Source organism: Sapajus apella, unplaced genomic scaffold (genome assembly GCF_009761245.1).
Source record: "Sapajus apella isolate SASKATOON/1434 unplaced genomic scaffold, GSC_monkey_1.0 scaffold11, whole genome shotgun sequence".
NCBI classification, from domain to species: domain Eukaryota; kingdom Metazoa; phylum Chordata; class Mammalia; order Primates; family Cebidae; genus Sapajus; species Sapajus apella.
Genome location: NW_022436951.1, coordinates 26,849,161 through 26,921,249, shown reverse-complemented (window position 1 = coordinate 26,921,249; position 72,089 = coordinate 26,849,161). Strand labels below are relative to the sequence as shown.

At 39.6% G+C, this 72,089-nt stretch overlaps 1 pseudogene; it reads right to left on the bottom strand.

Moving 5' to 3' along the window:
* Nucleotides 1-23,392: 23,392 nt before the first annotated feature.
* Nucleotides 23,393-23,489, bottom strand: LOC116552483 (annotated as a pseudogene).
* Between the last annotated feature and the right edge of the window lie 48,600 nt (nt 23,490-72,089).

Here is a 72,089-nt window from a genome sequence, read left to right as displayed (position 1 = left end):
GTTTTCAACTTGCATTTGTTAGTAACTAAATGACTGAATAACTTTTACATTTCCTTATCTATAATTTTCCTGTTCACACTTAGGCCTTTTCTCTCCCAAATGGGGATCCTAATGTTTGTTATTGATTTGCTAGAATCCATCTTTCCATTAGTCCCTTTTTGATTGCAGGTATTGCATATACATTCCAATGTCACTCTTTTTCATTATCTTTGCTCAGGGTAACCTTCAATGAATATAATTTCTTAATAATTGGTATGATAAATGAATGACATTTTTAGCTAGTGAGTTATAATTTTGTGATGCAGGTAAAAAAATTCTACGTTTCTGTCTGTTGATTTTGTATTTTTTTTTTTCATTTAGACCATTAATCTATCTGGAATCTACATTTGTATGTTTTAGATAAATATTGTTTTGCTTTGTTTTACGGGTGAACCAGTTTCTCCAAAACTATTCACTCTTTAATTTTCCCCACTGTTCAATGACATCATTTTCATCATCAGTTATGTTTTTGAGTCTTCTGTTCTATTCTATTGTATATTTGTCTGTGCTTGTGCCAATATTCCATTTAAAAAAAGCACTAAAGCTATGTAGTCTGTGTTTATGTATTATAGAGGAAGTCTTAGTTCTTTAGTTTTTTTTTTCCAAATTTGACTTAAGTTTTCATAGGCTTTCAGTCTTCCATATTTAATGTGGAATACATTACTTACATTAAAAACCATATCCTGCAACTTTGATTGAAATTCAACTGATTTTATGGGCTAATTTGGGAAGAACTGACTTTACAAAAAAGTCTTGTCTTATTCTAGAGCACAAAATGTCTGTTTACTCATATCATTATTATTATGTGTTTAATAAATATTTAAAAGTTTTTTCCCATCAAAATCTTGAGGATTCTGTGGAACTTAACTTTTTTTTGCTCTTCTGAGAGATATTTCAAAAGTAAAATTAAAAAAAATTTCCTGGCAGAAAAGATAGTGATTTTTATAAGTTGATCTTTTATCTAGTAACCCATTATTGTCAAAGGATGATAGTTTTATCTTTCGTTCCAATGTTTAGATATTTTCTTTTTTTCTTATTGTCATGACCAATACCTTATATTAAATTGTGGTGGAGACACTGGGCATTTAAAAAAATCTTGTTCTTAAAGGCATTGATGACATCAAGTTTTCCCATTAAGAATAACTTTGTTCTAGGTGTTTGGAATACAACTTTAACCAAGTATACATCAAGATACGCTAGGCTATGCTGTAGTTAAAAAAAGCAAAAACAAAAATAATAAAAACAAAGCAACGCCCTAATAGCAGTGGCTTAATCCAGCCACATAGTCCTCTGGGGAACCAGGAAACATTCAAGGGCATCAGTCCTCCACGTGCTGTTGGCTTGGAAATCTGGGTCATGCTATCTCAATAGAGGACTCCTCCATGGAGAAGGAGGTATGAGAGACCGAAAAATTATGCATAGTGTTTCACTGCTTCTGCACATGTGTGACAAATAATTGTCCCCTGGCAATCGTTGGTCAGAACTGGTCATGAGATGTGGAATTGATAGTGTGTCTGTAAGAAAAGCAAAGCTAGTTAGGGTTGAACAGCAGCATTATTGCCACATCAAGTTAAGTAAACTTCCACCAGTTCCTTGTTTTAAATTAGAAGTGTGTGTTGACATTCACCAAAATACTTTTCTGCATTGATATCATATTATGACTTTCTGCAGTAATATATTGATGTGGTAATCACCTCATTAGATCTTCTGATGCTTAGTGTTCCTGGGACAAAGGCCACCTCCTCATTTTGTGCTTTTTATACACCATTGAATTTGCTAATATTACCTAATGCTTCAGATGGGATTGTCTGTGTACACATTTATTCTGAAAATAGACTATGATTTTTTTCTGATTATTATTATCTGATTTTAGACTCAAGATTATGCTTGATGTTATTTTTTTTTTCCATTTTCTTGACCAATTTGCATAAAATAGAAATTAATTGTTCTCTGAAAAATCCTATAAAACCATTTGGGCAGGATATGTCTTTTTCTAGGAACTTATTTTAACTAGATTTAAAAATTTATTTATGTATTGTTTTTCATAATGCTTGGAAACATTACAACATTTTTATTCTGTATATTAATTTTCCTCTTCTGTTTCTTCTTCTTGATGAGTTTTGTCAGAGGTCTGTCTAGCTTATTAACCAGTTGAAGAAACTAAGCGATAGACATGCCTGCCTTCAACTCTCCAAGCCCTCAATTTATACACGTTTCACACAGGCTTCAGTTTTCCCAAAAGTTCTTGGAATCTGTAAATTCCTCTCACTTCTCTGGTTTCATCAGTGTTGATTTTGGGGGAATGTCAGCAGTCAAAGCTTGTTTGCCATCTTTTAAGAAACTGGAGACCGAGACTATTTCATGTGCAAGAGCCTGTTTTTGTAAGAGAAAAAAGCAGATTTCTAATCTAGATACAGTTACACACTCAGTTACAGTGTAGCTTTGGGAAAGGTGTTCTTTATGCCTCAATCTTCTCATCTGCAAAATGAGGAAATATAACTTCATTAGATGATTGTCACCAACTCTCTTAGTTCTAAACTATATTGAAGCTTCATGTATGTGATAGTCGGAGTTCAGCAAATACTCCCCTGTCCATCTCACAGAGTATACTTCCTTCCTACTTTGATGTTGGGCTTGGCTGTGTGACTTGTGGCCAATGGAATGTTAGCTGACATGATACTTGCAGAGGTCTTAAATATTTGTGTGTTTTGGCTTAGCTCTGGCAACCTAGTGATTTTTGATTAGAAGTACACGCCTAGGTATGTCTGCCTCTAACGCATGAGAAACACTTGTGCAACAGACTTGAACCTAAACTATAGGCTGAAGTCATCCTACTCAATGTCACCCTGAAGTAGAGCCATTCTGTTTAGCTCCATTCACCTGCAGTTAACCTCAGGCCTATGAATGTGAGAATAAATGCTCAGTTTAATAAATCAACAAGTTGAGGGATAATTTGTTACTCAGAACTACTATGGTTATAACAGATTAATATAATTTAGTTGAATAAATGGTTTTCAAATTACGTTTGAACAGAATACTAATGCTTCTCAAGCTGGGTTGAGGTTTTTTGTTTCTAAAATCAAAGAAAGAGAGCTACTTACCCCTTCCATTTATCTCTAATTAAAAAAAAATTAAAAATCGATAGAATAGATTAAGCTTAACATTTTTACCCCTCTACAAAGAAAGAACAAAATAGCTTTCATTTAATAACTTTTTTTTTGTACACATGAACAAGGGTATTCGTGATGGTCATTGTTGTATTTTGCATATATGCAATGCAGTCGTATTCTGTGCTAGGATAATTATTCATAGTTTGTATGATAACAGTGAATCCATAAATATTTCAAGATATGGGTGGATACCTATTACCTCTTCAGCTTCTATTTTCCTCATTTTTATTAGGAATACAGGGGTTTCTGGACAAGGCATCTCCATTCTCAATTCTAGGGAAGAAATATATAATCTAGACAAGATCCATTTGTATATTTCATTCAGGAATTAGTTTGGAGTCAGGTATGAATCTGGAGCAATGCCAATGAGTATGAATTTGAGAACTTTTGCTAGAATTTCTTTCTTGCCCTGGAACTTTGAAAACAGTATGAACAGTGAAAATCTCATTTACAAAATACAACATATTGTGTGATTTTATTCATGTGAAATGTCCAGAATAGGCAAATTGATGGAGAAAGAAAGTAGGTCGGTGACTGGGGATGTGAAATGTGAGTGACTGCTGATGAGTAAGGAGTTTCTTTTGGGGATGATACACATGTTCCAAAATTAATTGTGGTAACGGTTGCACAACCCTGTGAATATACTAAAACCCACACTAACTGACTTTCACACTTTAAATGAGTTAATTGCATGGTATAATGCATCTCAATAAAAGTGTTACAAAATTATGGTAGGCACTGGGGTCTCCTAGAGTCACATTTGCTGCATGCCATGTGGATGTAGAGTGAGGTAGTTTTGTGAAAGGTAAGAGTCACCTTAGGACCTCTGGAGAAGAATTGCCATGTGCATGTGTAGAAGTGGATATCCCTGTTACCCTTGTCTAGGGGTGGCATATTCCAATTCCCCCCCCCCCCAATTTTTTATGCTTTTAGCACAATAGAGTAGATGGTGCTTGAGGAAAAGAACAACTCTCACATCTTCATTTTTGAATGATGCCTCCATGCACGAGGGTTCTGCAACTGGATGGCTGCTACGGTCTGAATGTGTCCTCCAAAGTTTGTTGTTGGCAACTTAATCCCTGATGCAACAGTGTCAAGAGGTGGGCATTTAAGAATTGATTAGGTCATGAGGGCTCTGCCTTCATGAATGTATTAATGTCACTATTGTGGGAATAAGTTTGTTATCTTGGGAATGAGTTCCTGATGACAGAATGAGTCATCCCCTTCTTTCCTCTTTGTCTCGTGCACACTTTCTTGCTGTTTCACCTCTTGCCATCGGATGATGTGGCAAGAAAGCCCTCACCAAAAATGGGCCCTTCGACCTTGGACTTCCTAGTTTCAGAACAGTAAGAAATACATCTAGTTTCTTTATAAATTATCCAGTCTCGGGTATTCTGTTATAACACACGAACAAACTAAGATAGAAAACTGGTACCAGGAATGGAATCATTGTTATAAGAAATATCTGAAAATGTCCAAGTGGCTTTTGAACTGGGTAATGAGTAGAGGTTGTCAGAATTTGGAAGAGCAGGCTAGAAAAAGCCTAAATAGGCATAAACAGAATATTAAGGGTGATTCCAATGAGTGCTCAGAAGAGGAGAGCTATAGGGAAAATCTGAAACTTCTTAGCAATTACTTAAGTGATCATGATCAGAATGTTGGTAGAAGTATGGGCAGTAAAGACCATTCTGATGAGATTTCAGATGGGAAAGAGGAATATCTTATTGGAAACTTGATTAAAGGCCATCCTTGTTATGAAGTGGCAAAGAACTTGGCTGAATTATGTCCATGCCCTATGGCTGTATGGAAGGCAGAATTTAAGAATGATGAACTGGGATATCTGGCAGAAGAAGTATCTAAGCAGAAAGGCATCCAAAGTGCTACAAGGCTTCTTTTGGTCACTTACAGTAAAATAAGAGGAGAGAAATGATTTAAAGACATAATTTATGTAATTAAAAGGGAAGCAGAGGGGAAAGATTTGGAAAACTCAGCCTGGCCAGGTAAAGAATTGAAAAAAAGCCTGTTTGGGAGAGAATATTAAGGTTGTGGCCAAGTGATTTTTTTGCCAAAGAGATTAATATGGATAGAAGGAAGCCAAGTTCTATTCATCAAGACAATGGCAAATATCCCCAAAGGTATTTCAGAGATCTTCTGGGCAATCTAGGACTTTGAGGGCAAGGATTTTCTGGGAGGCACTCACAGGACCTCAGTGTTCACTGCTCAGAGAGTCTTGGGACTGTGCTCTCCTCATAGTGATGCAGTGCCATTCAGCCATCTGAGCCATGCTTGGGTGGACCCAGGTGCCACTCATGCCACAGCTCCACCAGGCACAAGCAGTAACCCTTGGAGGCAACCCTGTGGTGCTGACTCCGCAGACATGTAGAGGACACAAGCTGTGTGGCCCTGGTGGCCGCCACCTAGATGTCAGAGGATGCCATGGACAGCCTGAGTGCCTAGGCAGGGATTTATTGCAGAGGTGGTGCCACTGCAGACAGCCCCGACGAGGGCAGAGGCACTGCAGAGAGTTCACACAAGGGCAATGGCTAGTGAAGCTGTGGGAATCCGGCTGCTATCAAGATCCCAGAAATGTAGAGCTACTACTGTGCAATGCCTGCTCGGGAGAGCTGCAGGAATAAGACTCTTAAGACGTGAGAGCTGCTGGATAGACTGAGCCCAGAAAAGCTATAGGAGTGGGGCTTGCCTGAGGCCTTGGGGCCCCGCTCCCCACTCCAGTATGTGCAGGATGCGGAACATGAAGTCAAAGGAGAGTACTCTCCAGCTTTAAGAGTTACCATTGTTTTCCGTGTGGGGTTTTGGACTTACTTGGGACCAGTTACCCCTTTCTTCTTACCAGCTTCTCCCTTTTGGAGTGGGGATGTCTATCCTATTCATGTTCTATCATCGTATTTTTGGAAGCAGAAAACGTGTTTGATTTCACAGGCTCACAGCTGGAGGCGAATTTGCCTTAGGACACTTTTTGCCTTGAGTCTCACCTGTATCTGATTTGGTGAGACTCTGGACTTTGCATTTTTGAGTTGATGCTAGAACAAATTAAGACCTTTGGGGGGTTATTAGGTGGAATGAATGTATTTTGCATGGGAGAAGAACATGAATTTTGCGGGCCAGGGGTGGAATGCTATGGTATGAATGTGTCTGCCAAAGTTCTTGTGTTGGAAACCTAATCCCCAATGCAAGAGTGTTGAGAAGTGGGACCTCATAAAAATTTTGCCCTCATGAATGGACTGATGGCACTATCGAGGGAGTGGGTTAGTTATTGTAGGAGTGGGCTCCTCATGCAAGGATGCATTTGGCTCCCTTCCCCTATCTCTCTTGTGCATGTTCTTTTGCTCTTCTACCGTCTGTTATGAGATGATGCAGAAAAAAGATCTTCACTAGGTATAAGCCCCCTAACCTCAGACTTCCCAGCCTCCAGAACTCTAAGAAACATGCTCTTTTCATTGTAAATTACCCAGTCTCAGGTATTCTGTTATAGCAGCACAGAACAGGCCAAGACAGTGGCATTTCTTTTATTTTATCAATAATCTTATTTATCATATCTTCCAAGTCAATATCTGCTTTCTGTGAATGTCCCCTCATCCCTCCCTTGAAGAACCTATGTAGTGTATACTTCCTATTAACTCCACAGTGACATTCTAAAACAGACCTTGATCAATTTAACATTTAAATAGCTATAGGGCAGAGACATAGCCTGGTGCCTGCATAAACACCATTTGGTGATGGTTTCCTAAAAGTGCAACGTTCTGTAATTACAAGAACTATCTCCAAGGTATAGACACGAGTTTCTGCTCTAGAAAGTCAAAGATGCCCTGAAATATGAAAAATTGTACTTGAGGCTCTGTTGACTGCATGATTAACTGAGAAAAGGGAAACAACAAATGAGAAACATTTGGGCAACAATTTCCAGAGAGAAACTCAATAAGCTGATGTAAAACAAGAAAATTGCCCTTCTTTGTAAAAGAAAACCCTGTTTTTAAGATGCAGTGATGAAATGCTGAGAAGGACACACAGAGGTGAAAGCTGATTTTCCCTGAAGTGCACATTATACATGCAAAGCCAACATTCTTTCAACAAGATTAATAAGTGCTATTTATGGTGTTCCCTGGACAGATCAACAGAATGAAGGGCACAGGAATGAGGCTACAAAACCCCTGTTGTCTTCAGATGTGTCTGAGCTGCAGCCGACCATAGGAGGAACCCTGATCTTCTTTTGTGGGGAGGAAACACACTGAGGAGGGTAAAGTTATGAAACACCAATCACTCTTAGGCAGATTGGTGGTTAATTAAATGGCTGACTTGTAAGCTAAGGACATTTACTTGATGATATAGAACTTTTTTAACTTTGAACTTGAAACTTAGGAAGGTGAAAAGTGACATCCTTTCTGAGGGATACGAACATAGGGTAAGTCAAGATGGCCCTAGGTCATATGGGGAGCTCAAAAATATGAAATACAGGGAAAGAGCATGGCAGCTTATGCTTCTTTTTTATTCTGATTAGTGATTAATAATTAAAATTTAATTCATAGATTCAAATGAAAATTGGAATTAATTTCTAATTCTGGCAATAATATGGTTGAAAAATCAGGGCTATGGGAGTCAGAAGACCTGGGTTGGGACCTGCCTGATTTCAACTTTTAAGACTATAGGCAGTTATTTTCACCACTCTAGGGCTCAATTTTCTTATCCATATAAGGACAGGGATTAAAGATCCTATGATGCCTTCAACTTTATGATTTTATGATTTATGAATCTTGAGTTTCAGAGCTGGCTGGCCCACTGATGATTAAGCTGAGAAAAATAATATTATTGACTCTCAAATGAGAGATTAATATTTCCTGTGGGTGAAAAATTAATTTTTAGCTATCGCTAATGTCAAACCAAAGAAAATATCCTGACTCCAATAAGAAATTTGAAGAGTCTGCTTGAAGACAAATGACTAAGAATTAGCAGTGTGTGAGTTCCCACAATTAACTAAAAGTCTGCATAGGAATCCTTCTTAATTTATTAAAAAATTCTGTTTTCTTTTCTTTTCCAAACTAAATACTGTCAAAGAAATGAAAATATACTTAAGGAGCATACTTAGCTAAAAGCTACTAGATTGTATTTTCCTACTAATACTTTCTAAGTCTTTAAACGATGAAACTAATATTTTAAAGTGATAATAGCATATTGGCCCACACTGATCCTCAATTTGTACTTTATATTTAATCTACAAGAAGAAAATTAACCATTGGACATTTGGAATGTATACCTTAAAACCTTGGACAAATGAAATGTATTTTTTCTGAGTCCTTTCCATAACTAAAGTTACCACCCAGTTATGGTTGTTTAGATCATAGATTAAACAAACATGCAAAGTACAGCAGAGAATATTTAGATGTTTAGGAATTTATCAGTGGGGATGTTTTGGGGATGTAAATAACCACCGCCACCATAACAAACTTGAACGGATTTAAATGAAGAAGAAAGTCCAGAAGGACAGCAGCATTCAGGGATTATGTAAGCTAGATCTCTGGCTTTACTTTCTCTGATTTATTCTTCCCTTCCACGTGTTGTCCCATCCTGTTTGGTCACTGGTTTCTGAGTCAAACCACTGTTGCAGGACTTTTCCTTAGTTCAGCTAAGGAGGTGGTGCTTCTGTTTACAATAGCAAAGACCTGGAACCAACCCAAATGCGCATCAGTGATAGGCTGGACAAGGAAAATGTGGCACATATACACCATGGAATACTATTAAAAAAAAACAATGAGTTCGTGTCTTCTGTAGGGACATGGATGAATCTGGAAACCATCATTCTCAGCAAACTGACATAAGAACAGAAAATCAAACACCACATGTTCTCACCATAGGCGGGTGTTGAACAATGCAAACATGAGGACACAGGGAGGGGAGCATCACACACTGGGGTCTGTTGGGGGGGAACTAGGGAAGGGACGGGGGGGGGGGGGGGGGTTGGGGAAGGACAACATGGGGAGAAATGCCAGATATAGGTGATGGGGGTGGAGGCAGCAAACCACTTTGCCATGTATGTACCTATGCAACAATCCTGCATCATCTGCACATGTACCCCAGGACCTAAAGAACAATAAAAAAAGAGGGGGTGCTTGTCCCACAGCCATGAAAATTATGGCTCACAGATTGCAGGGTGAGAATAATGGAATTTACTGGGCAAAATGGAAAGAAAAGGGAGAACGGGACTTTCCACAAGGCCAGAGTTTCTGCTGGTGTGCTTCCCACCTCACAGCTTGAATCCCAGGTTCCACACAGGAAGAGGAGGGGCCAGGCTCCTCCTGGTTGCCTATGGCGTGAAGTTCCTGAGGACCCACCCCAGTGCTCAGGTCGGCTGGAGTTTTGCCAGGGAGCTCCTCCCACCCATCTGTCTCACCACCTCTCATTGTGTTCTGGCTCTGTATCTCCCTGACAGATTGCAGTGCCTTGAACAAGTGAGTGCACAATGAGTAATCAAAATCGTGAGAAGTACCAGCAGTTATCAAGCTCTCCTTACAAGTTCTAGGTGCTAAGATTAATAGAGAGTCTAAAAGTCTCCTTAAAAGTTTTATTGATTTATTGATTTATAGATATGGGGTCTCGATACGTTGCTCAGGCTGGAGTGCAGTGGCTATTCACAGGCGCGATCCCACTACTGATCAGCACGGGAGTATTAAGTGTTGAGTCATTGGCCCCACCACAATCCTGTTAGGCAGTGTAGTAATTCTAAAAATATGCCCAGAAATTTTTTGAGGTGTTTCCCTTCCAGAGATGGGGTGTCATTCCCCTCATCTAGAATGTGAGCTGGACTTAATCACTCGTTTCTAGTGAGTAGAACAAAACCAGAATAATGTGTGACTTTGGATCCTAGGTCATAAAATAGCTATGGCTTCCATCTTGATTGTTCTCTCTCTTTCTCTCTCTCTCTCTGTGTTTCTCTCTCTGCCTCCCCATTCCCCCCACCCCACTTGGGGCAAGCTGTCTGCCATGTCCTGGGGACACTCAGGCAGTCCTGTGAAAAGACCTACTTTGTGAGGAGCTGAAATCTCCAGCCCATAGCCATCAAGCCTGCTAACAACTGCAGGATCCATCTTGGAGGCTGATTCCCCAGCACTGGGAGAGACAGGGATGACAGCAGTCCCTCATGTGGAACCCTAAGGCAGAGCCACTCAGCTGAGCCACTGTGGGATTTCTGATCCTTGGGAACTGTGTGAGATAATGAATGTTTGTTATCTTTAGCTGGGAAGTTTTGGGTAACTTGTCACACAGCAATAGAGAACTAATACAGGCAAGTAGTATTATTATCCTCATTACAGATGAGCGGATAAAACAGAGTAAGGCAGAGTCACTTGTCCTGGACACATGGTTGAAAGTGATCTTTCAACTTCTGATCTCACATTCTGAGCCCCAATGGTATATAGACATGGTGTGATGGGCTTCTGTACACTGCTTCCTTTACTTGAAGTCCTCAAGCCTTATTTAAAGTTTCTAGTATATTTGTAGTCTTTTCTTTTAAATTGCCCCAAATTTCAAGATTAGTGGATAATTTCAGAGGGATTAAGATTAATAGGGAGTCTAAAAGTCTCCTTAAAAGTTTTATTTATTTATTTATTTAGAGATGGAGATCTTGCTATGTTGCCCAGGCTGGAGTGCAGTGGCTATTCACAGGCCTGATCCCACTACTGATCAGCACAGGAATTTTGACTTGCTCCGTTTCTGACCTGGGCCGGTTCACCCCTCCTTAGGCAACCTGGTGGTCCCCCACTTCTGGGAGGTCACCATACTGATGCCGAACTTAGTGTGGGCACCCAATTGGCATAGCGCACTACAGCCCAGAACTCCTGGACTCAAGCGATCCTCCCACCTCAGCCTCCCGAGTAGCAGGGACTATATAGGTCCCACCATGCCCAGCAAAAGTTATTTTATTTGTAGTTTAAAATAAAGTTTGTATGTAATCTAACATTTTGGAATCTTATGTCACAGAATAGAGATGTCAGAGGTGGCTCATAGTTTTAGGAAAGGAATAAGGAAGTTACTGACCTTCCATTTACAGGGTGAGATTTGAATTGGACTTCTATGTAGACACATGGTTTCCACTCCTTGAAAGCATGCAGAGAAATGCAGTCAAACATTAGAAGAATACAGTATTATCAATTCTGGTAAGCGTAGTTCTAGCTAGATCAAGGGTTGGGGGATTTCTTTAGATGTCAAATCAGACTTGACATGTGACCATTGATTTGAAAGTCAAGAAAACCCTAGGTTTTAATTTCTGTGTCATTGCTGAGGCTTCCTGATGAAGTTTCTGCGTTATGTTTTTCCTTTCTCATTTGCAAACCTCTCCGTTTTCTACCCTTCAGCTGGAGAGAGAAAGAGGCTGCATTGCTTCCTCTCAAGTCTCTCAGTTCTCCTTTCTAGTTTTTGACCCCTTAGTTAGGTGAGAGCCATGTGATCACTCCAGTTTTACGTGGAAAATTCCAGGTTACCTGCTTGAAGTCACTCAAAGAATGAATGATAAGGCTCTCAGTCTGGCTATCTTTCCACTTCTGCTGCTCAGTCTAGAGTTTGCTTCTAAGTCTTACTTGATGCCAGATAATTATTTACAAAGTATGTATCTCATATTCTTTTACCACTACAACACCTATCCAATACAATATCTATCTTATATTCCTTGTGCTACTGTTATTTGGGTCTTTCTTATCTCCCTAATGGTTTGGAAGCTCTTGGAGGCAGAAAAATGAGAACAGAGCCTTGCCTAGAGTATAGCTCAATATATACTCATGCTATTGATAAATAAAAGGATAGATGGAAGCAAGGGTGGATAACAGAATGATGAAGCATACTGAGTTTTCCTACTAATGTTGCCTTGCTAGCATGCATTGACTAAGAAAACAAAACCTTAGATGTATTTCGAATGTATGAAACAGGTCAGCTCAAAACAGGTATTTTACTCTAAATAAAAGTGGTCCTTGTGTGGTGACTGACACCTGTAACCATAGCACTTCAGGAGGCAAAGGTGGGAGGATCCCTTGAGTCAAGGAATAGAATACCAGCCTGGGCAACATAGTGAGACCCTGTAACTACCAAAAAAATCGAAAGATTAGCCAAGTGTGGTGGTGCACACCTGTAGTCTCAGCTACTTGGGAGGTTGAGGTGAGAGTATCTCTTGAGCCCAGGAGGTCGAGGTTATAGTGAGCTGTGATTGTGCTGTTGTGCTCCAGCCTGGGTGACACAGGATGACCCTGTCTAAACAAAATGTTGCCTGAAGCATAAAATTCAAAAGTTCAATTTTAAAAATTTATTTTACAGCCAACTTTTCAGTGATTGATCTAGTAAACTTTTATCATAAACAAACAATTTAAAGCAGAGACCATTTTCTGGCTTGGCAGATGTTTGTTTTAAGAAATCTATTATATTTTAATTGTCTATTTCCACATGTACTTTTTTTTTTTGACTAGGAAGATAAAGCTAATTGATGATTGATTTGTATTCTGCCTTTTCCTAAAGAATTAGAAGCTGTTTACTGCTAAAGCATAATACAGAATGTAACTTTCCATGGCTGGTAACCACGCGGTGACCATGCGGTGCTTTTCTGGTGATAATAATGTTCTGCAACACTCTTTACCACGTTATAATGCATCAGATTAGAGATGCACAGTTGAATAGATTCAGAGTCAGAACAAGCAGTAAAGAAAAGTTTTCTACAACCAAAATAAATGAATAAATAAATAAGATGGGCTCAGGATGGGACAGAGAACATGGGTGTCCAGTGGTTACATAGAGAATGAAGAGTTAAGACTTTGAATGGTTGTATGTGGTGGACAGCAAAGAGAAAATCATAACTATAAGACATATTCTGATAGTACATTTGTAAGTAATTTTACATCATAAAAGTGTTTTCTCATTAATATTTCACAACAAAACCCACTGTTTACTGAATGCCTACGACACTGAGTGACATATATTAGGCACCCAATAAGCCAGCACCGCACAGTTATTCTTCTCATCTCTCTGACTTCCCCTTCTGCAGCATCTATTCTCTCTCCAGCCAGAGGAAGTTCTCTTCTTTTAAGGGACCTTATCTGATTAGAGCAAGCTTACCTGCATAACCTCTGTTAACCTTAAGGTCAACTGGCTTGGGACTTTAATAACATCTGAAAAATCCTTTTTGCCACATGGCACAACATAATTATGAGTGTAACAATAGAGGCTGACGTCATGTGGGACAAACTTCTACCTACTACAACCATAAAGCTAGAAAGCAGCAGCTTCAAGGCCTAATCAAGGTCTAACTAGTTTCAAAATCTGTATTCATTCATTATACTGCAAATATTCATGGATTAAAATAAGAAAAACAGAAAATAGTTTATGATCCCTAATAGAATATGAATAACTACTGATGCTATGAAACTACCCATGTTGCCTTCCTAAAATGAATGATTTGGTAATATAATCCAGAATAGATGAATCACAATATTCAGTTCAAATGGGTAAGTGCTTTATAACACTGGAAAAATTACCAATACCAAAACAATCCAGTATGTTCAGAATATTCATCTGAAATATGGAAATGATAATAACAGTATTTACTTCTCAGGGCTCTTGTCATCACAATGCAGTAAAGCACATAATACAATTTCTAGTGCATAGCAAATGGTCAATATGTACCAGTTATTGTACTTGTACAATGATGTCCTTTGCTTTATATTATTTACCATGCTTATCTATCTGGTTTTGTTTCACTGTCTGTCTTCCCTTCTTGACTATAAGTCTCATAAGAGCAGAGATTCCATGTCTCTTTCGTTGTATTCTTTCTAGCATTTGGTACTGGGTTTGGCATGTATGAAGGTACTCAATACATATTTGCTGAATAAATGAATGAATAATTTTCGACAAAATCTCTTAATTATTTTTTAACATGGTGTGGGTCAAACAAAACACATCCAAGGGCTGGATTTGGCCTGTGGATATCTAATTTGTGACTTCTGCCAAAGAGTATGGGCATGATAATTTAGCATGGAAGTTTTTCAGACATGTGTTATCAATTTTCTACAGAACTCTAGAATACTCAGTAAACACCCATAGTATGTCTGATTTAGAGCAATACAGATGCTGGTGAAACTTTGACATTTCAATAGTTCAGACAATCTTAAAACATTTTCTCTCCCAAACTTGAAGAATGTCAAAGTTGTTTTATTGTTTCTCCCTTTGAATTAAAAAAATTTCGTTTTAAAAAATGGTGACATGCCTCAAAAGCTCCTTAGTTGTGTCTTGTAGCATTTGGCTCTTTCTCAGGGTGTTTCATCTACTATTTGTTCCTAACTCCAAGTTACCACCCTTGGAGGAGAACCGCAGAAGCTATCCAGAGGGAGTCACCTCAGATTGGTCTTCAGCGCCCATCCTGTGTGTTCTCTCCTGGTCCCTGAAACACAGTCTCTCCATCAATATTTAACTTCATTGCATTTCACACTTTGATACTATAGGAAAAGAAAAAAGTGGCTTAACTTCAGGCAATGTACCATTAAAAAATTCCTTGGAATAAAATCCAGTGTGGAAATGGTGTGACACATTTCCCAAGGCATTATTAAGATCAGGGCCAGAAGTTCACTATAAAATATCTTAATTATAAAAAGTTTAAATAATTAAATACTGCAGTCCCCATATCCTTAACACGCTTCTGATGTAATTATGTGCACAACTATTTCAATCTGAATTCAATGCTGTCTAGACAGACTCATAGGATATCTCGAGCTGGAATTTAATTAAAGATTCTTAAAAAACTTCCAAAAGAGCAAAAATACTGGATGGCTTTGGTCCTTGTTTGTGAAGATGTGGTTTGGAGAAGAACAATTCTATGAAGAGAGAAAGAAAGAATGTCAGTTCCAGAAACCTGATATTGGGTAAAAGAGAGGGATAAAGAATGTGACTAGAGGCTGTTGTATCTGTGAAACCACTTTTAGTGATTATTCTGTGACGCACGCTGGGAACTGAGTCTGTGTTAGATTTCTGTTTGGTGGCAACATACATGTTTTAAAAATGGCTTTTCCCTTTTTTATTCATTGTCTCATGATTTCAGTGTTCCCTTTCTGCTGCCCTTCCAAAGAGAAGGTGTCTGCAGTTATGTCCTTTCTTATGGTTTTTAGTTTATTAATATATTTCCAAATAGAAATTTCATATTTTAGAATGTGGTTTAAATATAGACCCAGTAAGAAAACGATCCCAGCTTCAATCTACAGTCTGGAAGATTTCAGACTGTTATGTGTTCTGCAGAGTGAAAAACTCAATCAAAGTGTAGAATTTTACAATAGGGAAACTCAGGTTTGCAAGTGAAATGTAATGGAATAAGGCAAGGGCCTGCATGGTAACTTGTCCCTAACATGGTGCCATTTATTCCTTCTCTTCCTGCATGGACAGGCCATTCCTCCATTGAGAGGGGTAACCAAGCCTCTGCTCCCTTGAATCTTTCATCTCAGGGACTGCTTTGACAAATTGAAATCAAAGGGGGTTTATAGTAAAATCACGCTTTAAAGATATTAAAAAATATTTTGTCTTAGCAAAATTCTTACTAATTGATTACATCCTATTGGATCAGGATAAATAGATAACTGACAGCTAAAGCTGTGGGCTGTGGCAAGAGATAGCACAGATCCCTTTTCTGGTTTTGATGTGTGTTTATTGTAGACACACTCCCAATTACTATGACCACATTATCCAACCTGCCTCCCTTCAGGAAAGTGAGTTTGCACCGTGTGGTATGCAGGACTGGACTGTGCAACACGGGGAATTGGGGAAACATGTGGAAGGAAAAGTTTGTCACTTCTGAGACTAAGTTGTAAGAAAACTTGTAGTGTCTGCCTAAACCTTCTGGAGCCCATTATCTGGGGGAATCTAGCTAGCAGGTAAGAAGGGCAATTACTCTTGAGACTGCCATGTTGTGAGGCAGCCCAAGCAGTCACATCCTGTCTCATTGTTGTGACACTTCCAGCTACATAAACATTGGTCAGGACCACTCCTCTGAGCTTCAGAGTCATATACCTGCAAGTCTATCTCACATATTTGCTTTGAAGTTCCACAGCCATCACAGTCTTAATGTTTGAGACATAACATTTGATTTTCAGTGTCCCCATTTTCCCATTTTAGGAAATGATTCCAGCATCTACCCATTGCTATAGCCCCAATCTGAGAGTCAGCCTTGATTTTTCTCCTTGCTGCAATCTCCACGAATGAATCCATCCACAAATACTATTGATTCTGCATCCACAATGTACCTTGATTCCCCTCAGTCTTCTCTATCTCCATTGTCTGCATCACCACCTCTTTCAACGCCTTCGCCACAGACTCCCTACCTTCTTTCCTGACACCCTGTCTATTCTCCACTCATCAGCTGGAGTCATGTGTTAAACATGTATTTTTCCATGCCCCTACATAAATCCTCAAATGGCTTGCTATGGCAGTTAAGTACAATCCAAATCACAGAACGTGACTTGTATGGCTCTATATGAACTTCCCCAGCCTTGGCTCATGCCGCTCTTGCTTGCTCAGTACTTCTAGCACATAAGCCCTTTCTCCGCCTGCCCCACTCTCATCAGCTCTTCACATTCTCGGCTTACATGTCTGGGAGCCTCTCATGATCACCCTATATATGTACATATGGTAGTAGTAGATATCCCCTGTATTTTCAATCCTGGCATCCTAGTGCCTTGCCATAGTGTTTGTGACCATTGTGATAATTTCGTGTGGATGTTTTACTTTGAATTTTCATTGTTTAGCTCTTCACAGTATTCTTTAAGCACCATGAAGGCATGGCCCATGTCTGTTGTATTCCCCCTTACATCCTTGACACTCAGGATAGTGCCTGGCACGTAAGAGATGCACGATCAACTCTTCTCTTGAATAAATGAATAAACACCAAACCCTTAGAAAATCTCAATCTCCAGATTAATGGCTGGGAAGTAGAAGTTTCATCAGAAACAAATGTGTTTTGGACACAGATTCTTCCTATTTGGTCTATGTTGAGAGGAAAGAAAGGAGACTTCTATTGGACTCAGTTTAGGGAACAAATTATCAGAAGAATAAGGGAAAATTTGTGAACATATTTTCTTCCACAGGAGCCAGTGAGGGGAAAACTAGAAACAGAGGAACTGGCTTAAATGTTGTCCCCTCAGCAGGTCCCTCAGACACACGAGGTGCTCTTCATGCCACACCTCCTGGACTTGCTGCTCTGCCTGTCATCACCCTGAGTCCCCATCCTTCTTCCTGTCCTGGAAATCCCATTCTCAAGAGTGACCCTTCAGCAGCCCTGCCCTCTCTTCACTCACCTCTCCCCGAGACCCCACCCTACTAAATTCCCTGTCCCACACCTAGGATGTCCCTTTGTGGCAGCTCGAAATGGCAAGTTTCCACCTCTACATCCAGTGAACAGGTAAGACCAGGAGGAGGCAAGCAGATGTTGTAACCCTCTCTGTTCCTGAGTCCTGCAACCATCGTCCCAGCACCCAAGCATATTGAGATAGAGATGCCTGAAGCAGAGATGTGATTTGAGACATGCAGGTAGGTGACTGAGGCTCAGAAGATAGGAGTTTCTTTTTATATATTTGGGTGTTGTCACAATAGATGAAGCCATGGGAAAAAAATAGATCCCCAGGGAAAGCATAGAGAAAAGAGTAAAGAGGGCTGATGGCAATAATAGGAAAATTGGATAGCCAAGAGGAAAATAAGTCTTCTTTCTTCTCCCTCAGCACTTAGACCAAACAGGAAAAGTCTGTGTCCAAAACACATTGGTTCCTGACATAATTTCCGCTTCCCAGACATCAATCTGGGGAAACAACGTTGAGTGTGTCTTTCAGATTCTCCCTCCATGGCTATTACACTATCCCCAGCCTCCTGTTTCTCCCATTTCATTCACAAAGCCCATGAGGATTTTGAGAAGTGCGTAAGAGCTCGTCCTTTTTGCGACCACATGGATTCCACCACATTTTTTCTCTGAACTCCCTGGCTGTCAGGACTTTTGCAGCCTGAGTGACCACAGAATTATAAGCCAGCCATGGGCAACATTTCTGCAAACTCTGGACTGGGGATCAAGCTCCTGGAATGCATCAGGGCTTTCTGGGATGCCCCGGAACCTTAGTTACCAAAATGCTTGCAGAGTCTAGCTAGAAATAGGAGAGATCTTCTCTTCCTTTGCATCAATTGTTGTTCAGAGAGTCACACCTATAAGATTTATCTTTTTTTTTTTTTAAATTATTAACTGGTAATTTAGGCATGGTATCCACTACTTCCATTAAACTCAAAATTTGTAAAAGGATTTTTGAGGTCCCCAAAGGCAAGCTTGTCACCCAAAGAAAAACCTAACTCCACATACTGCAAAAGAGAAATGAAGATCTTGAAAGCTCAACATCTGCCGATACAGTACCTCCTTTCCATAGAGTAATTCCCTGGAGTGGAGGTGGAGCCTTTGTGCTCTCTGGGGTGATCATTGAGCTTGTCTCTTTGCCTCTGTCTGGGGGCAGAGGATTTGGGTGACTCATGGTTTCGGGTGTCTGAGGATGAAGGAGGACAAAGAAATTCCTAGTTCCTTGCCAGCGGGAGTTCTCCATTCTGCCTGCACATTAGACTTCACAAAATACTAATACTGCTAGCATATCACTCTCGCTGATTCTGATGTGATTTGTCTCAGGTTTACCTGGAGCACTGGGAAAGCTTTTGCACATTAAAAAAAAAAAAAAAAGAATGAGAGAAAGAGAGTCTCTTGGGCAGTTTAAAAATGTATAACTCATTTAAAAATCTCTCTCTCCTCCTCCTCTGAAATTTGTGAGTTTCAGATACAAGATCTCCAAAACACAAGTGTGAGCTCAGTCATGGAAATACAGAATGGTTAGAAGGCAGGACTCAACAGGTGCATTTTAGATTCTAAGTGAAGAGAAGATAAGGTTGCAAAAATAAAAATATCAAAAGTCTTTCATATAATTTTCCTCATGGGTATGGACTGTAGTGGTTACAAGAAGGAATAGAATTAAAAACAAAGTGGAGGAGAAAATATTGTAATATTGAGCTTGAATGAACTACATAAATGAGAGAGAGATGGGGTCTCAGTCTGTCACCCTGGCTGGAGTACAGGTGCATGATTACAGCTCACTGGAACTTCGATCTCCTGGGCTCAAGCAGTCCTTCCATCATCCCAGCACCCTGAGTAGCTAGGACTACAGACACATGCCACCACATTCAGCTAATTGGTGGATTTTTTTGTAGAGATGGGGTTTTGCTATGTTGCCCAGGCTGGTCTCAAATTCCTGGGCTCAAATTCACCTCCCTCAGTTTCCCAAAGAGCTGGGACCACAGGTGTGAGTCACCATGCCTAGCAATAATCTCTATACCATTGTTGTGACATTCCTTTTTCATTAATCCTGGCATAAGGTGAGTCCCAGGTTTTCCCCAAGTATTCCAGATACTGGGAGGCCAATAGCATCTCCTGAGATTTTGTGAGGCTAGTGGATCCCTATGACTTCTATGTCAGTTGTCCCCGAAGGGAAATGGTAACTACATGAAAGAAGTTTAATGATATAACTTAACTTAAATTTTATGCTTTAGACTCTCTTGAAAGATATCTCCACTGCCAATACTGACCTAGATATTTACCAGTGTCAATCATGGGTTCTCAGGAAAATTGTTTTTAAGCTACTGGGGGAAAACATGATATTTTAACCCCTCTTGATGAGCTTTAGCATGCTAGTCATTAAAGGGTAAGCTAGATGGATTCACCAAAACAATATGTTACAGTTTCAAAAAAAAAAAAAAAAAAGTAAAGGTGAGGAGATAAGCAATGTAAGTACGGCATGGAAATTTTGAGTAGAATTATAAATCTAATTTAGCCATAAAGTCATAAGGATTGTCAGTAATGAAAATGGCAATAAATTAGCCTAGCTGCTGAAAAATGAGGCTAGAAAACAAAGAAGCTGGGGTCAGTGAACAGTCTACGTTGCAGTAAGGAACCAAATAACAACCTCTTGAGTAATTTATTTTCAAGTTACACTGGTTGCAAAATCGATGCAACACTGGACCACTGTGAAAAGCTGCAATTACTTTGGAATTAAGAAATTTGGGCGTCGTGAGTAGGAATGGTATTTACTTGGTTTTCAGCTCTTGAAAGAGACAGTCTGATCTGGAGGTGGGTGGCTTTGTGTATAGCATATGTGACATATTTAAACTCTCCACGACATGGATGTAATGCAATTGGTATTCCAATACTTCCTCACTAATTGTATTTCCATTTTGACTGTTGTTGCTGCCTTTCCCTTCTAACCTAAAAATTTTATACCCTTAGGTAGAATGAAGAACCCTGAGTGTAAGATTTAATGAGAGGATGTGCCAAATGCTATATCAAAGCAGGTCATGATTTTATTAAGTTGCATTAAACATTGATGACTGTTGGCCTCCAGCACTTTCAACCTCCCTGTCTCCTTGAAGTCAGGAATAATGTTAGAATTTTAAAATTATTCTCTATAGTGGATGACTTGGATTTGTAGGGCAGTAATTATGGAAGAGGCATGTTCCTGGTTGAAGACTGCTTCTCCTGGGTGCTGTCTCAAATACAGTGGCTTCGTGGTATATTTAAAGTGCCAACCATTGTAGCCTTTGAAATCCAACAAAGAGTCTGTTTTATTAGCTTTGGCATGCTTCTTTGCTGAGAAATGTGCAGCACGCTGGAGTGCGTTCAGAATTTGAAGGAAAATTACCAGCCTGGCCTCACCCTCATGTAACACATACTTGTATAGCTTGTTCTTCCAACACCCCACTGGCAATCTTTGGAAAAAAAAAAACTTATCTAATTAGCAGTCATGCAACTCTACGATTTTCTGTGCTATCTAGAACAGCAATTCAGAGTGAATGAGCTGAAATAGCCACCTTTTTGTTTGTTTGTTTGTTTGTTTTGAGAGTCAGAGAGGTGATGGATGCTTATCACGCACTTATATAAATAATAATTTAACATGAGGTGAAGAGCCTTATGTGAGAAATAAGGCTGGTGATACTTTAAAGTTAAAACACTTAGATTAGAATCAAGGTCATAAACATGCTATTATTTTGATGTGTATTTCAAATATTTTGTATAGTTTTCTTTAAACATTTAGTCTAAGTTCCAGTGACCTAATATATAAAAAACTCTATGTGTGTGTCTGTATATACATATATGGTATATATGTACATATATGGCATATATACACACATATACATAAAAGGCTATATAACAGGTTATAGATATAAAAGGATATATGTAAAGATCATTTTATATATTTGCATATTGATATCCTTTTAGATCCATATTCTCTCTGTGTCTGACTATGTATATGCTTATATATTCTTTCTTTGAGGGAAAGCAATCTTTATATGGCTAGAGGGTGGTAAATGTAGATACTTCTTAGTCAGTTCTCAAGATCCAGGAATGAACTCTTTTCATGCCTGGAAAGATATAGAAAGAGAAATAGATTACTCTTAAAATCAGTGTCCACTCAGCAGTTACACTGGAAAGAAATATTATTCATTGTAAAGGAAACTGAAAAAGAAAAAGAAAAACACTAGATTGCTGAATCAATTTGCTGAAATTTCTCAGCTGTCTCTGCAAATTGAACTCTTGTTGGCATTGGGGAATATCTAGGATAATGCTAGACACAGAAGAATGTCAACTTGGCTGTTTCAGCGAAGATACTGCTTTGTAGCTACCTTCCGTCCAGAGAAAGTAGTTTAAGAGGATAATAGAAATACAACTTGGTATCTTTTTTCTTTCTTTAAAAAAATTTTTTATTCTCTTTGGAAGAAGTTTAAAGTTCTTGAGACCTGTATTTACTGCTTTTTTGGTTTTTTTTGAAATGGAGTCTAACTCTGTTGCGCAGGCTGGAGTGCAGTGGCACGATCTCAGCTCACTGCAACCTCAACCTCCCAGGTTTGAGCGATTCTCATGCCTCAGCCTACCAAGTGGCTGGAATTACAGGCAGGCACCATCACACCCAGCTAATTTTTGTATTTTTTAGTAGAGATGGAGTTTCACCATGTTGTCCAGGCTGGTCTTGAACTCCCAACCTCGAGTAATCTGCCTGCCTCGGCCTCCCAAAGTCCTGAGATTATAGGCATGAGCCACTGTGGCTGGCCATTGCTCACTTAATCATGACATTTATCTCTGTCTTTATCACCTCTCACCTTCGCCATCATTACAGATTCATGGTGTCCAGCTTCAAAAGGGCCCTCGGCCCTGCTCTGTGGTCTCCTGGTCTCTATCCCTGGACAAGGCGTGTCTCTAGGGCTCAGGCCCTCATTCTCCCCAACTCCTCAGTGTATTGGGTTCCCTGCTCCTCTCACTCCGGCTTTTTCTACCTTCCTCTCTAACGTGGCTTTTTCTGTCAGCATTTAAATTCATCTTTTACCAAGAAAATGCGTTCAAATCCCCACTTCCCTCCAGCTACCTTTCCTCCACCTACTTACAGAGACACTCATCATGAACCTTTGTCCATCTCTCCTGCTTATTGCTTATTTCTCATTTTTTCCTCACCCCACTGCCATCTGGTCTCTGCCTCTCTGCCCCCTGGAGACTCTTCTCTCCAAAGATGGAGCTGACCCTACAGTGTCTACGTCCAGTGTCTACAGCCCTTGCCTGTCCTTTCAGCAGAACCAACATTGTTGTCCAATCTCTGCCCGATGCACTCCCTCCCCGGATTCGTGATCTGTGTACCCTTCTGATGCACAGAACCACTACTTTGGCTTCTCTTGCTCAATATAGAAATTGTGGCAAAATATACATGACATAAAATTTACCATTTTAGGCCTTTTAAACTATACAATTCAGTGGGATTACATACAACTATCATCTCTATTTCCATTTCCAGATCTTTTTTTATTAACCCCAAAGAGCAACTCTGTACCCATGAAACCTCCCCATCCTCCCATCCCCTAGCCCGTGGAAACCACTATTCTACTTTTTGTTTCTATTAAGTTGCTTTTTCTAGGTGCCAGATATAAGTGGAATCGTACAGTATTTGTCCTTTTGTGACTGGCTTATTCCATTTAGCATAATGTCCTCAAGGTTCATTCATGTTGTTGCATGTATCAGGATTTCATTCATTTTTAAAGCCAAATAAAAACCCATTGTATGTATACACCACACTATATTTATCCATTCATCTGTTGATGGACATTAAAATATAACCTACTTCACAAATGTGTATGTCATCCCTGCATGCTGATCTTCTCTGTATTGTTCCAATTTTCATTCATGTACTGCTGAAGGAGCATTCCTGCTGTGTTTTCTAAGTTCTTCTTGCTCTCTCCATATGTCCCCTAAGTGTCCTCATTTCTTAGAGCTTGAAACTCAGTCTTGTTCACTTCTCACTTTGAATACCATGCCAGTACAACCTTGAAGATATCACACACTATCAGTCCTGGTTGTTTGTATAACATTTCTCCCTTTGCATTGAAAATCTGCACCTAGCTGCTAGATAAGAATTTTTCCAACCAAACCTGGACATCCTTTCCTCCAGGAAGTCAGATCTTGTTCTTCTAGGTAGAGGGGATAGACTCCTCTTATTAGTTATATCTATCACATCACAGGTTCTATCATGTTCCTCTTATTCATTATATCTATTATATATATAATATATATATATATTATATCTATCTTATTCATTATATCATCACAGGTTATGTTGTGAAGAATTACAACTGTTTATTGGCTAATCTGTCTTGTCTATTATGTTGTAAATATCTCAAGAGCAGGGGTTACAGCAAAGGAATATAAATTATGTTTGGATGATGTTGTTGATGATGATTTAATAATAATGATAAAGATCACAATAATGTTCATGATAACTATCATGATGCTGATGATGCCAATGATGATAATGATGATGCTGATGATGATGGTGATAGTGCTGGGGATGATGGTGATGATGATGTTAATGATGGTAATGGTAATGATGATGATGAGGTTAATAATGATGGTGATGATAGTGACGATGATTATGATATTGATGATGGTGATGGTGATGGTGCTGATGATGACAATTAGGATGGTGATGTTAGTGATGGTGATGATGATGATGGTGATGATAATGGTGATGGTGATGATGATGATGATGATGATGAAAGTGATGGTGATGGTGATGATAGTGATGGTGATGATGATGATGATGATGGTGATGATGGTGATGGTGATGATGATGATGATGTTGATGATAATGGTGATGGTGATGATGGTGATGGTGATGATGATGGTGATGATGAAAGTGATGGTGATGGTGATGATAGTGATGGTGATGATGATGATGTTAATGATAATGGTGATGGTGATGATGGTGATGGTCATGATGATGGTAATGATGAAAGCGATGGTGATGGTGATGATAGTGATGATGATGATGATGATGGTGATGGTGATGATGGTGATGGTGATGATGGTGATGGTGATGATGATGATGTTGATGATGGTGATGGTGATGATGGTGATGGTGATGATGATGGTGATGATGAAAGTGATGGTGGTGGTGATGATAGTGATGATGATGATGTTGTTGATAATGGTGATGATGATGATGGTGATGATGATGATGTTGATGATGGTGATGATGGCAGTAATGGTGATGGTGATGATAGTGATGATGATGATGATGATAGTGATGATTATGATGTTGATGCTGATGATGTCCAGCAATATTGAATGCTGTTCATGTGCCAGGCACTGTACTAAGTGTTTTACGTGAATTATTTTATCCTCACCTTGATACTATGAAACAGGTTCTGTTTTTATCCCTAGTATACAGACCCATTTCCTGAGACTCTCAGGAAGATTAAGTAACTTTCTCAAGGTCACATGACTTGTGGATGTGGGTTTTGAACTCCCCTGCAAAGCTGAACTCTTAAACAGCTAGTAGACTGAATTTTCAGTTTCTGGAAAACATTTTGGTGATTACGTTGCTGTTAGAGAATTATTGCTTAGTTTGTTAACTTATAATAGCATAAATTGTCACAGTGGTAGGCATGTAAGGCATACACATGAAACTGACTTTTAAAAAAAACTGTCCAATCAGTTTAAATGTTTAGAATATCCAACAAATTGAAAAAGCCGAAAAAGGATGCTCCAAGAAGGTCGAATAGGAACAGCTCTGGAATGCAGTTCCCAGCAACAATGCAGGGGGAAACTGATCACCGCATTTCCAAATGAATTTTTATTGCCCACAGACAAGGAGATTCCAGGTGGAAAAGTGCCACGAGTCTCCAGCATGGCTGTTTCAGATGGTGCAGTGGGTCTTCACACAAAAACTCACACAAATCTGCGTGCTGTTTCAACTGGCACCTGGAATGCCTGGAAGACAAAGTTACCCATTAATTGAAAAAACAGGTAGCCAGGTGATCTGGCTTGACAGGTCCCATCCCCACAAAAACCAGTAATCTGAAACACTCTGGATTGAGAGTTTGACAGCAGGCACAGCTGGACCCTGGATGGTCCAGCTCTGTTGGGGGAAGGGTGTCCACCATTACCGCAGCAGTCCACCACTACCAAGACAATCCACCACTACCAAGGCAGTCCACCACTACTGAGGGAGTCCACAATTACCGAGGCAGTCCACCATTACCCAGGCAGTCCGCCATTACCGAGGCAGTCCACCATTACCGAGGCAGTCCGCCATTACTGAGGCAGATCATCATTACCGAGGCAGTTCTAACTACACCTCTGTAAATAAAACTGCAAGGAAGTTCACACAGCAGCTGGGAACAGCCCATGGCAGCTTAGCAATGACTCTGCTGGCAGACTGTGACTATGCTACCTCTTCGACGGGCAGAACATCTCTGACAAAAGGTAGCAGCACATCAGGAACTTACAAATAAAGCCCCAACTTCCCAGGACAGAGCATTTGGGACAAAAGGTGGTTATGAGCTCCACTGCAGCAGATTTAAATGTACCTGCCCAGCAGCTCTGAACAGAACTATGGAGCTCACAGCTCAGCACTTGAGCTCCTATAAGGGACAGACTGACTGCTCAAGCAGTTCCCTGACCCCCCGTATATCCAAAGAGACACCTCATAAAGGAGAGCTCAGGCTGACATCTGGCAGGTATCCTTCTGGGACAAAGATAACAGAAGAAGAACCTGGCAGCAATCCTTACTGGTCTGCAGCCACTGCAGCTGATCCCCAGGCAAGCAGGGTCTGGAATGGACCTCCAGCAGTCCTAAAGCAGAGGATCCTGTTAGAAGGAAAACTAAGAAAAAGAAAGAAATAACTGCATCATCACCAAAAAGATCCACTCAGAGACCCCATCTGAGAGTCACCAACTACAAAGACCATAGGTAGATAAATCCACAAAGATGGGAAGAAACCAGCACAAAAAGGAGGAAAACACCCAAAACCAGAACACGTCTTCTCCTCCAAGGGATCACAACTCCTTACCAGCAAGGGAATAAGGCTGGATGGAGAATGAGTCTGATGAATTGACAGAACAGGCTTCAGAAAATGGGTAAAAATAAACTTCTCTGAGCTAAAGGAACATGTTCTAACCCAAAGCAAAGAAACTAAGAACCTTGAAAAAAGGTTAGATGAAATGTTAACGAGAATAAACAGTTTAGAAAAGAATACAAATGAATTGATGGAGCTGAAAAACACCACATGAGAACTTCATGAAGCATACACAAGTTTCAGTAGCCAAATCAACCAAGCAGAAGAAAGGATATCAGAGATTGAAGATCAACTCAATGAAATAAAATGAGAAGGCAAGATTAGAACAAAAAGAGTGAAAAGAAATGAACAAAGCATCCAAGAAATATGGGATTATGTGAAAAGAACTAACCTACATTTGATAGGTGTACCTGAATGTTAGAGAGAGAATGAATCTAAGCTGAAAAACACTCTTCAGGATATTATCCAGGAGAACTTCTCCAACCTAGCAAGGCAGGAAAATATTCAAGTCCAGGAAATACAGAGAACACCACAAAGATATTCCTCAAGAAGAGCAACCCCAAGGCACATAATCATCAGATTCACCCAGGTTGAAATGAAGTAAAAATGCTAAGGGCAGCCAGAGAGAAAGGTTGGGTTACACACAAAGGGTAGCCCATCAGACTCACAGTGGATCTCTTGGCAGAAACCCTGCAAGCCAGGAGAGAGTGGGGGCCAATATTCAACATCCTTGAAGAAAAGGACTTTCAACCTAGAATTTCACATCCAGTCAAACTAAGCTTCATAAGTGAAGGAGAAATAAAATCCTTTCGGAACAAGCAATTGCTGGGAGATTTTATCACCACCAGGCCTGCCTCACAAGAGCTCCTGAAAGAATCACTAAACATAGAAAGGAACAACCAGTACAAGCCAGTCCAAAAATGTACCAAATGGTAAAGACCATTGACACAATGAAGAAACTCTGTCAACTAATGGGCGAAACAACCAGCTAGCATCAAAATGGCAGGATCAAATTCTCACATAACAACATTAACCTTAAATGTGAATGGGCTAAATGCCCCAATCAAAAGACACAGACTGGCAAATTGGATAAAAAGTCAAAACCCATAGGTGTGCTGTATCCAGGAAACCCATCTCACATGCAAGGATACACATAGGCTCAAAATAAAGTGATGGAGGAAGATTTACCATGCAAATAGAAAGAGAGAGAGAAAAAAAGCAGGAGTTGCAATTCTAGTATCTAATAAAATAGACTTTAAACCAACAAAGATCAAAAGAGACAAAGAAGGGCATTACATAACGGTAAAAGGATCAATGCAACAGCAAGAGATAATGATCCTAAATATATACGCACCCAATACAGGAGCACCCAGATACATAAAGCAAGTTCTTAATGACCTACAAAGAGACATAGACTCCCACACAATAATAGTGGGAGACTTTAACCCTCCACTGTCTATATTAGACAGATCAATGAGACAAAAAATTAACAAGGATATCCAGGACTTGAACTCAGACCTGGATCAAGAAAACCTAATAGACATTTACAGAACTCTCCACCCAAATCTATAGAATATATAGTCTTATCAGCACCACATCACACCTACTCCAAAATTGATTACATAATTGGGAGTAAATAACTCCTCGGCAAATGCAAAAGAATGAAAATCATAGCAAACAGTCTCTCAGACCACACTGCAATCAAATTAGATCTCAGGATTCAGAAACTAACTCAGAACTGCACATCTTCATGGAAACTGAAAATCTGGCTCTTGAATGTTGACTGGATAAACAATGAAATGAAGGCAGAAATAAGGATGTTCTTGGAAACAAACAAGAATGAAGACACAGCGTACCGGAATCTCTGGGACACATTTAAAGCAGTGTCTAGAGGGAAATTTATAGCAATAAATGCCCACATGAGAAGATAGGAAAGATATAAAATTGGCACCCTATCGTCAAAATTGAAAGAGCTAGAGGAGCAACATTAAAAAAACTCAAAAGCTAGCAGAAGACAAGAAATAACTAAGATCAGAGCAGAGCTGAAGGAGATAGAGACACAAAAACCCTTCAAAAAATTAATAAATCCAGGAGCTGGTTTTTTGAAAAGGTCAACAAAATAGACAGATCACTAGCCAGATTAATAAAATAGAAAAGAGAGAAGAATCAAATAGATGCAATAAAAAAACAACAAAGGGGATATCACCACTGATTCCACAGAAATACAAACTACCATCAGAGATCACTACAAAGAACTCTATGCACATAAACCAGTAAACCTGGAAGAAATGGATAAATTCATGGACAGTTGCACCCTTCAAAGCCTAAACCAAGAAGAAGTTGAAACCCAGAATAGACCAATAACAAGGGCTGAAGTTGAGGCAGCAATTGATAGCCTACCAACCAAAAAAAGCCCAAGTCCAGATAGGTTCTCAGCCAAATTCTACAAGACATTCAAAGAGGAGCTGGTACCACTCCTTCTGAAACTATTCCAAACAATCCAAAAAGAGGGAATCCTTCCCAAATCATTTTATGACACCAACATCATCCTGATTAAAAAAACCCGGCAGAGACTCAAAAAAAAAAAAAAAAAGAAAATTTCAGGCCAGTAACCATGATGAACATAGATGCAAAAATCTTCAATAAAATACTGGCAAACTGATTGCAACAACACATCAAAAAGCTTATCCATCACAATCAATTAGGATTCATCCCAGGGATGCAAAGCTTGTTCAACATACACAAGCCTACAAACATAATCCACCACATAAACAGAACCAAAGTCAAAAACCACATTATTATCTTAATAGATGCAAAGAAGGCCTTCGACAGAATTCAACAGCCCTTTATGCTAAAAACTCTGAATAAACTAGGTATCAACGGAACGGATCTCAAAATAATAAAAGCTATTTATGACAAACCCACAGCCAACATCATACTGAATGGGCAAAAACTGGAAGCGTTCCCTTTGAAATCTGGCACTAGACAAGGATGCCCTCTCTCACCACTCCTATTTCAATATTGTATGAAAGTTCTAGCCATAGCAATCAGGCAAGAAAAAGAAGTAAAGTGTGGAAGTCAAATTGTCTCTATTTGTAGATGACATGATTGTATATTTAGAAGACCCCATTGTCTCAGTCCAAAATCTCCTGAAACTGATAAGCAACTTCAGCAAAGTCTCAGGTTACAAATGCAGAAATCACAAGCATTCCTATACATCAACAACAGACTTAAAGAAAGCCAAATCAAGAATGAACTGCCATTCACAATTGCTACAAAGAGAATAAAATATCTAGGAATACAACTAACAAAGGATACAAAGGACCTCTTCAAGGAGAAGTACAAACCACTGTTCAAAGAAATAAGAGAGGACACAAACAGATGGAAAAACATTCCATGCTCATGGTTAGGAAGAATCAATATCGTGAAAATGGCCATACTGCCCAAAGTAATTTATAGGTTCAATGCTATCCCCATCAAGCTACCTATGACCCTCTTCACAGAAATGGAAAAAACCATCTTAAACTTCATATGGAACCAAAAGGGAGCCTGCATAGCCATGTCAATTCTAAGCAAAAAGAACAAGGATGGGGGCATCATGCTACCTGACTTGAAACTATACTACAAGGCTACAGTAATCAAAACAGCATGGTACTGGTACCAAAACAGACATATAAACCAGTGGAACAGAACAGAGGTATCAGAGGCAATGCCACACATCTACAAACATCTGATCTTTGACAAACATGACAAAAGCAATGGGGAAAGGATTCTCTGTTTAATAAATGATGTTGGGAAAACTGGCTAGCCATGTGCAGAAAGCAGAAACTGGACCCCTTCCTGAATCTTTACACTAAAATTAACTCCAGATGGATTAAAGACTTAAACATAAGACCTAACACCATAAAAACCCTAGAAGAAAACCTAGGCAAAACCATTCGGGACATAGGCACAGGCAAGGACTTCATGACTAAAACACCAAAAGCATTGGCAACAAAAACCAAAATAGACAAATGGGATCTAATTAAACTCCAGAGCTTCTGTACAGCAAAAGAAACAATCATTAAATGAACTGGCAACCAACAGAATGGGAAAAAACTTTAGCAATCTATCCATCTGACAAAGGGCTAATATCCAGAATCTACAAAGAACTAAAATAGATTTACAAGAAAAAAACAAACAAACCCATTCAAAAGTGGGTAAAGGATACGAACATACACTTTTCAAAAGAAGACATACATGAGGCCGACAAACATATGAAAAAATGCTCATCATCACTGGTCATTAGAGAAATGCAAATCAAAACTACATTGAGATACCATCTCATGCCAGTTAGAATGGTGATCATTAAAAAATCTGGAGACAACAGATGCTGGAGAGGATGTGGAGAAATAGAAATACTTTTACACTGTTGGTGGGAGTGTAAATTAGTTCAACCATGTGGAAAACAGTGTGGCGATTCCTCAGGGACCTAGAAAGAGAAAACCATTTGACCCAGCAATCCCATTACTGGGTATATATCCAAGGGATTATAAATTGTTCTGTTATAAAGACACATGCACACATATGTTCATTGTGGCACTGTTTACAATAGCAAAGACCTGCAAGAAACCCAAATGCCCATCGATGATAGACTGGAAGGGGAAAATGTCGCACATACACACCATGGAATACTATGTAGCCATCAAAAATGATGAGTTCATGTCCTTTGTAGGGACATGGATGAACCTGAATACCATCATTCTCAGCAAGCTGACACTAAAACAGAAAAACACCACATGTTCTCACTCATAGTTGGGTGTTGAACAATGAGAACACATGGACACAGGGAGGGGAGCATCACACGCTGGGGTCTGTTGAGGTGGACTCGAGGAGGGACAGAAGGGGGTAGGGAGTTGGGAAGGGATTATATGGGAAGAAATGCCAGATATAGGTGATGGGGATGGAGGCAGCAAACCACATGGCCATGTATGTACCTATGCAACAGTCCTGCATGTTCTTCACATGTACCCCAGAGCCTAAAGTGAAATAAAATATATATATTAGAAAAAAAAGAATATCCAACAAGTCAACATTTAGCTAAAATGAGTACTTTTGACAAGGGCACTTTTGGGTTTCTATTTGTATATATGTAAAGTAGAGGGATTGATAAAGCTGTATTTTTTAGAAACCAATTAGAAAATAAAATCTGCGAGCTGCGCTTCTTTCATGGAAGTTATAGAAGCTGCCGCTCTGAATTTACTGCTAATTTGGACTAATTTCTATCCTACCAGCTGTATGTGAAAGAATGTTATCCACATTTTCTTTTTAAAAAAGTGAGGTACAACGCTTGCACGCAGCACATTTTATACCTCATTTATAAATGACCTTAAATGTGGAATAGTTTTAAATAAATATTCCATTTTCATTGTTTGATTTTGCCATCAGTGGCATTAACAAGCTTTGTTTATTTTAATGTCTGGAGCTTCTGCTGTAAGACATATGTGAGCAATTATATCATCCTAACATCTTAACTCACCTTTTTCTTTTTTTAAAAAAGCATAATTTGCTTTTTTCCTTCTCTTCTTAATTTATTGCCAATGTGTTCATGTTTATCATTTCTAAATAATATGACAAACACATCAATGGCTCTACAAGAAGGCCAAAGGTTGTGACATTTAGATATTTTTAAGGATATTTGAAATAAATATTTTTATATTTTTGGAAACAGCTTTCTTAGTTTTTACTGAAAAAAACCTTAAAACATTCTCCATATGTAGTAATTTAGGTAAATTTACAACAACAAAGTAAAAGAGGCGTCAGTCTAGTAGTTTTGGAAATAGATGAAGAATGAAAATAGCTGGATACAGGTAATTAAAACCAAAAAGACAAGGGACAGTAGAAAAATTCTCATTATATTAAAATTTGGTCTTGTGAAATATGTGTATCTACCATCTTGTAATAAAGTGCTGTGGCAAGTATTGTAAATCAAACCCATAAAGTTGTGGGAGTAGAATTTATGTACCTGTAACAGCCCTATGTATGCTGTCTTAAATGATTTGTGCTTACATAACAAATGAATGAATCTTAGAGACAGCATAGAGTAGTGTTTAATTACACAGGCTCCACCTCCTGCAATCTGACATTAGCTTTGCTACATCCTAAGGATGTGGTGTAGGACAAACAACTTGGTTTCTCTGGGTTTTTTCTTATGTAAATAATATGGGTAATAGTGGTACCTTCCTGATAGCATTGTTATGGGGATTAAATGCCTTGATATAGAAGGCATTTTGACAGTCTCTGGCACATGGTAAGCTTATATGTGTTAGCTTTGGTTATATGATTGTTTTTCACTCTCATTCTTCTCAAAGGAATAAAGTGAAGGTGAAGTTAATAGTAAAAGAATGAACCTAGTTTGATATGATGAAAAACATGCAAGCATCACAACACAAGTTTAAACTGCTGAAAGGGGTCCAATTCCAACGAGCTAACACCCAGATGCAAAGTGACCTGAGAGCGGAAAACTGAACGTTAACTTGAGTGTCTGCCCCAGTCGGTTGATAGTGCCAGTGTGAAGTGATGAGCTGAGAAGGCAGGGAGGCTGGTGTGGACCTCAGGGAGGAGCGTGCTGTGGCTGAGTGACGTCTGCCAAGTGCCAGGAGGGGTGGGTGTTGCATTTCACCCTGTATTTCCCTTCCCTTGCCTAGAGCAAGTTCACACACCCAGGCCTGCTGATTGAGCCAAATTCACTTCTTGTGAAAGAGTTTGGGAAGAGAGAGTGAGAGAACATTCATCTGTATCATTTTGACCAAGATACAGCTCTACCCACGCCTATCAGCTGAGGCCAAATGTTCAGATAAGCACAGTCAGGAAATCCGTAGCTGCTGGCCAAATAGTCCTTTATCCTGTGAGATGGGATCAGTTTACTAAAATTTCCTTTTAGTAAAAGGAAAGGCAAAGGCCCCTGCTAAATGCTCATGGACAATGTCAACAATGCCTTTTATAATGGGCTTTAAAAAATCACAAAGTGACAATTTTTATCATCCTTGGAGGATTTCTTCACTGCTACCTTCAAATTCCCAAAGTGTCTTGTCTAATTCTACTGTTTGTTTTCACTCACACCAACTCAAGAATCAATGACATTTGTGGAGTCTGATTAATCCCTCATAAATGGCTGTTATGCATTAAAGTCAGCATATCAAGCATGTTGGGATATTTGAAGAAGCCTGCAAAGTAACACATTTTATATACATTATCTCACTAAGCTTTATAAGCATTCTGTAAGGTATATATTATCCCCAGGTAAGAATACTGACACAGAGAGATAAATAACTCTTCCAAGATTACTCACCTAGAAATGTATATCTGACTCCAGAATCATAGTTTATCATTTCGTTTGTTTGCTGTTCTGGTGAGTTTGTAGGTACTCTGACTCTTGGGGTCAGGAAATGGTTTAGTGCCAATGTAAAATTTAGCTCCATGGAAAAGAGGCAACTGGGAATGGCCAGGTTGTAATTATTTAGTCATCAAACATTACAAAGGAACTGACTGAGCACTAAGACTGGAAGAGACCAACTCTTGGCCTTGTTCACACCACTGGACAAGCAGGTGCTACTATCCCTGGTTAAGCAGGTGCCTCTGGGGCCAGCACAGCCTTATACTTGTGGGCATCAGATATTGGCTGGGCAGTCCAAGGAGGATTGGGAAGATATGGTGTTGGGAATGCAACAGCATCTGGGATCACTTTACATTGATAAGTTCTATATTCCAGATTAACATGCTTAGTAAAATAACTGAAAACAAAAATCTGTCAGATTCTCATTTCATGTAATACCTTAAACACTTATCATACCAGCACAAAGCAGAACCTGAAAGAGCTCAGCCTGGATGGATCGTATACCCGGCTGATGGAAGATACACAGTTTAACAATAATGGAAAATATGATCATGCTTTGCAGCAAAGAGCTTTCCTGGTCAGGGGCAAATAATCATGCCTGAGAAGGTAGGAAAAGATATAAAACAGGCTGGGCTCATCTTTGAAGTCTGGTAGATTTCAGAAGATTTTAGCATTCTTGGATCATCTTATTGTTCCTTTACTTAAAGAGAAGTTCTAACCAAAATATCTGTGAACAGCAAGATTGAAAATGGGAGAAAAAGCTTTTAATTTCTGCTTGTTTGGATGTAGGTGAGAAGAGAGTGGAGCTTGTATAGTAACTTCCAACTGTGAGCAGAACTGTTCTCTCTCACCCCTTCCCCCAGAAGATCCCAGGACCTATGTGTCACTCCCTGAAGATTTTACACAGACAGGAAGTTGTTTAAAGAGATATCTCTTGGATCCTCACAGAGGGACTCTAGTGCACTTCCTGAAAACCCACAGAAAAAATAGTTTCACATTTAGTGAAAGGGAATGGAAATATGCATGTCAGCTGACATTGTCTTCTGAAGTCAAAATGCAGGAACAAATCCAGGATGTGGGAGATGAGAGAGACACCTGTCTGGGTTTTTCCAGACACATGAATGTGATGAAAAACAAAAATGGTAGTGGAGAAGGGCCGTCCTAGATTTAGAGAGACTGAAGAGACATGATAACCATAATACCAAGTGCATTTTATGAACTTTGAGTGGATCTTAGATTAGGAAAAAGAAAAGTTATGAAACACATTTTTGGAGACAATAAGCATCTCAAGGTGAGGTCTTACAATGAATACAACTTGCTATCAAATCATTCAGAAGAAAAAAAGGAGATCAAACTAGAGAGATAAAGAAAACAGTACAATATTAACAGTTGGTGAATCTATGGAAAGAGAACACAGGTGCTTCATGATAATATTCATTCTGTGTTTTTGAAGATTTGAAAGTTTTATAAATAAAAAGTTGGAGAAATACAATCCCTAAGACTGTGTCTCTTTTCTGGAATGCCACATGCAGAACTCATCTCACAGATCAGCAATTGTCTTCTGAGTGTCCACCAGGTGCAGACGTCTTCTTGAGACATGTTTTATGTTTTCCTTAATTCTATTTTGTCTTTCCCAGAATGATGACTTGGCTTTGCACACACTTAGCGCTTTGGAAATACTGCTATAATTTTTAAAGTAAATTCTATTTTAAATAAATGCTGTTAGATGAGTCACCTTGGACAATTTACTTCACATTTGACAGTGTGTCATCTTCCCGTTTCCTGACACTCTCGTTTGTGAACACTTCATCTCCAAGTTTCTCCACTTGAGTGGTTGGTTTCTGGAGATGTCCAGAGCTCATGCTCTGTCTGGGAGCGACCACAAGATGGCAGTGTTTCAGAACATTGTTCTACTGGGAAGGAGCACATGAGAGTGTAGTTGAACCATTGACAAAGCTTCAATAGCAGAAGGCTGGCCGATCAAATGCTGCGTTCAACATCCAAAAGATTTGAAACAAAGACCTAGAAGGTGGACTGGGAGAAAGACAATCTGAGTTGTCCCTGTTATATCCCTTGCCTAGAGCTCAACCAGTTTATATAACAGTATTCCCATGGAAAATCAAGTATTTTCTTGTCTGTGCCAACACTGAGTTTGTCATTTTCCTCCAGCTGTCACTGTGGTCGTGTGTCAATGCAAGGACTTCTCCTGGCATTTTTCTTTGTTAGCCCATGACCCACTAAATTTACTATGTAAGAAATACAAATCACATTCTACATTATGCTCTCTATTTGTGGTACATATTCTAAATATGACCAGCAATGGATATTCTTGCCTCCTATATGTATCCATAGAATTATGGATTTTTGGATGTTACCATGATCCATCCATCAACTTAAAAATTAAAGAAAAAATGTTTCTCATTTAGAACCATTATGTAGGTTCTAATCATTATGTAGGTTGGACTTTTATACTTTGCAAGGATCTAATGATTGAAATGTATGATTTTGATGACCCTGTGACAAAGCAAAACAAAGTCATCTTTGTCTCATGTCCAGTGGAGACTCAGTAAATTCCAGAGGAGTCTAATAGAAACAAAACTTGATGACTATGCAATTTTCTTTGGATGAGCTTCAAATTGAGGCTATAGATCATTGTGAATGTCTAGGAGAGTTCAGTGATGCTGAAGAAGTTAGAAGTTGAGAAGAAGTTAGAAGGCTGCTATGGGATCCTCTTGCAAATATAGTCCCTTATTCGATAAATCTGCTTGTCCTTGTCTCCGGTGTGGGCTCTTTCGCAGGACTCTTTTCATTTCTGCAGGGTGAGCTTGATGTCTGGTGATGCATCATTTGGGGTCTTTTTCTCTGACAGCCTCCTGACAAATTCTTCTCCAAATGGACAGCCACTTGAGCAACTGTGTTTAATGGATTATCTCTTTAGAACAGCATAACCTTTGGATTATTGAAGGCTGAGTGAAATGCAAATGTTTATCTTCCACTTGGCAAACCTGCAAACTGAATTAATCCCTGGCTCATTTATCAGGTCAACCAGCAAAATGGCTTCCTACTGTGTAAAGATGTAATGGTGTGCATAGAAAAGCTCGTACTTGTACTGGAACCTCTGAACCTAAATTATCATAGACTGTCTTAGCAGTTAGTGTATGTTCTGCTATTTCATAATTATGGATTATCTTTCTTTGCTTTTTTGGACATGGAGTCTTGCTCTGTCATTCAGGCTGGAGTGCAGTGGCCAATCTCGGTTCACTGCAACCTCCACTTCCTGAGTTCAAGCGATTCTCCTGCCTCAGCTTCCTGAGTAGCTGGTATTACAGGTGTGGCTAATTTTTGTATTTTAGTAGAGACGGAGTTTCTACCATGTTGGTCAGGTGGGTCTCAAACTCCTGACCTCAAGTGATCTGCCCGCCTTGGCCTCCCAAAGTGCTGGGATTACAGGAGTGAGCCACTGCACCTGACCTAAAATTATGGATTATCTTTTGTTTCTGATTTTCTGAAATCTCCAGGGATTAACTGTGAACTGGGATGAATTATTGTGAAGCCTATTGTTCTGCCTATAAATACCAGAGTCAGTATTTTGCCTCTGACATCATGATACACTATTGTTATCAAGACTCCATTCTTAAGATTTGCATTTGATCATTGATTTTTTCCCCCTAAAGTGGAACACTCTTTATCACCCTGGAAAGTAATGACTAGAGCTGCCATTATTGGTAGTGGACTTCATTTGCTGTTAAAAACAATATTACCGGACCTAGAAATAGAAATTCCATTTGACCCAGCAATCCCATTACTGGGTATATATCCAAAGGATTACAAATCATTCTACTATAAGGACACGTGCACACGAATGTTCATTGCAGCACTGTTTACAAGAGCAAAGACCTGGAACCAACCCAAATGCCCATCAACGATAGACTGGATAGGGAAAATGTGGCACATATACACCATGGAATATTACGCAGCCCTCAAAAACGATGAGTTTGGGTCCTTTGTAGGGACATGGATGAACCTGGAAACCATCATTCTCAGCAAACTGACAGAAGAGCAGAAGATCAAACACCACATGTTCTCACTCATAGGCGGGTGTTGAACAATGAGAACACATGGACACAGGGAGGGGAGCACTACACACTGGGGTCAGTTGGAAGGAAATAGGGGAGGGACGGTTGGGGGTGGGGAGCTGGGGAGAGATAGCAAGGGGAGAAATGCCAGATGTAGGTGAGTGGGAGGAAGGCAGCAAATCACACTGCCACGTGTGTTCCTATGCAACAATTTTGCATGTTCTTCACATGTACCCCCAAACCTAAAATGCAATAAAATAAATAAATGGGGAAAAAAAACAATATTACCTCCCAACCTTAATCCCATTGGTTGTTCATTCATAAAAGTCAAAAATTAAAAAAGAATTAATTGTTAAAGAGCTGGAGAGTAAAAATTTCATTGCATAAGCAAAAATTTCTCACAGCAGACTCTTTTGTCTCATTATGCCAATTCTAAAATAAATTAGAGCCCCTTTTTTTGGGCTTCTTTGTGCAAGGAAAGAATGAGCTTTAGCGCATCATTTGTTTTTGTAGTGACTTCAGGCATATCAGTCCTCAGTAAAATGACAGTCGTAGGACTGGCAGAGACATTGGCTGACCCACAGAAAGCAGACCTGCTCTCACTTTTTTCCTGCTCTCTCTGGAGCATGCACTAATCCTTTAAGCTTTTTGGCGGACAAGCGTCATTCAATAGTGAGACAGAATCAAGGGCCAGTGGGTGAGGACCAAGTCCTTCTAGAAGATATTTGTGCAAAGGGTTCAGTAGGGAGACAAGCTGTTCTCCTCCAATGTACCCTTAAGAAACAGCACACTTTTCTCTGCCAAAGAAATAACTGTCTCTTCAGAGAGCTGCCACGATAAATGTCCCTGAGTCCAAGTGGGCTGTCTCTTTAGGGGTGTGCTGATGTGTCTGTATCTGCATATGCATAGAGAGTGATGCAGTAGGCTTTTCAAAATGGAAAAGCAACTGGAACTGACGAAGAGCTGAAAAGATAAAGGCAAACTGAAGTGAACAATATTTTATTTTAAAGGAAGGACAGAACGATACTCTCTTTTAGTTCATATTGTTCACCAAAAAATGCCTCAGGATGAACCACAGGCCTATCTTTACAAACATAGCTTCCAGCTTGGCTGGATTAGATTGGGTCTGGTTTTTCATCTCCACCATTCAAAGAACATCATATATTTTAACTTTTGTGAAAACTCCCCTTAATGAAAACAAAAGTAATTAACAGCCTCAGCAGCTTAGCTGCCAAGAGTCCCTGTGGCTCTTCCCTGCTTATAGATCTACGAGTACAGGCGCTGCATACCAACAACGCTGGTACACATTTTTCCCTCTTCTACTTGTTGTCTAGGTACCTTATAACCAGTTAAGGATGACTACTATCCAATAGAAAGGTTTAAATTGTTTTCATTGCTATGCTAAAAAATTGGTGATCAAAGACATCTCTTAAATGCAAGACATCCTTTTGAGTAAGAGGCATTTCAATGAGATGCTTTATATCAGGATTTTTATCATCACACTAATCTTGAGATGGCTGGACTTTGTGTGTGTGTGTGTGTGTGCATGAGTGAGCTGGCTTAGCACCTGAGCAGCCAGGGTGCAATATTTAAGGAGGCTCTCACTCTTGTACAAGTTCAAGATTGGTAATTTCTCTCTCTTTTTTTTTTTTGAGACCCAGTCTCACTTTGTTGCCCAGGCTGGAGTGCAATGGTGTGAAATCTAGGCTCACCATAACCTCTGCCTCCTGAGTTCAGGTGATTCTCCTGCCTCAGCCTCCCGAGTAGCTGGAATTATGGGCATGCGCCACCACGCCTGGCTAATTTTGTATTTTTAGTAGAGACAGGGTTTCACCATGTTGGTCAGGCTGGCCTTAAACTCTTTACCTTAGGTGATCTGCCTGCCTCAGCCACCCAAAGTGCTGGGATTACAGGCATGAGCCACTGCGTCCAGCCAGATTGGTACTTTCAAGTAAGTACCTCCTTAAATATTGGCTTTAGGTGTCTTGTACCACACCCATTCTCTAATAGAAGGGGTGACGGGTAGAGGAATTGCTGGTGTAGTTTCCTGTCCCCTCGTGGATATTGGAGGCCTGTGACACCATGAATGGGTGGGTCAGTGAGCTAGGCTAGATATGGAAGAGCTGTCACCTCTCCAAGATACTAAAAATGAATGAAGCTAAAGCAGTGTTGCAAAATTTGTGATGAGTTTATAATGTCTGCAATTTAACTCATTAATTCTTCCAACAAATCTGCTAAGTACAAGGCATTGTAGGAGAAAGGTGTAGGTCAGAAGACTAAACCAGTCTAGTCTTACCATGTTATTCTGCCTGCTTTCATTCACAAATGAATCCTATGATAAGAACGTGAATTCATAATACATTCTAAGTGGTACAATTTTTGAATGAGAGTCACGTTTTAAGCTGTCAGATAAAAATATTCTCTCAAAGCTGCTAGCGTATCTTCCTGGCTGCACGCATCCACTTATTTGTTGATAAGGCCAGGAGCCTGCATTTGAGACCCTCCAACTCTCTAGAGCTTAAGGCAAGTGGCCCGTTAGCCCCTTACCTCCTTTGCATAAGTCCCATATTGGGGGGTCTAACTGGCAAACAGCTATGGACCAAGTCGGTTTCGAGAAATGTATTAGTCAGTGTTCTCTAAAGAGACTAATAGGATAGGTATATATATACAGGGGAGTTTATTAAGGAGTATTGACTTGTGTGATCAGAAGGTGAGGTCCCATGATAGGCTGTCTGGAAGCTGAGGAGCAAGGAAGCCAGTCAAGTAGCAAAGCTGAAGAACTTGGAGTTAGACTTTCAAGGGCAAGAAGCACCCAGTATGGGAGAAAGATGTAGGTCAGAAGACTAAACCAGTCTAGTCTTACCATGTTATTCTGCCTGCTTTTATTCTGGCTGCTTTGGCAGCTGATTAGATGCTGCTCATCTAGATCGAGGGTGGGTCTGCCTTTCCCAGCCCACTGACTCAAATGTTAATCTCCTTTGGCAGCACCCTCACAGATACACCCAGGATCAATACTTTGCATCCTTCAATCCAATCAAGTTGACACCCAGGATCAATATTTTGCATCCTTCAATCCAATCAAGTTGACACCCAGGATCAATATTTTGCATCCTTCAATCCAATCAAGTTGACATGCAATATTAGCCATCACAAGAATTAATACCCATTCCCAGAAACCTCCCACTCAAAAGCAGAGAAGCAAAGCCCATGGTGACTTCTGAGCAGCAGTAGGGAACCCCAAATGGAGTTTAACCTTCAGGTAAAGAAGAGAAACTGACCAAGGCACTCATCCTGAGAAACAGCGATTTTCACATCAGGCAGTGGCTTTCCACTGGCTGTGTGTTAAGACCATCTGGGGAACTTTAAAATCTGTAAGTGCCCAGGAATCTCCCCAGACCCATGAAATCAGAATTTTTTGAGATGAGTTGGACACTTCTAGTTTTGCAAATCTCTCCAGGTGATGCTAAGGTGCAACTAGGATTGGAAGGTATTTTCTGAGGAGCCATTACAAGTTGGCTAGGTACATTTATCAGTTATTTCTGTAGAAATCTGTGACCTTTGTTTGATGGAGACAAGGAGGGAAGGCCCTAAAGAGCAAGGAGAATGGAGGATTTCTAGAAAAGCCTCCATTTCCTGGTGAGTACTGCCTGGTAGGCAGGAACGATTGTTTGGGAGTGAATGGGAAATCCATCATCCTTTCAATGAGAAATGGATAGGGAAATGAAATCATATTTCCAGCTTCCTTTCATATTCTCTAACTTCTGTCCTACAGCTGCAATAAATTCTGAACCCTGTGCCCCAAAGATGTGTGAGGACAGAAAGCAGATAATGAAGTTCCTTTTCCTAATCATCAAAGACAGTGGTAATGATTTCACTTCCATCCCAGACCTGGTGGCCGAGGGGATGCTGATTCCCAGAAGAGAAAGATCGAGTTGACTGGAGATGAGGTTGCTTGCTTCCATGGTTTAAAATGTCAGCTCATCTCTCAAGCTTGGGTGATGCCAAAAACAAAGACAAACAGCACACCAGAGAATTACATAAACTCTTCTGGAAACGTATGAAGCATTTAAATTGTATCTGAAAACAGCAGAAAAAAAATTCCAAACATAATTGGAAAATTTCCCCGTTGATTTTCTCAGAATCTCAAAGGCCTAAATCCAAATTTCTGGGACAGGTTTGTGGTTAATATAAATGTTAAGAGCGGTCTGTTCTGAGATGCCAAGATTCTAGAACTGTGACCAAACAAATGGCAACCTAGGTGCTTTGCTTTGCCTTTAAAAATACTGTGAAGGTGCATTAAAAATAGCCAAAGAAAGCCTCTTAGCAGATATACATGGGGCCGGTCAGAGCCTTCTGCCTTAGATGCATACGCATGTTGTCTCCTTCAAACAAACAAGCAAACAAGCAGATTCCATATTAGACATTTGTGTGTGTGTGTGTGTGTGTGTGTGTGTGTGTGTGTGTGTGTGTCCAGGAAATCATTGGTCTCCCTAGAGTTTTATATTATAGCAAAGCAATTCTTCATATGTATATAATGAGTATATAGAGGAACCTAGTGGAAAGAACATAAACATGGTGGTACTCTATACCTGATTTCATTTCTGACTGGCCCATTTACCCACTGGTTGACTTGTTCTCTCACCTCTAAAATGAGATAAGAAGACCTCCCTGGAATACTGATGGTAGTCAGTCAATACAAGCCATTTCTTTTTTCCCTCTGACATGAAATAAGACAAATGTAAAATGTTTAGCCCACTACCTGGCACATAGTAGGTACTTAACCGATGTCAGAAATTATTGTGTCTTTGCATCAAAAGCATTCCCTAGCATACAAAATATGCTGAAAATTTCTTTCTGATGCATGAATAAATGTGTGCACCATAACAGGTAACTCTGATATAGTGTTTACTTTGTGCGAGGCACTGTTGTAACTGCTTAGCTTCTGCAAATGAAATTCAATCTTCTTAAGAACACAACGATGTACGTAATATTATGAAAGCATTTGATAGAGGGGAACACGGGGGCAACAAAGACTCAAGTAGTTTTGCCCAAGGAAGGGCCTCTGCTGTAATGCTTGCATATACCATGTGTATTTTCACCCTGATCTTCTGATGGCAACAAACCCATGCTAACAGGGGAGCATTTCCTGGGGAGATTCAAACCAAGGTGTCGAGAAAACAGGCAACGCAATGGAGGAAAGGTTTTGTTCCAGGTACCTAGTCTGAGAGACTGTTCTAAGAGTCTTCTAGAGGTTTTATAATTTGGGGAGGGAGGACTTTCCTCATACACAAATTTAAGGCTTTCCCCAAAGTGAAGTCAAGTCAACAAATAACAGAAGCTACCTGCAGCTCTCAGCATGAGCATGCTCTGGCACATAAGTGGCGGAGCTTTCCCTAGGTCCATGTGCTTCTTGAAGGCTGGTTGTGTCCCAACCAAGCATCCAGTGTGTCCATCCTGGCTGCCCACTGTCAGTCATTCATGGGCCATTTGCTGGCTGTGTGGTGCCAGCTGGCTGGACTTGACCCTTAGCTACATTCTCTGAGGTCAGAATCTTGGTATGTGAAGACACATCTTGGTATGTCCCGTGTAAGGATGTTGACAGGATAAATGAATCCCTGTGTCTCATCCTGAGAGTTTAAAGTACCTTGAAGTGATAGAAATAGGCTCCAGCTGGTACCTGTTTTGATAAAGCTCATTTTACTGCTCCTATGACTATCTATTTTGGCTCTGTGCTGCCCATTATCAGGAAATGGAAATGTGGGTAGGTCTGGGTCATGGTGGAAAAATCATAGGTTGCACCCCTTTTGTTATCTAGCCTTTCATTATATCTTTTTCCTCCCAAGTCAAATGCTTTGTGTGTGTGGGTTTTAACTCTTAGCCAATAAGGAAAAACTTTGAGGATGAAAACCCTATAATTTTAAAGTTCAAACTGTGAGGAAAGGAAAAGGGTCACTTTGATTATGACACCACGTGTGGTAAATGCAAAGTTCTGAATTTCTCGTAAATCATCACTCTTCGTAACAAACATATCAGTGTTGTTTTGTTTCTTTCTGCCCTAAACTAGAGAATTACATTTTCTCAGGTTGTCCATTTCTTTATCAATGGCAGATGCAATCCTCCTTCTCCTTTGGAAACAGCATTTTAATTCAAATGTCACTTGTTTCTATTGCATTTTGCTGTTGAGATGAATCATAAGATGACGGGAACTGATGTATTTTTGTTTTTCTTTCCCTGAAAGCAAACACTTAGAGGCAGACTCCAGGGCATTTATAGCCCACATGTAACTCGTTAAAGGTTCATTAAGAAACTCTTAAATTGAATTTGTTTGTGTAACTCATGTTTATTTTTCTCTAGTTGATGATTTATCACTTAAGTTACAGTAGCATTCCCCATAAGACATGTGCAGGTTGTGAGTCGAGACTGAGACTTGCCCATGTTTCTTTATGACTTGGTTTTCAAGTCACCTGGATGTGGACCATCCAATTTGCTTGGAAGTTTCCTGGCTGCTATTGCAGAAGGAAATGTCTTTGTAAAAGCAGATTCTGTAACGTAAGCAGTTTCATGCAGAGATTTTTGAGCAAATTAGTGGCTTACTCACTTTGAATAAGGGAACTGAAATGTCATGATGTTCTTTCAAATGATGTGCGTAGCAGGTTTGGAAAAGTGCAATTTTCTTAGCACGGTTGCATTTGTAAAGCATTTTTGTGCATACGATTTCTGGAGCCTCAAAACGACTCTGTGAGGCAAGTAGGGTGGGGACTCTGAGACAAATAATGCTTTTTCTTTCCATAGATGTGCAAAGTTCTCAGAGGTTAGGAGGCTGGACTTTCCCTTAATAGTTGTAGAGTTTCTAAATAGCTGAAGCAGAGTTTGAAAAAACTCTTATTTGTAGAATTTCTAAATAGCTGAAGCAGACTGAAAAAACTCGCTTAAGTCTAGAATCTTATATGACATTTTCTGCTCCCCTCACCATAGCTGCCATTTTTAGAATTTTAAATGCCATCAGGAAGTGGCACTCATAGGTTGAGGTGGAGGTGGAAACTGCTTTTCTCTTTATTTGTTTTTGTGTTAAGGCACCTAAGTTAGAGTAACATTCCTGTCCTGATACTTTCACCCTTACTATAGGAATCTCGTGAATTTGGGTGAAGTAACTGGACATGCTCATGTTGTCTTTTCTGAGTATTAAAGCTGACAATTTAATATCTATGTTAGACCCCGTGTTTTGACTCCATAATTCATAATTCAATCAAAGAAGTGATGGTGCTTGATTTTTACTAGAACTCCCATCTCTCTTCCTTATCTCCCTACTTCCCTACTCCCATGTTCACAAAACTGTAGCGAAGCCATTCTCCCTCTAGCCAAAATTGTCGGCTTGCTATCCATTTTGCTCTTCAGATTTTTATGGTTGGAGGGGAATGGTAACATTTAAAGATGCCCTTAAAATTATTGATGTGTTGAGTTGTAACCAACTCAGGAATTTTTTGGCGGGGCATGGCTTGGGACAATGTCTTATTCTTCTTTGTATTTTCCTAAATATAGGTAAGTTCTTGTTGTTTAGGAACTTGAATTGAACTGAACAAGACAAGTAATTATTGCTACGGCTGCTTCTGCTTGTGTGTAACTATTCTAACTGCAAATTCCACTATCTGTACTTTTACATTGCTTAAAAATGATACACATATACATATATATATACACATACACACACACACACGCACACACACGCACACACACACACATATAGATAGATAGATATATAGATATATAATCTAATTATATAAGTTACAGCGGCTTGGTGCAAGATGTGAAATACTTAAAAGTATGACAAAAAGTGATCAATAATCCCTCCAGAGATAACTGCTTTAGTAATTTGATGTATTTCCTCTCAGTTTTCTTGGTGTTTGTCTTTCCTTTGATTCTGTCTTTCTCTATGTTTGGCCCCCATTGGCTCAATCTCTCCATGTTTTATTCATGGGATGAATAATTTAAGTCTTTTGACCCAGAATTCCTTTTAAAAGCTCATCCCAGCAGCTGCTGATTTTTATGTTGCTTGTGTGATTCTCAGTGACGTGGGATTCCCTTGGCCTAAAAGATATGTGTGCATGCACATAAATGCACAAATGATTATCATTTACACTGATCATAAATGCTCATAGAAAATGAATTTGCACAACCATGTCTTGCAAAAATTTTGATAATAATTAATTTAATTTCACGTTTTCACAACAGCAAAACATATAAAGGAATCCAACAGACTTTTTGTTTCTGTGCTAACATTGGTGTTTTGGCTAGCAGACGTTACAGGTCTGAGAGTTGGCCTTTCCAGGTGTCAGGGTTGTTTCAGGTCTAACTATTCCAGGTAACTTCTGAGATGAAGGCAGGACTCAGCGAAAGGCTCCTCACTTGTTTACACTCCGAAGGTTGACCAAATTCTTCACAACCAAAACAATGAGATGAGGGTTTTGTATTTGTATTTTCGTGGAAGGTTTGACCATGCTGGTCACAACAAAGCAAAGCTGTGGGTCTAAATGTTATTCCATTGCTCAACCAGGGCCCTTCCTGGCTGCCTCTTTAAATCGGAGAAGTGAGGATTGATGGGGCATTGGCATAATTCTCATTGTTCCTATAGTGGGAATTTTTCAGTAAACTCAGCCCTAGTATTTACAGTGGTTATAAGGATACCACTGTGGTCAAAGTGGTTACTGTAAACCATAAACCATGCATAGCAAAAAATTGGCATACAGGTCACCAGCCCCTCCTCCCAATGCCAGGGCAGATGTCACAGTGATTCACTGCATTCCATGCCCCTGAGAATCCTCAGTAGGGTGTGCCAGCGACCAGAGCATGGACTGTCCGTGAATTGGAATCTGTTTGCCATTGCTGCCTTAAACTGCAGATATACTGGCTTTGGAAAGAGGAGATGGCTGAAGAAGCCCTTGCTGATGGTTTTTGAATCACTTTAATGCTCTTCTGTCTCTCTAACTTAAAAAAAATTAGTTGTGGTAAATATACATAATGTAAAATTCACCGTCTTAAACATTTTAAAATGTACTATTCAGTGGTGTTAAATGCATTATCACGGTTGGGCAACCAATCTCAGGACTCTATTTTCTTCTTTCAAAATGGAAATTATACCCATTAAACAACTCCCCATTCTCTCCTTCTCCCAGCCCCTGTCAACTACCATTCTATTTTCTGTCTTTTAAATTTGACTACTCTAGGTACATCATAGAAGTTGGAATCAAAGAGCGTTTGTCTTTTTGTAACTATCTTATGTCAGTTTAACGTCCTTAAAGTTCATCCATGTTGTAGCATGTAGCAGAATTTTCTTCCTTTTAAATAATGAATAATAATCCATTGTATGTATATATGTGTGTGTATATATATATATATATATATATATATATATATATCTCCCACATTTTGTTTATTCATTTATCTGTCAATGAACACTTGGGTTGCTTTTGCCTTTTGCCTATTGTAGATAATGCTTCCATGAGTATGGGTGTGCCTGTATCTCTTTGAGAGCCTACTGTCAATACTTTTGTATATGTATCCAAAAGTGGAATTGTGGATCACATGGCAATTCCATTTTTAAAAAATATTTTGAGGAACTATTATACTGTTTTTCATAGCAGTGGCACCATTTTATATTCCCACCAACAATGCACAAAGGTCCCAATTTCTCCACATCCTCGCTGACACTTGTTATTGTTTTTTTGATAGTGGCATCCCAATGGTCATGAGGCAGTGTATTAGTCCGTTTTCATACTGCTGATAAAGACATGCTGAAAGAAAAAGAGGTATAATGGACTTACACTTCCACATGGCTGGCAAGGCCTCACAATCATGGTGGAAGGCAAGGAAGAGCAAGTCACATCTTACGTGGATAGCAGCAGGAAAAGAGAGAGTCGTTCAGGGAAACTCCTGTTTTTAAAACCATCAGATCACATGAGACTCATTCACCATCACGAGAACAGCACAGGAAAGACCTGAACCCATAATTCAATCACCTCCCACTGTGTTCCTCTCATGACACATGGGAATTGTGGGAGTTACAATTCAAGATGAGACTTGGCTGGGGACACAGTCAAAGCATATGAAGTGGCATGTCACTGTGGCTTTCATTTCCATTTCCCTAATGGTCAGTGATGTTAAGTGTCTTTTAATGTGTTTATTGGCCATTTGTATATTTTATCTGAAGAAATTTCTGTTCAAATTCTTTGCCTATTTTTGTATTTGTTTGTGTGAGTGTGTGTGTTGTGGGAGTCACCTGCATGTTCTAGATATTAACCCCTTATCAGACATGTAATTTGCAAATATTTTCTTTCATTCCATGGGTTGCGTTTGCACTTTGTTGATTGTTTTCTTTGATGCACAAAAGTTTCTCAGTTTTTTGTACTGAATTTTGTCTACTTTTGCCTTTGTTGCCTGTACTTTTGGTGTTGTCATTGGCCAAGAAATCATTGCCAAATCCAGTGTCACAAAGTTTTACCCCTATATTTTCTTTAAAGAGTTTTATAGTTTATGCTCTTACTGTGTCTTTGATAGATTTTGAGTTAATTTTTATATGTGGTGTAAAGTGAGGGTCCGACTTTATTCTGTTTTTTAATGTAGATATTAAGTTTTCTCAGCACCATGTATTGAAAAGACTGTCCTTTTACTATTCAATAGTCTTGGCACCCTTGACAAAATCAATTAACCATATATGCAAGAGTTTTATTTCTGGCTTCTATATTCTCCATTGGCCTATATGTCTATCTTTATGCCAGTACCACATGTTTTGATTATTGTGGTTTTGTAATAAGTTTTAAAATCAGGAAGTATGAGACCTCCAACCTGTTTTTTTTTTTCAAGGTTGTTTTGGCCTAACACTATTTTAAAGCAAACTTATGTTAAATTTATAATGTTTACATCATGGAACTTTTTTCTGCCCTATTTACCAGACAAAATTTCCCAGTGAAATGACTTTTTTATTTTTTGAAATAAATAACTATAAATCTGTTAACTATTTTAGGTACTCTGATTCTTTGAAATTATTTGCCTATACTCTTGGCTTATTGGAAAACTTCATTAGGAATCATGGAACCTGACTTCTAGGCTTGAGTCTGCCACCAGTGAACAATTGTGTCATCAGATAAGTCATATAACTTGACAAAGTTCTTAGTTTTCCCCTCTATGAAGTGTAAAAGTTTGACAAGGTTATTCTTTGGGTCTCTTTTGGCTCTCAAAGTCTAAGTCTTTATATAGCAGATTAGCATTCAGATATTTGTTAAATAATTATTTCTTTTGATGTTATAGAAGTGTTTTTGCTCTGGTTAAAACTTTCTACTTTTTCACCATGACATATGTGCAATGATCTCCATATAATATATATGTATGTATGTAATATATGATAATATACATGTGTATGTGTGTATGTATATATGTATGGTCTATTGATATTGTTCCTGTAAAAAGCATAACTAAGCATCTCAGATATGAAACCAACCAGACTTCTGAGATGCAAAGAATGAACAACTTTTTTTTCCCCTCACCACTCCTTATTAAACTTAATCTATAGAATAGTGCTTTTCCAACTCTGGGTGAAGTCTTTAGAATCTCAGCAGATCAGAACCCTGCTATAAAATTAAAAGTCCACCCAGTTGAAAAATCATGGGACACCTTATGCCACACCTGCACCACTGTTTCACAGTTAATTTGGTGCTTCTCTTCTACTCTGGCTTCAATCAGCCTCCAAATCAGATTCTTGTAGTGGGGGTAGTGGACAGAAATGCTGTCCTCATCATGGACTGTTTCTCCCTCTATGAGATAAACTGTTCCACCCCATTCCTTGCTCACTAGCTGCTGTTTGGAGCCCTGAGAGAAGAGAGACTAGAAGGAAAGGTAAGGAAGCAGTTGTTTTCCTGGTAAAGTTGTAATGTGGTCATGTTTCCATCTGGTGTGGTATCTTAAAAATGTGGATTTTTTTCTCTTGTTGCATACATCCTTGTCCCTGCAAGATCTGGAAGTTCAAGTCATTACCTGCACAGTCCTACCTTTCCCCCTTTAGACAGGTGGGAATCAGCAAGTCATCCTCTTGTCTTCTAAACTCTAAGGTATAGAGCCAGCCTTTCCATGGAGTTCTCTTAAAACCTTCCTCAACTGGCTTACAGGAAAGGGAAAACAGCAAATCAGAGCACTGTCTGCAAAGAAGGTTCTTATAACTGGACTTTTCAAAAACCCAAGGAATTCTGTCTTCTGTAATGCAACCTAGAGTGAAGTAAAAGAGCCACACCTGCAAAGCTGTTTCGCAGTTCCTTAGCCAGAACTCATGGGTGCTCTAGACTTTTGCTATTCAAAGTGTAGTCTTTGGACCTGGGATCTTGTTAGATACACAAACATTGCATTGTACAAAATCCCCAGGTGATTCTTATGCACTTTAAAATTTGAGAGACACTGATAAAGAACTTGGAATGGATAGTGCCTAGGAGTCTCTGCTGAGGCCAGGAAAAGTCACATAGAGCACGCTGTAACATACACATATATACGCCATAAGGTTATAAACAATAAAATATTGAGACAGGACATGAATGGAAAGGAATGAAAAGAGAAGATGAGGTGACAAATTTTTAACACTAATTAGGTCAGATGGAATAAATTTTAGGGTTAGCAAGAGTTTCATCTGATGTCATCACACTGGTACTTGTAGAAGTCTTATTTTCCATTTATTTTCAGTTTATTTTTCACTTTGAGTCTTGGTTGCATATTCCATCTCCCAATCTTTTCTTAATTGCTTTTCCTGCTATGTCTTAGTCTTTGCCCTTCTAACCCCCCTGTGTTAAGTCAGCAGTTCGGGTTCTTTATTTGTTTAGTTCATGTGATTCAGAGATTTCTTTTTGTAAACTTGGTAAACTTTTCCATATTTCCAGTTATATTGTTAGTGGGTTTGGAACATTTTTTCCATTTATAGAACCCTTATTGAAGTTGTCGAGTCTTGGAACTATTAACTATTCAGTTATTTGTCATAAAAATATGGTGTGTGTGTGTGTGTGTGTGTGTGTGTGTGTGTGTGTGTGTTCAATGAGAGTCAGTTAAAATAATTACAAAGAAATTGAGGCTACATAAAACTGCAATTCGTTGTTTTGTCAATAGGCCAGTATGCACTACTTACACATTAAAAACATACACATTTCAACATTTTTGTTTCCTTTAATTTTAACTGACTTATCTGAAAAGCTTAGGGCTGGACTTAATTCCTGCACGCCATCTGTTACCACTGGATTTTAGACCATTCTGTTTGGCTCAGGCACATAGAGCACAGTTAATTTCCCCATCACTCTTCTGAATGCAACTATTTATATTACAATTTGTCAAGTTAAACTTATTTTGATATATTAACTTCTTCGTCTTCTTCTGGCAATTGAAACTTTCATCTTCAACTGGAATTTTTAATAGTTGGAGATGTTTAAATTAAACAAACCTCAAAGACTTTTTCTTCCATTCTTACATTTCTTTGTTGGACACTCACTTACCCAACTCTGTGATTCTACCATTTACGTATCATAATGTTCACTTTGTTTCTCTCACTCTCTCTTATTGCAGAGCTAGCCAGAAGCAACATTATCCAACTGGTCTTTTGTAATGCAGCTTTTTTTTTAAAGGTTTAAATTTTGGAATAATTTTATATATACAGAAGAGTGGGAGAATTTTCTCATGTACCATTCACCCAGTTTCTCCTATTAACATTTGACATAATTGTGGTCTAGTGCACATCTAGGAAATTGACATTGGTCTATTACTTGCTATGATTTGAATATTTGTCTCCTTTAAATCTAAATTCTCAATGTGGTAATATTGAGAGGTGGGGCCTTTAAGAAGTGATTGAGTCGGCCGGGGGTGGTGGCTCATGCCTGTAATCACAGCATTTTGGGAGGCCGAGGTGGATGAATCACGAGATCAGACGTTAGATACCAGCCTGGCCAACAGTGAAACCTCTTCTCTACTAAAAATACAAAAAATTAACCAGGCATGGTGGTGGGCACTTGTAATCCCAGCTACTCAGGAGGCTGAGACAGGAGAATCGCTTGAACCCAGGAGGTGGAGGTTTCAGTAAGCCAAGATCACGTCATTGCAGTCCAGCCCTGGTGACAGTGTGAGACTCCATCTAAAAAAATAAATAAATAAATAAAAAAATAAAAAAGATTGAGTCTTGAGGACTCTGCCCTCATGAATGGATTAATCCATTTATGAATGAATGAATTAGTGGTCTTATGGGTTATCACAAGCATGGGACTGGTAGTTTTGCAAGAAGAGGAAGAGACACTTGAGCTAGCATGCACATCCTCCTCACCATGTCATGTCCTGTGCTACCTTGGGACTCTGCAGAGAGTCCCCACCAACAAGAAGGCCCACACCAGATAGGCCTCTCTACCTTAGACGTCTCAGCCTCTGTGGTAAGAAGTAAATTCTTTTTCCTTAGAGATGACACAGTTAAAGATATTCTGTAATAAGCAACAGAAAACACACCAAGATATTACTGTAACCAAACAATTTTATTTGGATTTCACCAGTTTTTCCAGTCAAGTCTCTTTTCTCTTCCAGGATACCACCCCGGTTACTTCACTGCATTTAGTTATCATCCCTCCTTAGTCTCCTCTGACCTGTGGTAGTTTCTGGGCTTTTCCTTGTTTTTCATGACCTTGTGAGTTCAGGGATTTTGTAGAATGTCTGATGCTTTTCTTATGTTTACATGGGGGTTATACATTTTTGAGAATAATATTACAGAGGTGAAGTGCCCTTGTCATTGTGTGCAAATGTCAGTGACTGACATTGACTTGAGTTATAATTGGCGAGGCTAACCTCGTCCACATGCCTTAGTCTGTATCTGGCAGGCAGCCTTTCATTTTTAATCGTTGGCCCTACAACCCACTTTCCTTTTTTTCTTCTTTTTTATTGTACTTTAGGTTCTTGGGTACATGTGCAGATCATGCAGGATTGTTGCATAGGTACACACATGGCAATGTGGTTTGCTGCCTCCATCCCCCCCGTCACCTACATCTGGCATTTCTCCCCATGTTATCCCTCCCCAACCTCTCCACCCCTTTGCTGTCCCTCCCTTCACCCCCACAACAGACCCCACTGCGTGATGCTCCCCTCCATTTGTCCATGTGTTCTCATTGTTCAACACCCGCCTATGAGTGAGAATATGTGGTGTTTGATTTTCTGTTCTTGTGTCAGTTTGCTGATGGTTTCCAGATTCATCCATGTCTGTACAAAAGACACAAACTCATCATTTTTTATGGCTGCATAGTATTCCATGGTGTATATGTGCCTCATTTTCCTTGTCCAGCCTATTGTCGATGGACATTTGGGTTGGTTCCAGGTCTTTGCTATTGTAAACAGTGCCACTATGAACATACACCTACAACCCACTTTCTATACCATGACCTCTTCTGCTTACCCAGAGTAGATAATAGTTCCCCTACTTTCCTTAAGTCTTTCATAATTTTTTTGTATTTTGTACTCATTTATTTGTTTTCTAATTTTTATTTTAGGTTCAAGTGTACGTGTGCAGGTTTGTTACATATGTAAATTGCATGTCATGGGAGTTTCGTGTACAGATTATTTCATCTCAGGTAATAAGCATAGTACCTGATAGGTATCTTTTCGATCCTTCCTCTCCTCCCACCCTCCACCATCAAGTAGGTTCTGGTGTCTATTCTTCCCTTTTTTACATCCATGGTATTTAATGTTTAGCTCCCACTTATAAACACAAACATGCAGAATTTGATTTTCTGTTCCTGCATTAGAATAATGATCATCAGCTCCATCTATGTTGCTGCAAAAGATATAATCTTGTTTCTTCTATGGGCTGTGTAGCATTCCATGGTATGTATGTACCATATTTTCTTTATTCAGTCTTCTGTTGATGAACATCTAGGTTGATTCAATGTCTTTGCTATTGTGAATAGTGCTGTGATGAGTATACATGTGCATGTGTCTTTATGGTAGAATCATTTATGTTTCTTTAGGTATATACCCAAAAATGGGACTTCTGGGTTGAATGGTAATTCTGTTTTGAGTTCTTTGAGAAACTGCCATATTGCTTTCCACAATGGCTGAACTAATTTATGTTTCATCCAGCAGTACATAAGCCTTGCCTTTTCTCTACAACCTTGCCAGCATCTATTTTTTGACTTTTTAATAATAGTCATTCTGAATGGTGTGAAAGGCTATCTCATTGTGGTTTTAATTTGAATTTCTCTAATGATTAGTGATATTGAGCATTTTTTCATATGCTTGTTGATTGAGTGTATGTCTTCTTTTGAAAAGTGTCTGTTCATATCCTTTGCCCATTTTTTAATTGGACTGTTTGTTTGTTGTAAATTTGTTTTAAGTTCCTTATAGATTCTAGATATTAGAACTTAGTCAGAAGCATAGTTTGCAAATATTTTCTCCCATTCTAGGTTGTCTGTTCACTTTCTTGATTGTTTCTTTTGCTCTGCTGAAGCTCTTTAATTAGGCAGCACTTATCAATATTTGTTTTTGTTGCAATTGCTTTGGGCAACTTCACCATGAAATCTTTGCCAGGGCTTATGTCCAGAATGGTGTTTCTTAGGTTATCTTCTACTAATTTTTTAAAAATAGTTTTGGGTTTTACATTTAACTTTGTCCATTTTTACTTGATTTTTTATATAGTGTAATAAGGAAGAAGAAGTTTCAATCTTCTGCATATGGCTGGCCATTTATCTAATCATCATTTACTGAATAGAAAGTCCTTTTCCTATTGCTTGTTTTTGTCACCATTGTTGAAGATCAGATAGTTGTAGGTGTGTGGCATTATTTCTGGACTTTATATTCTGTTCTGTTGGTATTCGTGTCTGTTTTTGTATCAGTACCTTGCTGCTTTGGTTATTGTTACCTTACAGTATAGTTCAAAGTTGGGTAATGTGATGCCTCCAGCTTTGTTCTTTTTGCTTAGGATTGCCTTTGCTATTCAGGCTCTTTTTCGGTTCCATATGAATTTTAAAATTGTTTTAATTTGTGAAGAACATTATTGGTAATTTGATAGGTAATTTGAATCTGTACATTGCTTTGGGCAGTATGGGCATTTTAACAATATTGATTCTTCTATTTATGAGCATGGGATGTTTTTCCATTTGTTTGTGTCAGCTCTGATTTTTTTTGAACGGTGTTGTAGAGATCTTTCGCCTGCCTGGTAAGATGTATTCCTAGGTATCTTATTCTTTTTGCGGTTATTATGAATGGGATTGCATCCTTGATTTGGCTTTCAGCATGGTTATTATTGATGTATAGGAATGAATCTGATTTTTGTACATTGATTTTGTATCCCAAAACTTTGCTGAACCTGTTTATCAGATCTAGGAACTTTTGGGCATAGAGAAACTATGGGGTATTCTAGGTACAGAATAATATCATCTGCAAATAGAGATAGTTTGACTTCCTCTCTTCCTGTTTGGGTGCGTTTTGTTTCATTATCTTGCCTGATTGCTCTGACCAGCACTTTTAGTACTGTGTTGAATAAGAGTGGTGACAGTGGGCATCCTTGTCCTGTTCCAGTTCTCGAGGGAAATGCTCCCAGCTTTTGCCCATTGAGAATGACATTGGCTGTGGATTAGTCATAGATGGCTCTTATTATTTTGAGGTATGTTCTGTCAGTGTCTAGTTTGTTGAGAGTTTTTAATATAAATGGATGTTGAGCTTTATTAAAAGCCTTTTCTGTATCTATTGAGATAATCATGTGGTTTTTGTTTTTAGTTCTGTTTATGTAACAAATCAGATTTCTTGATTTGTGTATACTGAACCAATCTCGCATTCTAAGGATAAAGTCTACTTAATTGTGGTGGATTAGCTTTTTATGTGCTGCTGAATTCAGTTTGCTAGTATTTTGTTGAGGATTTTTTATCTATATTCATCAAAGATATTGGTTTGAAGTTTTCTTTTTTTGCTGTGTCTCTGCCAGGTTTTGGTATCAGGATAATGCTGGCCTCATAGGATGATGTATGCAGGAGCCCTGCCACCTCAATTTTTTGGGATAGTTTCAGTAGGAAAGGTACTTGCTCTTCTTTATGCTTCTGGTAGAATTCACTGTGACTTCTTTTGGTCCTGGCTTTTTTCTGGTTGGTAGGCTTTTTATTACTGATTCAATTTCAGAACTTATTATTGATTTGTTCAGGAATTCAATTTCTTTCTGGTTCAATCTTGAGAGGTCGTATGTGCCTAGGATTTTATCCTTTTCTTCTAACTTGTGCACGTAGAGGGTCTTTTGTATTTCTATAGGGTCAGTGGTAATGTCCCCTTTGTCATTTCTGATTGTGTTATTTGGATCTTCTCTCTCTCTTTTTTTTTTCTCTGATATTTTTAGTTTAGCTAGCAGTTTGTCTATTTTATTTGTCCTTTCAAATAACCCACTCCTTGAATTGTTGATCTTTTGTATTTATTTATGTATTTTTTGCATCTTAATTTTCTTTAGTCCAGCTCTGATTTTGGTTGTGCTTAATCTTCTGCTACATTTGGGGTTAGTTTGCTTTTGTTTCTCTAGCTTCTGTAGGTGTGATGTTAGGTGTTCATTTGAGATCTTTTAAACTTTTTGATGTGGATGTTACTGTTCTAAAGTTTCCTCCGAACACTGCCTTAGCTGTGTCCCAGATATTCTGGTATGTTGTGTTTTTTCTCATTAGTTTCAAAGAATTTCTTAATTTCCACCTTAATTTCTTTGCTTACTCAATAATCATTTAGGAGCAAATTAAAAATTTTCCATTTAATTGTATGGCTTTGAGTGATCTTCTTAGTATTGATTCCTATTTTTATTGCCTGTGGTCCAAGAATGTTTGGTATGATTTCAGGTTTTTTGAATTTGCTGAGGATTGTTTTACAGCTGATTATTTGGTTTATTTTAGAGTATGTGCCATGTGCATATGAGAAGAATATACATTCTATTTCTTTTGAGTGTAGAGTTCTGTAGATGTCTGTTAGGCCCATTGGGTGAGGGGTCAAGTTCAGGTCCAAAAATATTTGTTTTCTGCTTTGATGATCTATCTAATTATGTCATTGAGGTGTTGAAGTCTCCGACTATTATTGTGTGGCTATCTCAGTCTCTTCATAGGTCTCTAAGAACTTCCTTTACGCATCTGGGTGCTCCTGTTTTGGGTGCATATGTATTTAGGATACTTAGATCTTCTCATTGAATCAGACACTTTATCATTATATAATGACCTTATGTTTTTTGATTATTGTTGGCTTAAAATTTCTTTTGTGTGAAATTAGAATAGCAACCTCTCCTTTTTTCTGTTTCCCATTTTCTTGATAGATTTTTCTCCATCGCTTTACTTTGACCCTGTGGCTGTCATTGCATGTGAGATGTGTCTCTAGAAGACAACATATAGCTGTGTCTTGCTTCTACATCCAACTTGCCGCCCTGTGCCTTTTAGTTGGGCATTTACCCCATTTACATTTAAGGTTAATATTGATATGTGTGAATTTGATTCTGTCCTCATGTTGTTAGCTGATTACTATGCAGACTTGATTGTGTGGTTGCTTTGTTGTGTTAGCGATCTACATGCTTAAGTGTGTGTGTGTTTTTTTTTTTTCCATTTATTTATTTTATTGCATTTTAGGTTTTGGGGTACATGTGAAGAACATGCAAGATTGTTGCATAGGTACACACGTGGCAGTGTGATTTGCTGCCTTCCTCCCCATCACCTACATCTGGTATCTCTCCCCTTGCTATCTCTTCCCAGCTTCCCACCCCCCACGATCCCTCCCCTTTTTTCCCCCGACTGAACCCAGTGTGTAGTGCTCCCCTCCCTGTGTCCATGTGTTCTCATTGTTCAACACCCGCCTATAAGTGAGAACATGCAGTGTTTGATCTTCTGCTCTTCTGTCAGTTTGCTGAGAATGATGCTTTCCAGGTTCATCCATGTCCCTACAAAGGACACAAACTCATCGTTTTTGATGGTTGCATAATATTCCATGGTGTATATGTGCCACATTTTCCCTGTCCAGCCTATCATCGATGGACATTTGGGTTGGTTCCAGGTCTTTGCTATTGTAAACGGTGCGGCAATGAACATTCGTGTGCACGTGTCCTTATAGTAGAATGATTTGTAATCATTTGGATATATACCCAGTAATGGGATTGCTGGGTCAAATGGAATTTCTATTTCTAGGTCCTTGAGGAATCACCACACTGTCTTCCACAATGGTCGAACTAATCTACACTCCCACCAACAGTGTAAAAGTGTTCCTATTTCTCCACATCCTCTCCAGCATCTGTTGTCTCCAGATTTTTTAATGATAGTCATTCTAACTGGTGTGAGATGGTATCTCCATGTAGTTTTGATTTGCATTTCTCTGATGGCCAGTGATGATGAGCACTTTTTCATATGTTTGTTGACCTCATATATGTCTTCTTTTGTAAAGTATCTGTTCATATCCTTTGCCCACTTTTGAATGGGCTTGTTAGTTTTTTTCTTGTAAATCTGTTTTAGTTCTTTGTAAATTCTGGATATCAGCCCTTTGTCAGATGGGTAGATTGCAAAAATTTTTTCCCATTCTGTTGGTTGCCGATTCACTCTAATAACTGTTTCTTTTGCTGTGCAGAAGCTGTGGAGTTTGATTAGGTCCCATTTGTCTATTTTGGCTTTTGTTGTCAATGCTTTTGGTGTTTTGGTCATGAAGTCCTTGCCTACACCTATGTCCTGAATGGTTTTGCCTAGATTTTCTTCTAGGGTTTTTATGGTGTTAGGTCTTATGTTTAAGCCTTTAATCCATCTGGAGTTAATTTTAGTGTAAGGTGTCAGGAAGGGGTCCAGTTTCTGCTTTCTGCACACGGCTAGCCAGTTTTCCCAACACCATTTATTAAACAGGGAATCCTTTCCCCATTGCTTGTTTTTGTCAGGTTTGTCAAAGATCAGATTGTTGTAGATATGTTGCATTGCCTCCGAGACCTCTGCTCTGTTCCATTGGCCTATATCTCTGTTTTGGTACCAGTACCATGCTGTTTTGATTATTGTAGCCTTGTAGTATAGTTTGAAGTCCGGTAGTGTGATGCCTCCTGCTTTGTTCTTTTTGCTTAGAATTGACTTGGCTATGCGGGCTCTCTTTTGGTTCCATATGAAGTTTAAGGTGGTTTTTTCCATTTCTGTGAAGAAGGTTATTGGCAGCTTGATGGGGATAGCATTGAATCCGTAAATTACTTTGGGCAGTATGGCCATTTTCACGATATTGATTCTTCCTAACCATGAACATGGAATGTTTCTCCATCTGTTTGTGTCCTCTCTTATTTTGTTGAGCAGTGGCTTGTAGTTCTACTTGAAGAGATCCTTTACATTCCTTGTTAGTTGTATTCCTAGGTATTTTATTCTCTTTGTGGCAATTGTGAATGGAAGTTTATTCTTGATTTGGCTCTCTTTAAGTCTATTATTAGTGTATAGGAATGCATGTGATTTTTGCACATTGATTTTGTATCCTGAGACTTTGCTAAAGTTGCTTATCAGTTTCAGGAGATTTTGGACTGAGACGATGGGGTCTTCTAGATGTGCAATCATGTCATCTGCAAATAGAGACAATTTGACTTCCTCCTTTCCTATTTGAATATCCTTTATTTCTTTTTCTTGCCTGATTGCTCTGGCTAGAACTTCTAGTACTATATTGAATAGGAGTGGTGAGAGAGGGCATCCTTGTCTAGTGCCACAATTCAAGGGGGATGCTTCCAGTTTTTGCCCATTCGGTATGATATTGGCTGTTGGTTTGTTGTAAATAGCTTTTATTATTTTGAGATACGTACCATCAATACCTAGCTTATTGAGGGTTTTTAGCATAAAGACCTGTTGAATTTTGTCAAAGGCCTTCTCTGCATCAATTGAGATAATCATGTGGTTTTTGTCTTTGGTTCTATGGTGAATTACGTTTATAGACTTGCGTATGTTGAACCAGCCTTGCATCCCAGGGATGAAGCCTACTTGGTCGTGGTGGATATGCTTTTTGATGTGCTGTTGCAATCGGCTTGTCAGTATTTTATTGAAGATTTTTGCATCTATGTTCATCATGGATATTGGTCTGAAATTTTCTTTTCTTGTTGAGTCTCTGCCGGGTTTTGGAATCAGGATGATGTTGGTGTCATAAAATGATTTGGGAAGAATTCCCTCTTTTTGGATTGTGTGGGATAATTTCAGAAGGAATGGTACCAGCTCCTCTTTGTATGTCTGGTAGAATTCGGCTGTGAACCCATCTGGACCTGGGCTTTTTTTGGGTGGTAAGCTCTTAATTGCTGCCTCAACTTCAGACCTTGTTATGGGTCTATTCAGAGTTTTGGCTTCTTCTTGGTTTAGGCTTGGGAGGAGGCAAGTGTCCAGGAATTTATCCATTTCTTCCAGGTTTACTAGTTTATGTGCATAGAGTTGTTCGTAATAATCTCTGATGATGGTTTTAATTTCTGTGGAATCTGTGGTAATATCCCCTTTATCGTTTTTTATTGCATCCATTTGGTTATTCTCTCTTTTCTTTTTATTAATCTGGGTAGTGGTCTATTTTGTTGATCTTTTAAAAAAACCAGCTCCTGGATTTATTGATTTTTTCAAGGGTTTTTTGTGTCTCTATCTCCTTCAGTTCTGCTCTGATCTTAGCTATTTCTTGTCTTCTGCTAGGTTTTGAGTTTTTTTATCCAGTCAACATTCAAGAGCAAGTTGTTCAGTTTCCATGAAGCTGTGTGGTTCTGGGTTAGTTTTTGAATTCCGAGTTCTAACTTGATTGCACTGTGGTCTCAGAGACTGTTTGTTATGATTTTGGTTCTTTTTCATTTGCTGAGGAGTGATTTACTCCCAACTATGTGGTCAATTTTAGAGTAGGTGTGATGTGGTGCTGAGAAGAATGTATATTCTGTGGATTTGGGTTGGAGAGTTCTGTAAATGTCTATTAGGTTTGCTTGTTCCAGGTCTGAGTGCAAATCCTGGATATCCTTGTTAATTTTCAGTCTGATTGATCTGTCTAATATTGACAATGGTGTGTTAAAGCCTCCCACTATAATTGTGTGGGAGTCTAAGTCTCTTTGTAAGTCATTAAGAACTTGCCTTATGTATCTGGGTGCTCCTGTATAGGGTGCGTATATATTTAGGATCGTTAGCTTTTCTTGTTGCATTGATCCTTTTACTATTATGTAATGTGCTTCTTTTTCTCTTTTGATCTTTGTTGCTTTAAAGTCTAATTTATCAGAGATGAGAATTGCAACTCCTGCTTTTTTTTGCTCTCCATTTGCTTGGTAAATCTTCCTCCATCCCTTTATTTTGAGCCTTTGTGTATCCTTGCTTGTGAGATGGGTTTCCTGGATACAGCACACCGATGGGTTTTGGCTTTTTATCCCATTTGCCAGTCTGTGTCTTTTGATTGGGGCATTTAGTCCATTTACATTTAGGGTTAATATTGTTATGTGTGAATTTGATACTGCCATTTTGGTGCTAGCTGGCTGTTTTGCCCAATAGTTGAAGCAGATTCTTCATTGTGTTGATTCTCTTTACCATTTGGCATGTTTTTGGAGTGATCGGCACTGGTTGTTCCTTTATATGTGTAAGGCCTCTTTCAGGAGCTCTTGTAAAGCAGGCCTGGTGGTGACGAAATCTCTGAGTACTTGAATGTTCACAAAGGATTTTATTTTTCCTTCACTTATGAAGCTTAGTTTGGCCTGATATGAGATTCTGGGTTGAAAGTTCTTTTCTTTAAGGATGTTGAATGTTGGCCCCCACTCTCTTCTGGCTTGTAGGGTTTCTGCTGAAAGATCTGCTGTGAGTCTGATGGGCTTCCCTTTGTGGGTATCCCGACCTTTCTCTCTGGCTGCCCTTAGTATTTTCTCCTTCATTTGAACCCTGGTGAATCTGATGATTATGTGCCTTGGGGTTGCTCTTCGTGAGGAATATGTTTGTGGTGTTCTCTGTATTTCCTGGACTTGAATATTTTACTGCCTTGTTAGGTTGGGGAAGTTTTCCTGGATAATATCCTGAAGAGTATTTTCCAGCTTGGATTCATTCTCTTTGTCGCATTCAGGTACGCCTATCAAACATAGATAAGGCCTTTTCACATAGTCCCACATTTTTTGGAGACTTTGTTCATTCCTTTTTACCCTTTTTTCTCCAGTCTTGCCTTCCCGTTTTATTTCATTGAGTTGATCTTCGACCTCTGATATCCTTTCTTCTGCTTGGTCAATTCGGCTGTTGATACTTGCGCAGGCTTCGCGAAGTTCTCGTGTTGCGTTTTTCAGCTCCATCAATTCACTTATATTCCTTTCTATTTTGTCCATTCTCGTTAGCATTTCGTCAAATCTTTTTTCAACGTTCTTAGTTTCTTTGCATTGGGTTAGAACATGTTCTTTTAGTTCACAGAAGTTTCTTACTACCCACCTTCTGAAGTCTGATTCTGTCATTTCATCACACTCGTTCTCCATCCAACCTTGTTCCCTTGCTGGTGAGGAGTTGTGATCCCTTTTAGGAGGACAGGTGTTCTGGTTTTGGGTGTTTTCATCCTTTTTGCACTGATTTCTTCCCATCTTTATGGATTTATCCACCTGTCGTCTTTGTAGTTGCTGGCTTTCAGATTGGGTCTCTGAGTGGACGTTCTGTTTGTTGATGATGAGGTTATTTCTGTTTCTTTGTTTTCCTTCTGACAGTCTGGCCCCTATGCTGTAGGTCTGCTGAGGTCCACTCCAGGTACTGCTTTCCTGGGAATCACCTGTGGTAGCTGCTGAACAGTAAGGATTGCTACCAGTTTTCTTCTTCTGCTATCTTTGTCCCAGAAGGATACCCGCCAAGTGTCAATCTGATCTCTCCTTTATGAGGTGGCTCTTTGAATATACAGGAGTCAGGGAGCTGCTTGAAGAGATGGTCTCTTCTTTATAGGAGCTCAAATGCTGAGCTGTGAGCTCCGTTGTTCATTCAGAGCTGCTGGGCATGTATGTTTAGGTCTGCTGCAGCAGAACTAATAAACTGCTTTTTGTTCCCAGGTGCTCTGTCCCAGGGATTTAGGGCTTTATGAGTTTTCATTATGCTGCTGCCTTCTTTTTTTTTCCTTCAGAGCTGCCCTGCCCAGCACGGAGGCAGCCTCATCACTGTCTGCCTGTAGAGGCTTTGCTGAGCTGCTGTGGGCTCCGCCCAGCTGCTGAGTGAACTTCTCTGCAGTCCTGTTTATATGGGTGTAGTTAGAACTACTTTGGCATTGGTGGCCCGCCTCTGTTGGGGCAAAGTCTCTATGCAGTGGCGGGTTGCCTTGGCAATGGCAGACTGCCTCAGCATTGGCTGAGTGCCTCCGTAGTGGTGGGCTGCCTCGGTAATGGCAGACGCCCCTCTGCCACACTGTCCCGGGTTCAGCTGCGCTTGCTGTGAAACTCTCAATCCAGAGAGTTTCTGATTGCTGTTCTTTTGTGGGGGTGGGACCAGCCGAGCCTGATTGCCTGGCTCCCTGCCTCAGAGCCTTTTTTTTTTTTTTAAGTTGGTGCTCCAGTCGCCTGTTGAAGAGGCGCCAGGTCTGAGTTTTTTTCCCCTGCAACAAGTCACTGCACTGGCTTAAACAGTGGCACTGAGATTCGTGGCACTTTTTTTGCCCTGGAATTTACTGTCCTGGTTCCCTGTTCAGTCACCTTTTTAAACAGACGAATGGGTGATTTCCCGTGGCTCCAATCACCAGCCAAAAGGGCACCCGGACTGGTGTATTTTGTAGGGAGAACCACAGCTCTGGGGCGCTGACAAAGCAGCCGTGTGGGGCAAAGCAGCGGCGCCGGCCGGCACAGCTGCGCTGGCCGAAACAGCCGTGCTGGCGACCGGTGGAGCTTCTCTGCCTGGGAATTGCCTAGTCTGTGGGCAATAAAAATGCAGCGTTCGCTCACCCTCTGCACTTTCAGTGGGAGCTGCAATCCTGAGCTATTCCTAAATGGCCATCTTGGATCCCCAATTCTGCTTAAGTGTGTTTTTGTGGTCCCTGATAATGATCTTTCCTTTCCATATTTAGCACTCTTTTAAGGACCTCACACAAGGCAAGTCTGGTGATAATGAATTCCCTTAGCATTTACTTGTCTGAAAAAGGATCTTGCTTCTCCTTTGCTTATGAAGCTTAGTTTTCCTGGATATGAAATTCTTGGTTGGAATTTCTTTTCTTTCAGAATGCTGAATATAGGCCCCCAATCTCTTCTGGCTTATAGGATTTCTGCTGAAGGATTCAGTGTTAGCCTAATGGGATTCCCTCTGTAGGTGATCTGCCCCTTTTCTCTGGCTGCTTTTAACATCTTTTCTTTCATTTTTACCTTGGATAATCTAATGACTACATTTCTTGGGAATGGTCATATTGTATAGTGTCTTGCAGGAGTTCTCTGCATTTCATGGATTTCAATGTTTGCTTCTCTAGTGAGGTTGAAAAAACTTTCATGGATGATATTCTCAAATACGTTTTCCGAGTTGCTTGCTTTTTCTCCCTCTTTCAGGGATGCCAATGAATCATAGATTTAGTCTCTTTACATAATCCCATATTTCTTGGAGATTTTGTTCACCCTTCTTTATTTTTTTTTCTTAGTTTTGTTCAACTATGGTGTTTTAGAGAACTGATCTTCAAGCTCTGAGATTCTTCCTTTAGCTTGGCTAATTTTCTGTTAATACTTGCAGTTGACTTTAAAATTATTGAAGTGAGTTTCTTAGCTCTATCAGATAACTTTGGCTCTTTCTTTAAATGACCATTTTGTCTTTTATCTTGTATGTCATTTTATTTTATTCCTTAGATTCCTTGGATTGGGCTTCAACTTTCTACCAGATGTTAATGATCTTCATTCCTACCCATATTCTGAATTCGATTTCTGTCATTTCAGCCGTTTCAGTGTGGTTAAGAACCATTGCTGGGATACTACTCTGGTCATTTGGAGGTTAAAAAAGACACTCTAAGTCTTTGAGTTTCCAGAGTTGTTGTGTTGGTTCTTTTTCATCTGTGTAGGATGAGGCTCCTTCAACCTTTGAAGTTGTGGTCCTGTGGATGGGTTTTTATTTTCTTTTATCTTCTTTGATGTCTGTGGGGGCTTGATTGTGGTATAAGGTGGGTTCAGTTGACTGTGTTTGTTTCTGGAAGATTTTAGGTGGCTAAGGCTCAGCTCAGAACTCCTCATCTGTGTGTTTTAACTCTGGGAGGCTGGTACTGGATCTCCAGCTTTGTTCTCTGGCCCCTCAAATTTAGGAATCTGCTGTGCCAGTAGGACCAGGGTGTTCCTAGCCCACTGGTCACCACACTTTGAAGGGTGGTGTTGACCAAAGCACTTCATTGGGATGGTGGCAGCATGATCCATGCTCACTCACACATGCCAGTAGCCATGGCAGTGTGGTAGGTGCATGTATGTCAGTTGGCAGAAGCAGGGTTGCAGCATTCCTGCATGTGTTTCCACTGGCAGTGGGGCACAGGTGGGGGTGGGGCTTCCTGCATGCATTTGTACTGTCAGCAGTGGTGGTGCAGGGGTGGGTAGGTTGCCAGAGTCTGTGTGTGTGCCAGTGGTCTTGGCATGAGGGTGTGGAGCCACTGGTATTTATTGACACATTCACAACAGTTGTCAGCATGGGTGGGGCCAGATTGCTGGTGTTTACACATTTGCACCAGCAATGGTGGTATAGTTGAGTGTCCACATGTTAGATGGGGGTGGGGATGGTGGGGTGCACTCATATCGGTAGCAGCAGCAGGGTCTGCACACACAGGCACTGGGAAGAGAGGGAGTATGAGGCCCACCCATGTGCACACATCAGGAAAAGGTTGTGGGCAAGTTCATGCCAGAAAAGTGGCACAGGGGAAGCTGTGGTGAAAAGAGACTGTGGGTGGGCTGGTGTGAATCAGCAGGGGTCACTCTGCTGGAGCTCTGTGATAGTCAAGCAAAGTCTGCTGACAAAGTAGCTATGATGAATGTTCTGAAAACATCCTGGTTGAGCATCCGAGGCTGCACTGCCATGAGGTGTGGCCAGGCTGGGGCCCCCGCAGAGGCCAACACACAGGAAAGCACTCAGAGTGGACTTGCCCCATCTCACAGAGAAGACTACCCTGCTCTGTCCAGGTCTGACAGTTTCCCTATGGCCATAGTCACCTCAAGGACCATGATGAGCCTTGGGGGACTGGCATCCCTGGCCAGCTCCACTGCAACTGCTCCCATGCCAAACTGCAGGCTCCACACAGGCTGGAGTCCTGCTCCTACCTTCTCTCTAAGTAGCTCTCCCTGCCAGCTCAAGTGCCCATAGGGTTTTTGGGGGTTTCCGCTGCCTGGAGTCTGGAGGTCCATGGTGGGACTGGGCTACTCCTTACCTATTCAACCCACCCCTTTCCCAGGAGTTGCTGGGGGCTAGGAATGAGTCCAGGTGCTCAGTAGACCCCTGCAGGACTTCCAGCTTTTCCCCCCTTCAGCCCAGCATGTGTCCTCTCTCCGTCCACTCTGAATGCCTTTCCTCTGAGGATCTGCTTACAGTGTGCCAGTCTTCCTGACATCCCAGTCTCCCAGTTGCAGATGTTCCTCCTGGCTGCATCTAGTCAGCCATCGTGGCTGAGACTCAACTGTATTTTTTAAAGGAATATGTGATAAGAACATTGAAACTTGATATTTCAAATCATATGGGCTAATTCCAGCAAAACACTCATGCATGGCTATGAAAAGCCTCTTCATGATCAGAAAAATTTTTGAGAGAATTATACACAATCAAGAAAACATTTAAATATTGTTTTCTCTCCAAAAGGGCATTTAGATTGCCAGCGTCATTGCTAATGATAGAACTATGGAAGAGAAGGCTTTGTCTTCTGTTAAAATTATTTCAGCCATCAAAAATCTGACAGGCAGCTTGGCAAGAGTTTAATCTTTTCCTAGGCTATGAGGCAGGCCCCAGGGAGGAAGAAGCGTTGGGAGGACTGTGTAGATTTTCTAGAACTTTTGACACCATTCTACTTCATTTGCTGCCTTCTCTTCTATGCAGTAAGCCCTGCCCTGGGCTCCCTATCCAAATTGTAATACTGTTTAAAAAAAAGTAGTAAACCATGGCGAAGGGCTAAGTCTAAGTGAGGTCAACTTCCCATTTGAGAGAGGAAGAGGCTGGAGTATGTGGGTGCAGGATTGGATTTCCCAGCAGCAAAAATTTATAATGCAGATGTTTGCCAAGCATTTTTTTTTCTGTCTTAGGATAGTCTTTGCTGTTATGACTTGTTGTACTTTGCATGTGATTATTTTCTGAGATGGTTGCTTACTTTCTTTCGTTCTCTCTTCACTTCTTCTTTGTCCAATAGGCTTTATTTTCTCATCTTCTTTGTGTCATGTTTTCTCCCTCCCTTCTATTTTGTACGCAACTGGAGCAGATACCTGGTGACCCATACATATGCCTAAAGCCATTCCAGAGTCACCTGCCAGCAAAACCTACACACTCAGATGGCTCTGTGCATCTCTTTGCCTGAGGGTGGCCTTTGACGGGGGAGCGAGCCAAAAGGCAAGGTAGTTAATTCTTCATGGATGACCCTTTTCCAATAGGGGATAGGAAATGGAGGAAACTAAGGAAGGAAGGAAATTAATAACATTTCCTCCCCCTCAGATGAGACATTCTGGACAAGGATCTGCACCGGCACCGTCCAACAGAACTTCATGTAACAGTGGAAATGTTCCACCGTCTGCCCTGTCCAGAATGGTGGCCACTAGCCACATGAAGCTACTGAGCACTTGAAATGTGGCTAGTGTGAATGAGGAGTTGACTTTTAAATTTTAGTCAATTTAAATAGCTGTACGTGGTGAGTGGCTATTGGGTTAGACAGTGCACACACAGTCTCTTAGAGGGTCTCTGGCAGGATTGAGCATCACTGGGGTCCCCCACTTATTAATGTACTTCTCAGTGGCTTTCCTCTTTCCTGCCTCAGTCCCCCACCCCTCTGTACTTCCTGGAGTTACTTCCCAAGCAAATGACAGGCTTTTCTCAGAGACTGTAAGAGGGGGTCCCAACCCAAGAAGGATTTGTTCTGTCTTTTCTGGTCCTGCTCTGTCTCTCTCTTGGTGTCTCTGACCTTTTTTGCTCCTGCCTCTGTATTCCTGCCACCCAGTGGATCTAAATGTACTAGAGTATCAATGTGGGACTTTTCCTGTGCACAATATAGGCATCACTATAGTGCTGTCATGAGTGGAAACAGGCCTCAACGGTTTGCTTTCATTCTCAAAGGCCACCTTCTGACACTCTGGTGTGCACTACAGAGAAAATACAAAAGAAATAATTTTCTTTATTCCTTCTGACTCTTGTTTCATTACCACAGGAATACATGGAAATCAAATTACCTATGCCCTTGGGCTTTTACTGTAGGCCACATTCATCTCTTAAAGGGAAATAAGACAAAATAAAATGGAAATGGCTACTGCGTATTCAAAGAGAGATATTTTTCAAAAGACTAGAACAGTCTGCTTGTTAAGAAAGCTTTATCACCCTCCTCAAACTATTTATTTCTGACTTTCTTATTTGGTTAGGATTGATGTTTGCCATACAGAAGGATATTCCACTCAAGGAAGAAGGGCATGGGGCACACGCAAAGGCACAGATGCAGGAAATGTGGGCTCCTTCCCCACACACACCTCTTGGAGCTCCTCAGATCTCACTGTGCAGGTCCTCACTGCTCTGCCTGTGCTCACTTTTTGGTCTATTGGTTGCTTGCATTAATTCAAGCCAATTTGCTAACCCTAAGAGTTTCTAAGGCAAAATCTGCTATGTCAGTCCTGTGAGCAGGCAGCAGATAGAAGAATATGAGGTGATGTCCAAATTTCAACACAGGTGAAGCTTGACTAAAGAAAACATTTTGCTTTCAGGAAGCAGTGTGCTGTTTGTTACTCTAAGATTCTAATGTTATAAAAAACATAAAGACAAGCTATTTTTGAATGTGTTTGGGGTTTTCTGTAATAATTTTTTAATTTTTTTCTGTTACCTTCAATTTTTATTTATTCTGATTTCAGAATTGAAAAGAAGAAAGCAAAGCTGTCATTATTTCTACATACATGATATGTTATGTAGAAAATCCTAAAGAATGTATAGGCAAATATAAGAATGTATAGGTAAATACAGTGTGGGCACAAAATCAATTATATTTCTATACATAAGCAATCAAAAATACAAAATCGAATTTAAAATATATTGTGCAATTTAAAATAGTGTCAAAAACAAGCAACTGGAGTAAATCTGACAAAACATGTATAAGATCTCTTCCCTGAAAACTCCAAAACATTACTAAGAAAAATTAAAGAAGATGTTATAAATAGAAGAATGTGTCAATGTCATGACCCAAAAGACTCAGTATTATTAAAACATCATTGTCTTCAAATTGATTCTTAAATCCATGCAGGCTTATTTTACATCCAAGCAAGGTTGGTAATCTGATTACAAGATATATATGCAAAGAACCAACAACACACAACACAATCTCGAAGAACAAAAGTAAAACAAGAGCACTTAAGCTAAATTATGATAATTAAGGCCATTGTATTCATGCAAGAAAAGAAACACTGACCAATAGAATAAAATGGAGATCACAAGCAGACCCTGATATATAGTTCATGTGACATATGGCAAAGGTAATGCTGCAGTGTAGCAAGGAAAGAGTGAGTCACTTGGATGTCCGTGTGAAAAAGAAACATAGCTGGACCCCGTCTTACACTACACAAAAACTAAATTCTGAAAGAATTGTAGATTTAAGTGTGAAAGGTAAAATGATAGAATCCTTAAAGGAAAAACATAACAGAATATTTTCATGACTTTGGGAAAGGTAAAAATTTCTTTGAAAAAAATTGAAAATGTACCCACCATCAAAGAAAAATGTACAAATTAGACCATATTAACATCAGAAACTTTGTGTTTACAAAGATCGTCATTGGAAAGTGTATTAGTTTGTTCTTGCATTGCTATAAAGAAATACCTGAGACTGGATAATTAATAGGAAAAGAGGTTTAATTGGCTCATGGTTCTGCAGGCTGTATAGGAAGCACAGCAGCATCTGCATCTGGGGAAGCCTCAGGAAGCTTGTATTCATGAAGGAAGGCAAAGGGGAAGCAGGCATCCTACATGGTGGGAGCAGGAGCAGAGAGGGTGGTGGAGGGGCTACAGACTTAAACAACCAGAACTCACTCACTATCAAGATGACAGTACCAAAGGGGATGGTGTTAAACCATTTGTGAGAAACAGCCTCATTATCCGATCTCTTGCCACCAGGCCTCACCTGCAACATTGAAAGTTACAATTGAGCATGAGATTTGGGTAGGGACACAGGCCCAAACCATATCAGAAAGGTAAATATTCAACCCATGTGTGGGATGAGATGTTTGCAGGACATGTATCCAAATGTCCTTTTCCTTTAAGGATTCTATCATTTTACCTTTCACACTATACGCAGACTATATAAAAAACAAGAAATAAAAAACAAACACAGAAACAATCAGTAGAAAAATGGGTAAGAAACTTGAGCAGACATATCACAGAAGAGGATATCTGGATGGCCAATAAGCATATGCAAAGGTGCTCAGCCTCATTAGTCATTGGGTAAGAGACTTGAGCAGACATATCACAAAAAAGGATATCTGGATGGCCAATAAGCATGTGCAAAGGTGCTCAGCCTCATTAGTTATTGAGGACATGCAAAATAAAATCACAGTGGGGTGTGACAACACACTTACTGAAATGGTTGAAATGAGAAAAGAATAAAAATGCCAAGTGCTGGCTAAACTCTGGTGCAATCAGAACGCCATACGCAGCTGATAGAAGGTGCACTGATAAAACGCCTTGGTAAGCTGTTTGGCAGTATCTATTAAATCTATACATATACATACACTATGAGTAGTAATTCCACTCTAGATGTATGCCCAACAAACCTCCGTGTGTGTGTGTGTGTGTGTTTGTGTGTACAATATATACATAGTCCTTGATGGAAGGCACTTTTTCACATTTTCTTGAATAGTTTCAAAGATCGTTATGAGATCAATTTTGACTCCTGTGTGTGTGTGTGTGTGTGTGTGTGTGTGTTCACAAATGTGTGTATATACTACTAGTGCTGCTATAAATATCCTTGAATATATACTCTATTCAAAATAGCCAGAAACTACCCAAATGCCCATCCACAGTAGAATGAATACATTATAGTCATACAATGGAATACTTTGCAACAATGAGAATGAATGATCTGCAACTATATTACACAATATGGATGAATTCACAAATATGATCTTGACTAAAAGAAGCCAGACACAAAAAGTATGTATGATGTAATTCCATTTATATAAAGTACCAAATAGGCCAATTGCTGTCAGCATAGGGTTACTTCCAGAGTGTAGTAACTAGGAAGCAAAACAAGAACATTCCCTTTCTTGGGTGCTGGTTACATGGGTATGTTTCTTCCATGAAAATTCATTGAGCTTTATACTTGTGCTCTGTGTGATATACAAAATACTATGGTGAAAAGTGACAAAAAAACCAAGCATTTGTGCTAGATATTCCTTTTGATGGAAGGACACTTTTTTCACATATTCTTGAGTAACTTAAAGGTAATTCACTATGGGATTAATTTGACTCCTTTGATCTCTCCACCCTTTCTACCTTTCACCTTTTGACTGTTTTTTTTTTTTTTTTATAACAGAGGTGAGTGGGAAGAAGCAGGAACAAGAGACAAAATCCATCCACCCAGGCGTTACTTTTCAAAAAATTTAAGAAAGGAATTAGTAAAATATTCTAAATAAATGTGTTAATATTATAGAAACCTATAGTACTTTCTTTGTGTATGACCCACTGATTTGTTGCCCAGGAATATGGAAACTTTTTGTGTGGAACATTTATAGAATGTTTATAGAATATTTTAGGTATCTTTAGGACCTCAGTGTTATTACAGGGATAATAGATCTGATGATGCCAAAGCCTTTGTTGTTTTAACAGAGTAAAATGAGACCACACCCACTGTTAGAATCCACCCTTCCATGTATATTTCAGTTAGGTTTTCTCTGAAATGTTA